The sequence below is a fragment of the Sturnus vulgaris genome, unplaced genomic scaffold, assembly GCF_052056855.1.
Source record: "Sturnus vulgaris isolate bStuVul1 unplaced genomic scaffold, bStuVul1.hap1 Scaffold_234, whole genome shotgun sequence".
NCBI classification, from domain to species: Eukaryota; Metazoa; Chordata; class Aves; order Passeriformes; family Sturnidae; genus Sturnus; species Sturnus vulgaris.
Genome location: NW_028276324.1, coordinates 83952 through 154363, shown reverse-complemented (window position 1 = coordinate 154363; position 70412 = coordinate 83952). Strand labels below are relative to the sequence as shown.

At 31.2% G+C, this 70412-nt stretch overlaps 3 protein-coding genes across 3 annotated transcripts; all 3 read right to left on the bottom strand.

Annotated features, from left to right (window-relative positions):
* Positions 1-14547: 14547 nt before the first annotated feature.
* On the bottom strand, positions 14548-20201 carry HOXC6 (homeobox C6). Its single transcript, XM_088158467.1, has 2 exons — positions 19755-20201; positions 14548-14906 (listed from the first exon to the last, which is right to left on the bottom strand). The coding sequence occupies exons 1-2, from the start codon at positions 20176-20178 to the stop codon at positions 14548-14550; spliced, it is 783 nt and encodes a 260-aa protein (XP_088014593.1). The 5' UTR covers positions 20179-20201.
* Positions 20202-20988: 787 nt separating this feature from the next.
* Positions 20989-42213, bottom strand: LOC148217803 (uncharacterized). The gene is made up of 3 exons (XM_088158470.1): positions 42193-42213; positions 21670-21840; positions 20989-21467 (listed from the first exon to the last, which is right to left on the bottom strand). The coding sequence occupies exons 1-3, from the start codon at positions 42211-42213 to the stop codon at positions 21006-21008; spliced, it is 654 nt and encodes a 217-aa protein (XP_088014596.1). The 3' UTR covers positions 20989-21005.
* A 10627-nt stretch (positions 42214-52840) lies between these two features.
* Positions 52841-63533, bottom strand: HOXC8 (homeobox C8). The gene is made up of 2 exons (XM_014893810.2): positions 63038-63533; positions 52841-53197 (listed from the first exon to the last, which is right to left on the bottom strand). Exons 1-2 carry the CDS (start codon positions 63531-63533, stop codon positions 52902-52904), a joined length of 792 nt encoding a protein of 263 aa, XP_014749296.1. The 3' UTR covers positions 52841-52901.
* Positions 63534-70412: the final 6879 nt, after the last annotated feature.

The following is a 70412-nucleotide window of genomic DNA, read 5'->3' as shown; positions in this document are numbered from 1 at the left end:
TTAAATTATTTTTTTGGGTTTTTTTCCTTTTTTTTCACCTTTTTTTAGATTTTTTTAAAGGGATTTTCATGGGATTTTTCATGGGATTTTTTCTGTTTTTTTCTGGTTTTTTAAATGGGATTTTTAATTTTTTTAAATTATTTTTTTCTGGTTTTTTTACTTTTTTTAACCTTTTTTTTAGATTTTTAATGGGATTTTAATGGGATTTTTTCTGTTTTTTTTTTTAATGGGATTTTTAATGTTTTTATTTTTTTCCATTTTTTTACCTTTTTTTTAACCTTTTTTTGAGATTTTTTATGGGATTTTTATGGGATTTTTTCTGTTTTTTTTTTTAATGGGATTTTTAATGTTTTTATTTTTTTCCATTTTTTTCCTTTTTTTAACCTTTTTTTTTAGATTTTTTATGGGATTTTAATGGGATTTTTATGGCCCCAACCCCTCCCCCCCCGCTGGCCCCACGTGCTCGCCCGGGGCCACTCAGAGCCCTCGGCTCGAATAAAAACCCCAAAAAAAACCCAAAAAACCCCAAAAAAACCCAAAAAACCAAAATTCCCAAACTCCACCAAAATTCCCAAACTCCGCCAAAAATCCCCGGGCGGGGCCCCGATTTTTTAATTAAAAAAAAATCAATTTATTTCGTTTTTTTAACGAAATATTTTAATTTTTTGTCGATTTTTCGCCGTTTTTTTGGAGGGTTTTGAAAGCGGAAACGGCGCCGGAGGGAAAAGGAGAGGAAGAAAAATTTAAAAAAAAAATGAAAAAATGAAGATTTTGGGTTTTTTTGGATTTTTTTTTTAAAAATTTTGAGAGGTAAGTGAGATCCAGAGGGAAAATTTGGGGTGGGATGGAAGAAAAAAGGAAAAAAAAAATTTAATTAATTAAAAAAAAATTGATTTAAATGGGGGGGGGAACGGGAAATTTGGATTTTTGGGGTGAAAAAGGCAAAATTTGGGGTTTAAAGTGGATTTTTTTTTAGGGGAAAATGGGAAATTTGGGGTTAAAAATGAATTTTTTTGGGTGAAAAAAATTAAAATTTTAGGATTTAAAGTGAATTTTTTTAGTGGAAAATTCGGGGTTTAAAATGAATTTTTTTGCGGGGGGTGAAATTTAAAATTTTGGGATTTAAAGTGAAATTTTTTTTTTAATGGAAAATGGGAATTTTTGGGTTAAAAGTGAATTTTTTTGGGGGTTGAAAATTGAAAATTTTGGGGTTTCAATTGGGGATTTTGGGGGGAAAAACGAGATAAAAGAGAATTTTTGGAGGAAAACGAAATGAAATTAATTTTGGGGGGAGGAAAAATGAAATAAAAAGGAAAAATGAAATTTTCAAATGAAAAATAAAATAAAAAGGAATTATTTTAGAGGGGAAAAATGAAATAAAAAGGAATTTTTTTTGGGGGAAAAAATGAAATAAAAAAGAATTTTTTGGGGAGAAAAAATGAGAGAAAAGGAATTTTTTAGGGGGGAGGAAAATGAAATAAAATTTTTTTTTTTGAGAAGGAAAATGAAATATAAAGGAATTATTTTAGGGGGAAAAAATGAAATAAAAGGAATTTTTAAGGAGGTGAAAAATGAAATTAAAAGGAATTTTTTGGGTGGAAAAAAATGAAATAAAAAAGGAATTTTTTGGGAAGGAAAATTGAAATAAAAAGGAATTTTTTGGGAGGAAAAAAATGAAATAAAAAGGAATTTTTAAGGAGGTGAAAAATGAAATTAAAAGGAATTTTTTGGGGAAGGAAAATTGAAATTAAAAGGAATTTTTTGGGAAGGAAAATTGAAATTAAAAGGAATTTTTTGGTAGGAAAAATAAAATAAAAAAGGAATTTTTGGGGGAAGGAAAATTGAACTAAAATCGGATTTTTGGGGGAATTTTTGGGGGAATAAAAGAGAATTTTTGGGGGTGTTTGAATCGCAGGGGGAATAAAAAAAAAAAAAAATAAAAATAAAAAATAAAAAATCAGGAATTCCAGAGAGGAGGAGGAGGAGGAGGGGGAGGAAGAAAATTTCGGTGGCGACCGCAGGAAATTGGGACAAAGAAATCAAATAAAATTTTATTGGGGGGGTTTTTAATTTTATTGGGGTTTTTATTGTTTTATTTTTTATTTTATTGGGGTTTTTTTTATTTTTATTGGGGTTTTTATTGAGGTTTTTATTGGGTTTGGGGTTTTATTGGGGTTTTTATTGTTGGTTTTATTATTTTATTGCTGGTTTTTATTTTTTTATTGCTTTTTTATTGCTGTTTTGATTTTTTTTATGTTTTTTTTTTATTATTATTTTTTTATTGGGTTTTTAAAATTTTTTTTCTTGGGGTCTTTGGAGGCTCCTGGGAAAAACCGATCCGGGAGCAGAGGGTGGGAAAAAAAAAATAAATTTAAAAAAAAAAAAAAATTTAAAGAAATGGGAAAAATGGGGAATAAAACGGAAAAAAACGGGAAAAAACAGGAGAATAATGGGGGAAAATGGGAGGAAAAAAATGGGATAAAAATGGGGAAAAAAATGGGGAAAATGGGAAAAAAAAATAGGAAAAAAAAAGGAAAATATTGGGGGAAAAATAAGGAGAAATGAGAGAAAAAAATGGGAGAAAAAAAATTTTTTCACTTTTTTTTTTCACTTTTTTTTCACTTTTTTTTTCACTTCTTTTTCCACTTTTTTTCACCTTTTTTTAAACCATTTTTCGCCATTTTCACCATTTTTTTACCATTTTTTACCATTTTTTCACCATTTTTTCACCATTTTCCACATTTTTCCCCCCCAATTTCAAAACATTTTTCACCATTTTCGCCATTTTTTACCATTTTTTACCATTTTCACCATTTTTTACCATTTCCCACCATTTTTACCAATTTTTTTTATCATTTTTAACCAAGTTTTTTACCATTTTAAAACCATTTTTACCAATTTTTTTTTACAATTTTTTAACCATTTTTCACCATTTTTTTCACCATTTTTTCCACCCTTTTTTCACCATTTTTTCACAATTTTTTACCATTTTTCCACAATTTTTTCACCATTTTTAACCATTTTTTTTTACCATTTTTTCACAATTTTTTACCATTTTTCCACAAATTTTTTCACCATTTTTCCACCATTTTTTCACCATTTTTTCACCATTTTTTCACCATTTTCCCACCATTTTTTCCCATTTTTTTCTCATTTTTTTCACCTTTTCCCTGTTTTTTTTCCCCATTTTCCCCCAATTTCTCCACCTTTTTTTTCACCATTTTCCCACTTTTTCCCCCACTTTTTTTCACCTTTTATTCACCATTTTCCCACTTTTTTCCCCCAGTTTTTTCACCTTTTTTTCCACTTTTTTCACCTTTTTTTTCCGCTTTTTTCACTTTTTTTCCACTTTTTTTTTCTCCTTTTTTTCACCTTTTTTCACCTTTTTTTCACCTTTTATTTCACTTTTTTTCCCCGTTTTTAAACGATTTTTTTTTACCATTTCCCACATTTTTTCCACTTTTTTTTCACCATTTTTTCCCCCCCATTTTTTTTCATTTTTTTTCGCAAATATTAAAACATTTTAACAAATTAAAATACAAAAATATTAAAAAATCAGAAACACACAAATCCAAAGGAAATTAAAATATACAAATAGTGAAGAAATAAAAATATAAAAATATGAAATTAAAAATGCAAAGATAGAAAAATCGAAAAAAAATTTAAAATGGACAAATCTAAAAAAATTAAAAATATAAAATATAGAAAATTTAAAATGCAAAAATACAAAAAATATAAAAATACAAAAATAAAAAATGAAAAATAAAAATATTAAAAATATTAAAAATATAAAGAATATTAAAATACAAAAAATGTAAAAATACAAAAATACGAAAAGAAGAAAAATTAAAAATATTTAAAATATTAAAAATATAAAAATATAAAACCATTAAAATATAAAAATATATAAATGTAAAAATATTTAAATAATGGCAATTTTTAATTTTTTTTTTAAAGTAATTACAGGTGGTAAAAAAATTAATTAAAATGGTAAAAAGTGAGGGGAATTAATTGGAAAAATAGCAAAAAAAAATCATTAAAATTAATTTAAAATTAATATTTCAAATGTAAAAAAAAAAATTAAAAGGGTTAAAAAATTGGTTTTTTAAATGGTTTTCATTTTTTAAAAATGTTTTTTAAATGTAAAAAAAAAAAAAATATTGAAAATATTTTAAAAATTAAAAAAAAAAAAAATGAAAATCCGGGAGGGAAAAAACGGAATTTTAACCCCCTCAAAAAATTAAAAAAAAAAAAAAATTAAAAATTTAAATTAATTAAAATCGTGGAGGTTTTTAATTGATTTCTGTCGTTGTTTTTTTTACAAATAAAAAAGAAAATCCAGAGTTTTAAATTGATTTTATTCGGATTTTTTTTAAGAAATAAAAATATAAAACCGGGAGGTTTAAATTGATTTTTATTATTAATTTTTACATATAAAAAAACCCTAAAATTGAGAAGTTTAAATTGATTTTTATCGGATTTTTTAAAAATAAAAATATAAAATCAGGAGGTTTAAATTGATTTTTATTGTTTTTTTTTTTTCCCCAAATAAAAATTAAAAATCCAGAGGTTGAAATTTATTTTTATTTTTATTATTCCCGGAAGGAAGCGGTGACAAAATTCGGGTTTTTACAAAGATTTTTGAATTTTTTTTTTTGTTTGTTTTCCATTCCCAAAAATAAAAAAAATTTCACAAAATATCCCCAAAAAATAAAAAAAATCAAAAAAAATCTCCCCCAAAAATCCCCTAAAAAATAATAAAAAAAAATTTAAAAAATCCCCCGAAATAAAAAATAATAATTTTTTGAAATTTCCTAAAAAATTAAAAAAAAAATCCAAAAAAATCCCCTAAAAAATAATTTTAAAATGCCCAAAATAATCCCCCAAAATAAAAAATAAATCCCCAAAAAATCCCCCCAAAAATCCCCTAAAAAATAATTTAAAAAATAAAACAAATCCCCCCAAAAATAAAAAAATAATTTAAATAAAATCCCCCCAAAAATCCCCAAAAAATAAAAAAATAAATCCCCAAAAATCCCCTAAAAATTAATTTTAAAAATAATTTTTAAAATCCCCCAAAATAAAAAAAAAAAAAATAAAAAAATCCCCGCAAAAATCCCCAAAAATAAAAAATAAATCCCCTCAAAAATCCCCTAAAAATTAATTTTAAAAATAATTTTTAAAATCCCCCAAAATAAAAAAAAAAAAATTTAAAAAATCCCCGCAAAAATCCCCAAAAATAAAAAAATAAATCCCAAAAAAATCCCCAAAAATTTCCAAAAAATCCCAAAATTCGAGGGGCTAAAAAAACGGAAAAAAATTTAAAAATCTCATTTTTTCTCCATTTTTTTCCCCACAAAAATGGGAATTTTTTCCTTCCTCATTCCGGATTTTTTTACCCTAAATTGCCTCGGGAAAATTCGGGAATTTTGGGGTTTTTGTTTTTTTTTTTTTAATTTAAAAATAGTAGTAATAATAATAATAATAATAATAATAATAATAATAATAATAATAATAATAATAGTAATAAAAGCTGGGAAAGGGAGGGAAAAAATCGGAAAAAAGGGGAAGAAAAATGGGAAGAAAAATGGAAAAAAATGAAAGAAAAATGGGAAAAAAAGAGGAAAAAAGGGAGAGAAAAATGGGAAAAAATTGGGAAAAAATGGGAATAAAAATGGGAAAAAAAAGGAAATAAAAGGGAAAAAAAAGAGGGAAAATTTGGGAAAATTGGGACATTTTAAAGAAATTTAAATTAAATTAAATTAAAGAATTTTAAGAAATGGGAAGAGATGGAGAAAAGGGGAAAAGGGAAAAATGGAAATAAAGAGGAAAAAAGGGGAATAAGGGGAAAAGGAGGAGGAAAATGGGGAAAAATGGGGAAAAATGGGAGGAAAAAATGGGGAAAAAATGGGGAAAAATGGGAGAAAAATGGGGAAAAATGGGGAAAAAAAGGAGAAAAAATGGGGAAAAATGGGGAAAAAAAGGAGAAAAAATGGGGAAAAATGGGAGGAAAAAATGGGGAAAAAATGGGGAAAAATGGGAGAAAAATGGGGAAAAAAAAGGGGAAAAATGGGAAAAAAAACGGAATAAAAATTGAAAAAAAGAGAGGAAATAACTGGGGGGAAAGGGGGGAAAAAAGGGGAAAAAGGGGAGGAAAAAATGAACAAAAATTGCAAAAAAAAAAAAGAGAGGAAATCGGGAAAAATGGGGGGAAAAAGGGAAAAAAGGGAAAAAGGAAAAAAAGGGAAAAAAAGGGGAAAAAAGGGCAAAGGAATGGTTGGAAAAAAAAAAAAATTTGAATTTTTTTTCCCGTGGCTCGGCTGAGGCGGCGGCTCCGGGGGGAGCTCGGAGCGAATCCCGGAAATTCCCGAATTTTCCCGAATTTTCCCGAATTTTCCCGAATTTTCCCGAATTTTCCCGAACGGCTCCGGGGAAGGAAGGGCCGGGAGGGGGAGGGGGAGGGGAGGTCGAGCTCGGGCAAATTAAAAAAAAAAAAAAAAAAATTTCCCCCAAAAAAATTTTCCCCAAAAAATTTCCCCCAAAAAATTCCCCAAAAAATTAAAAAAAAAAAAAATCCCCCAAAAATTCCCCCAAAAATTTTCCCTCCAAAAATTTTCCCCAAAAAAAAATTCCCTAAAAAAATTCCCCCCCTAAAAAATTCCCCCTAAAAAATTCCCCAAAAATTTCCCCAAAAACTTAAAAAAAAAAAATAAAAAAAAAAATTCCCCCAAAAAATTCCACAAAAAAATTCCCCCCCAAAAAATTTTTTCGCGCGGGAAAAAAAGAAATAAAATTCCAATGAATAAATCTAAAATTAAAATCAAATTCAAAATAAACGATGAAGGGAGAGGAATTTTATTCCCTTTTTAACCTCGGGTTTTTCCTCTTTTTAAATTTTTTTTTTCTCCTTTTTTTGAGTTCTTTTTTCCTCTTTTTTTAAATTTATTTTTTCCTCTTTTTTAAGTTCTTTTTCCCCTTTTTTTGAGCCATTTTTCCCCTTTTTTTTCAGTTATTTTTCCCTTTTTTTTCAGTTATTTTCCCCTTTTTTTTTCAGTTATTTTTCCCTTATTTTTAAAAATTTTTTTAACTTTTTTTCCAGCTTTTTTTCCCATTTTTTCATTTATTTTCCCCTTATTTTTTACGTATTTTTTCCCCTTTTTTCCCAGATTTTTTCCCTTCTTTTTTCCCTTTTTTTCCCATTTTTTTAGCTCTTTTCCCCCATTTTTCCAGTTATTTTTCCCTTATTTTTTTAGCTCTTTTTTTCCCGTTTTTTCATTTATTTTCCCCTTATTTTTTACCTATTTTTCCCCTTTTTTCCCAGATTTTTCCCATTCTTTTTTCCCTTTTTTTCCCCTTTTTTTCAGTTATTTTTCCCCATTTTTCCAGTTATTTTTCCCTTATTTTTTTAACTCTTTTTTCCCATTTTTTCATTTATTTCTCCCTTATTTTTTACCTATTTTTCCCTTTTTTTTCCATTTATTTTCCCCTTTATTTCATTTATTTTTCCCTTCTTTTTCCCGCTTTTTTTCCCATTTTTCCAGTTAATTTCCCCTTATTTTTCCCTTTATTTCCCCTTTTTTTTTCCTTTTTATTCCCAATTTTTTCCTTTTATTTCCCCTTATTTTTCCCTTTATTTCCCCTTATTTTTCCCTTTTTTTTCCCTTATTTTTCCATTTATTTTCTCTTTATTTTTTACCCATTTTCCCTTTTTTTCCCCCTCTTTCCGAGCTCTTTTTTTTCTCTCTTTTATCTCTTTATTGCTCTCTTTTATCTCCATTTCCTCTCCTTTATCTCCCGTTTCCCCTCCCTTTTATCTCCTTTTTTCCTCCCTTTTATCTCCTTTTTTTTGCTCTTTTTTATCTCGATTTCCTCTCTTTTATCTCCTCTTCCCCTCCCTTTTATCTCAATTTTTCCTCCCTTTTATCTCCTTTTTTCGTCTCTTTTATCTCATTTTTTTCTCTCTTTTATCTCCTTTTAACTCCATTTTAAATCTCATTTTTCTTCTTTTTAAATCTCATTTTTCCTCTTTTTAAATCTCATTTTTCCTCCATTTTAAATCTCATTTTTCCTCTTTTTAAATCTCATTTTTCCTCCATTTTAAGTCTCATTTTATTTTTTTTAATCTCATTTTTCTTCTTTTTTAATCCCATTTTTCCTCTTTTAAAATCTCATTTTTCCTCCATTTTAAATCTCATTTTATTTTTTTTTAAATCTCATTTTCCCCATTTTTAATCTCCTTTTCCCCTCTCTTTTATCTCCTTTTTTCCTCTCCTTTTATTCTCATTTTCCTCCTTTTTTAATCTCATTTTTCTTCTTTTTTAATCTCATTTTTCCTCTTTTTAAATCTCATTTCTCCTCTTTTTTAATCTCATTTTCCCCATTTTTAATCCCTTTTTCCCCTCTTTTTTAATTTCATTTTTTCCCTCTTTTATTCCCCTTTTCCTTATTTTTATTTGATATTTATTTTGTTCCTTTTTTTTTTACATTTATTTTTTATTTTATTTTTATTTTTTTCCGGGGTTTTTTGTTGTTTTTTTTTTTTCTGGCTGAAATTTTTTTTTTTTAATTATTTTTTATTTTATTTTGATTTTTCTGTTTTTTTTTTTTTTCGGGCTGGGATTTTTTTTTTTTATTTATTTTTTATTTTATTTTGATTTTTTTTCGGTGATTTTTGGGTTTTTTCGGGCTGGGATTTTTTTTTTTTTAATTTATTTTTAATTTTATTTTGATTTTTTTTCTGTTTTTTTTTTTTCCGGGCTGGGAATTTTTTTTTTAAATTTATTTTTTCTTTTATTTTGATTTTTTGGGTTTTTTTCCCTCTCAGACAGAGGCACCCAAGGCTCGGATTTTTTAATTTAATTTTTATTTGATTTTGATTTTTTTTCGGTGATTTTTGGGTTTTTTCGGGCTGGGATTTTTTTTTAAATTATTTTTTATTTTATTTTGATTTTTTTCTGGGTTTTTTGGGTTTTATTTTCGCGCTGGGATTTTTTTAAATTATTTTTTATTTTATTTTGATTTTTTTGGGTTGTTTTTTTTTTCCGGGCTGGGATTTTTTTTAATTTATTTTTTCTTTTATTTTGATTTTTTTTCTGTTTTTTTTTTTTTTTTTTCCGGGCTGGGATTTTTTTTTAAATTTAATTTTTATTTTATTTTGATTTTTTGGTTTTTTTTCCTCTCAGACAGCGGCACCTAGCGCTGCTCCAACAGAATTCTCCTTTTTTTTTTTTTCCTTTATTTTCTTTTTTTTCTTTATTTTCTTTTTTTTCCCTTTTTTCCTTTTTTTTCTCCTTTTCCCCCCCTTTAATCCCCTTTTCCTCCTTTTTATTCCCTGTTAATTCTCATTTTATTCTCCTTTTATTCCCATTTTAATCCCATTTTTATTCCATTTTTATTTCTATTTTTATTCCAATTTTTTTTCATTTTTTATTCCATTTTTATTCCCTTTTTATTCCATTTTTATTTTATTTTAATCCCCATTTTTATCCCATTTTTATTCAATTTTTTCCCATTTTTTATCCCATTTTTTCCCATTTTTTCCCCCGTTCCTCCCTAACCCAAACCCGCCAAAAATTAAAAAAAAAATTAATTAAAATTTTAAATAAAATTTAAAATTAAATTTCCATTTTCGCCCGAGTCATTCCCGGATATTTTTGGGATCTTCTCTTCTTTTTTTTTTTTTAATATTTTAATTTCTATTTTTATTTTATTTTATTTTATTTTATTTTATTTTATTTTATTTTATTTTATTTTATTTTATTTTATTTTATTTTATTTTTTTAATCCCGATTTTTTAAATGGAAATTCTCCTTTTTCCTTCCCGATTTTTTTTTTTTTTTTTGGCTTTTAAAAATTTTTTAAAATTTTTTTAAATTTTTTTTTTTTAATTTTTTTTCTTTTTTTTTGTATTTTTTGTTTTTGTGGATTTTTTTGGGCACAAATTCCAACCTGGACCGGCCCCAAAAAGGCGGAAAAATAAAAATAATTAAAAATAAAATAAAAATAAAACTCCTGATTTTTATTAATAATTAATTAATTAATATTAATAATTACTAATAATGGTAAAAATGGTTTAAAATGGTTTTTAAAAGGACAAAAAATGGTAAAAAATTATTTTTAAAATGGTTTAAAAATCGCAAAAAATGGTTAAAAATGGTAAAAAAATTATTTTTAAATTAGAATAAATGATAAAAATTGATTTTAAAAAATGATTTTAAAATGATTCAAAATTATTTTAAAAGATAAAAAAAAAATTAAAATTATTTAAGAATGATAAGAAGTGATAAAAAATAATTTTTAAATTATTACAATAATTTTAAGATTATTTTAAAATTATTAAAATTATTAAAAAATGATTAAAAATTAATTTTAAATTATTTAAAAATGATTTTAAAATGATTTTTAAATGATAAAAAATGACTTTTCCCCGTCCCTGGAGAAGTTTTTTTTATTGGGATGAAAAGGGGGAGGGGAAATAAAATCTCCCTCAATTAAAAAAAAAAAATAAAAACTCATTAATTAATTAATAATAAAGAAATCAATCAGCGATAAATCAGCCAGAAAGGAGAAATCAGAACCAGAAATTTTCACCTCTCGGGGGGGCAAAAAAAAAATAAATTAAAAAAAAAAATAAAATTAAAAATAAAAAATAAAAATTCAAAATTTAAAAAAATATTAAAAAATAAAAATAAAAAAATAGAAATAAAAACCAACAAAAAGGAGGGAACGAGAAAAATTCAAAATTTTTTTTTTTTTCTTTTTTTTTTTTTTTTAAATTATGGAAATTCCCGATTCCACCCAACAATCCCAAGAAAATTGAGATTTTATTTTCCCCTTTTCCTTTTTATTTTTTCCCCATTTTTCCCCCAATTTTTCCCATTTTTTTCCCATTTTTTCCCATTTTTTCCGGGTTTTTTCCCCTTTTTTTCCCATTTTTTTCCTTTTTTTTTCCAATTTTTCCCCCCTTTTTTCCCCTTTTCTTTTCCATTTTTCTCCTTTTTTTTTCAATTTTTTCCCCCATTTTTCCCCCCTTTTTTTCCATTTTTTCCCCTTTTTTTCCCATTTTTTCCCATTTTTTTCCCAATTTTTTCCCACTTTTTCCGGGTTTTTTTCCCCTTTTTTTCCCAATTTTTTTCCTCCATTTTTTCCCCTTTTCTTTTCCATTTTTCCCCTTTTCTTTTTTTCCAATTTTCCCTCTTTTTTTTCCATTTCCCCCCCCCGTTTTCCTCTTTTTTTTCCATTTTTTCCCCCTTTTTTTCCCCATTTTTTCCCCTTTTTTTTCCAATTTTTCCCCTTTTTTTTTCAATTTTTCCCCCATTTTTTCCCCTTTTCTTTTCCAATTTTTCCTTTTTTTTTTTTTTCATTTTTTCCCCCTTTTTCCCCCATTTTTTCCCCTTTTTTTTCAATTTTTTCCCCCATTTTTTCCCCCTTTTTTTTCCCATTTTCCCCCCTTTTTTTCCCATTTTTTCCCATTTTCCCCCCGCATCTTTGACAATTTTTTTTTTTTTTCCTGTAAGGAAAATGAGCCCAAACACGAAATAAAAAATAAAAAAATTCCAAAATTCCAAAACCAAACCACGAAACTTTCCCAGCACAATTTTCCCACCGAAACTCAACTTTCAAAAATAATATTCCGATTTTATTTTCATTAAATACTCGACAGGAATTTTTTTTTTTTTTTCTTTTTTTGTGTTTTTTTTTTACATGAGCGGTTGTAACACAAGAATTTTCGATTCCATTTATTCTTAATTTTTTTTTTTTTTCCCATTTCTCCCTTTTTTATTTTTTATTTCTTATTTTTTTTTTTTCCTCTCTCTACCTCTATGAACTCCATTCTTTTTTTTTTTTTTTTTCGGTTTAATTTTTTTTTAATTTTTTTTTTTTTAATTTTAAATTTTCCCCCCCCCTTTTTTTTTTTTTTTTTAAATTCCTTAAATTTTTTTTTCTTCTTCTTATTTTTGTTTTTTTTTTCCCCCAAACATTACAGCGCTAAACATAAATATAAATACAGATTTACCACGAACACAGAGAAAAAGATTCACAAGAAACCGTCACAGTTTTGGGTGAGCCCGGGGAGCTGCGAACACCGCGAGAATTCTCTCGGAAAAAAAATTTAAAAAAAAAAATTAAATTAAATTAAAATTTTAAAAAGCGAATTCGGGCGGGAAAAGCGATTTTTTTTTTAAATTTTTTTTTTGGCATTCTAGCCGGAAAAATCGGAATTTTTATAAAATTTTTTAATATTTTTTGGTGGCATTTTCGCCAGAAAAATCGAAATTTTTTTCTTCTTTTTTTTTTTTTTTTTGTGGCAGAAAAACCGATTTAATTTTTTTTTTTTTTTTGTGGCATTCTCGCCAGAAAAATCGAATTTTTTAAAAACCTTTTAATTTTTTTTTTTTTTGTGGCATTCTCGCCAGAAAAATCGAAATTTTTAAAATTTTTTTTGTGGCATTCTCACCAGAAAAATCGAATTTTTTATTTTTAATTTTTTTCTCCTCACCGGCCTCAATTTCTCCCAATTTTTGCCCGGTTTTGGTTCTTTTTTTTATTTTGGTTTTTTTTTTGTTTTTTTCCCGATTTTTGGGGCCGGAATCTCCCGGCGGGGGAGGATGAGGAGCGGGAATTCGGGGAGGGGGGCACGACATTAATTAATCGATTTCTCCTCATTAATTAATCAATTTCTCCCCATTAATTAATCCATTTCTCCTCATTAATTAATCCATTTCTCCCCATTAATGAATCCATTCCTCCCCATTAATTCATTAATTTCTCCGCATTAATTCATTCGCTTCTCCTCGTGAATTAATTCCTCATTCATTAATTCCTCATTCATTAATTCCTCATTCATTAATTAATTCCTCCGCACTCGCTGCTCCATTTTCATTTTTCCCTTTAATTTCTCCATTTAATCAATTTTTTCCCTTTAATTTCTCCATTTAATCAAATTTTTCCTTTAATTTCTCCATTTAATCAATTTTTTTCCTTTAATTTCTCCATTTAATCAAATTTTCCCTTTAATTTCTCCATTTAATCAAATTTTTTCCTTTTAATTTCTCCATTTAATCAATTTTTTCCTTTAATTTCTCCATTTAATCAATTTTTTCCCTTTAATTTCTCCATTTAATCAATTTTTTCCCTTTAATTTCTCCGCTTTTACTTCTCCATTTTCACTTCCCCGCTCCAATTTTTTCTTTTTTTTTTTGCCTCTTTTCATTTTCCCAATTTAATTTCTCTTTTTTAATTTCTCCGTTTTAATTTCTCTTTTTAATTTCTCCCTTTTAATTTCTCCGTTTTAATTTCTCCGTTTTAATTTCTCCCTTTTCATTTCTCTATTTTAATTTCTCCACTTTTAACTCCTCCATTTCCATTCCTAAACTTTAATTTTTACATTTCCATTTCTCCACTTTTAATTCCCCCATTTTCACTCCTAAACTTGAATTTCTGTAATTTCTCCACTTTAATTTCTGTAATTTCTCCACTTTAATTTCTGTAATTTCTCCACTTTAATTTCTGTAATTTCTCCACTTTAATTTCTGTAATTTCTCCACTTTAAATTCTGAATTTTCTCCACTTTAAATTCTGAATTTTCTCCACTTTAAATTCTGTATTTTCACTCCTCCGCTTTAATTTCTCCACTTTAATTTCTGCTTTTCCATTCCTAAACTTTAATTTCTCCATTTTTAATTTCTCCATTTCCATTCCTAAAATTTAATTCTCCATTTTTAATTTCTCCATTTCAATTCCTAAACTTTAATTTCTCCATTTTTAATTTCTCCATTTCCATTCCCAAAATTTAATTCCTCCATTTCCACTCCTAAACTTTAATTTCTGCATTTTTAATTTCTCCATTTCAATTCCTAAACTTTAATTTCTCCAATTTTAATTCCTTCATTTCCATTCCTAAACTTTAATTTCTCTGTTTTCATTTCTCCATTTCCACTCCTAAAATTTAATTTCTCCATTTTTAATTTCTCCATTTCCATTCCTAAACTTTAATTTCTCCATTTCCATTTCTCCACTTTAATTTCTCCATTTCCATTTTTTTCCATTTCTCCGTTTCCATTTTTTCCATTTCCATTTTTTCCATTTCTCCATTTCCATTTTTTCCATTTCCTTTTTTTCCATTTCCATTTTTTCCATTTCCATTTCTCCATTTCCATTTTCCCATTTTTTCCATTTTCCCATTTTTTCCATTTTTCCCATTTTTCCATTTCTCCATTTCCATTTTTCCCATTTTTCCCATTTTTCCATTTTTTCCATTTCTCCATTTCCATTTCCATTTCTCCATTTCCATTTTTCCCATTTTTCCATTTTTCCCATTTTTCCATTATTTTTCCATTTCCTCTCCTTTCCCCTCCCCTCCCCCTCCCCTCCCATTATTTTTTTTTCCCCGCCGCGCGCGCAAAAAATTTTTTCTTCCTTTAAACACCAAAAAAAAAAAAAAAAAAAAAAACTTTCCCACGCCAGAACAACGAAAAAAAGAGAAAAAAAAAAAAAAACAAATTAAAAATAAAAATAAAAAACGAGGAGATGACGAAGAGGCTCCGCTCACTCCTTCTTCTCCTCCTCCCCCTCGTCGCGTTTCTCCTCCTTGGCGAGGCCGTCGGGGGCTCCCCCTCCCCCACCCCCCCCTCCCCCACCGCCTCCCCCTCCCCCACCCCCTGCGCCGGCCCCTCCCCCCGCTCCGGCCAGCGTGGAGCTCAGGTTCGTTTCTTTTTTCCATTTCATTCGCCGGTTTTGGAACCAGATTTTGATTTGGCGCTCGGTGAGGCAGAGCGCGTTCGCGATCTCGATCCTCCTCCTCCTCGTCAGGTACCGATTAAAATGAAATTCCTTCTCCAATTCCAGCGTCTGGTACCGAGAATAAATCTGGCGGCCGCGGCGGCGATCCGCGCCGTAACCCACTCCTGCGGAGTACCAGAATAAAATAAAAATAAAATTAAATTAAATTAAAAAAAACCCGACCGAAAATTAAAAAAATTACATCCGGCAAATCGAGTTTTTCGTTCGTTTTGTCCCACCCTTCCTCATCATCATCATCATCATCATCATCTTCTTCTTCCTCCTCCCGCGTGGGTGGAAAAAAGAAAAATAAATAAATAAATTAAAAAAAAAAAAAAATGGAATTCCGGCGTTTCGTCTCGGTTCGGGGAAAAAAAAAAAGAAAAAAAAAAAAGAAAATGAAAAATGGGAATAAATAAAAGAGGGCAAAAGGGAAAGGGGTTAAGGAGGGGGGGTAATTTAAAAGGGGGTTTAGGACGGGTTTTAAAGGGGTTTTTAATTTTAAAGGGGTTTTTAATTTTAAAGGGGATTTTTAATTTTAAAGGGGATTTTAATTTTAAAGGGGGTTTTTAATTTTAAACGGGATTTTAAAGGGGTTTTAAAGGGGTTTAGGCCGGGTTTTAAATGGGTTTTGGAGGGGTTTTTATGGAGTTTGGAGGGGTTTTAATCGGGTTTTTAAAGGGATTTTTAAAGGGTTTTTAAGGGGTTTTTAAGGGGTTTTTAAAGGGTTTGGTTGGGTTTTTTTAGGGGGTTTAGGCAAGATTTTATTGGGGTTTAGGCGCGATTTCGAAATTTTAAAGGGGTTTAGACACGATTTTAAACAAGTTTGGACGAGATTTTAAAGAGATTTAAACACGATTAAGAAATTTTAAAAGGGTTTAGACACGATTTAGAAATTTTAAATTGGTTTAAACGCGATTTTAAACGGGTTTGAACGAGATTTTGGAAGGTTTAAAGAACATTTTAAAGGAATTTAGACCAGATTTTAAACGGATTTAGAGAAGATTTTGACGTTTTTAGCCCGGGTTTAATTAAAGTTTTCAGGGGTTCAGTCAAAAGTTTGGAGGGGTTCGGGTCGGGTTTTGAGAGTTTAAAATTTTGGGGATTTTTAGCCCAAATTTGGGGGATTTTAGTTCAGATTTTGAGGGGTTTTAGCCCAAAATTTGGGGGATTTTAGTTCAGATTTTGAGGGGTTTTAGCCCAAAATTTGGGGGATTTTAGTTCAGATTTTGAGGGGTTTTAGCCCAAAATTTGGGGGATTTTAGTTCAGATTTTGAGGGGTTTTAGCCCAAAATTTGGGGGATTTTAGTTCAGATTTTGGGGGGTTTTAGTCCAAATTTTGAGGGTTTTGGGTCAAGGTTTTGAGAGTTTAAAATCCGATTTTTTGGGGGATTTTAGTCCAAATTTTGAGGGTTTTGGGTCAAAGTTTTGAGAGTTTAAAATCAGATTTTTTGGGGGGGGTTTAGGCCGAAATCTGCGAGGTTTTAACCCGGATATCGAGGGGGTTTAGGCCGGGTTTGGGAAATTTAAAACCGGGATTTCGCGGGGTTTTGGGCCGGATTTTGAGGAATTTTAGGCCAAATTTCGCGGGGTTTTAGGTCAGATTTTTGCAGGGTCTAAATCGGGATTTTTGAAGGGTTTAGACCCGGATTTTACGGGGTTTTAACCCGGATTTTACGGGGTTTTAACCCGGATTTTATGGGGTTTTAACTCAAATTTTGGGGTATTTTGAACCCAGATTTTGGGGTATTTTTAACCCAGATTTTGGGGTATTTTAACTCAAATTTTGGGGTATTTTTACCCAAATTTGGGGGTATTTTTAACCCAGATCTTGCCAGGTTTAAACCCCAATTTTGCGGGGTTTTAGCCCGAATTTCACGGGGTTTTAACCCAAATTTTGCGGGGGGGATTTATCGCAGATTTTCCCTGAAATTCCGCGGATTTTGGGGAACCGGGGAAGGCGAGGAAACCCCAAACTCCTAAAAAACCCTTAAAAAAATCAAAATATAAAACCAAAATAAAAGAAAAAAACAAAATAGAAGAAGAAAAAAAACAAAATAAAAAAAATTAAAACAAACCAAAATGAAAAACCCAAATAAAAAACCAAAAATAATAATAAAATCTCACAAAAGAAAAATAAAAAACCCCACAAAATTTTAAAAAATTTTAAAAAAATTTGAAAATAAGAAAAAACACAAAATTAAAAAAAAAACAAAATAAAATAAATAAAATAAAAACTTTTCTTTTCCCGCTCTCAGATTTTTTATTTTCACACTCCTCGCTCTCAGCGCTTTTTTTTTTTTTTTTTATATTTTTATTTTCCCCTTTTCGTTTTCTTTAATTCTTTTTTTTTTTTTTTCTTTTACGAGCTCCGATATTTCCGAGCTTTTAATTAGAGCCGAGTTTAACGAGGCCGAGCCTAAAAGAGCGCGGGGGGAAAAAAAAAGGGGGCCCGGTGAGGAATGATCGTTTTTTATTGGTTTTTATTGGTTTTTATTGGTTTTTTTTTATTGGTTTTTATTGTTTTTATTGTTTTTATGGGGCCATAAAAAGCGGCGGGAGAGGGGGAGGAGAGGGTGGGAAAAGCCGTAAAAAAGGCGCGGGATTGCCCGGGAAAAGAAATAAAAATGGGAATGGGGAGGGAGCGGGAAACGAGGGGAAAATGAGGGGAAAGAAATTAAAATAAAGGGGAAAATAAGGGGGAAAGAAATTAAAAATAAAGGGAAAGAAATAAAAATGGGAATGGGGAGGGAGCGGGAAACGAGGGGAAAATGAGGGGAAAGAAATTAAAAATAAAGGGAAAAGAAATAAAAATGGGAATGGGGAGGGAGCGGGAAACGAGGGGAAAATGAGGGGGAAAGAAATTAAAAATAAAGGGAAAGAAATGGAAAAATAAAGGGAAAAGAAATAAAAATGGGAATGGGGAGGGAGCGGGAAACGAGGGGAAAATGAGGGGGAAGGAACGGAAAATAAAGGGAAAATAAGGGGGAAGAAATTAAAAATAAAGGGGGAAAATAAGGGGGAAGAAATGGAAAATAAAGGGGAAAGAAATTGAAAATAAGGGGGAAAATAAGGGGAAAAGAAATAAAAAATAAGGGGGAAGAAATTGAAAATAAAGGGGAAAATAAGGGGGAGGACATTGAAAATAAGGGGGAAAGAAATAAAAAATAAGGGGGAAATATGGGAAAAATAAGGGGAAACTAAATTGAAAATAAGGGGAAAATAAGGGGAAAAGAAATTAAAAATAAGGGGGAAAGAAATTAAAAATAAGGGGAATAGAAATAAAAAAAAGGGGGAAAGAAATTAAAAATAAGGGGAAAAGAAATTAAAAATAAGGGGGAAAGAAATTAAAAATAAGGGGGGAAGAAATTAAAAATAAGGGGGAAATAAGGGGGAAATAAATAAAAAATAAGGGGAAAATAAATAAAGAATAAGGGGAAAATAAATAAAAAATAAGGGGAAAATAAGGGGAAAATGAAGGGGAAAAGGAGTGAAAAATAAATTAAAAATAAGTGAAAACTAAGTGAAAATTAAGTGAAAAATAAGGGAAAAATAAGGGAAAAAGAGGTAAAAAGTAATTTAAAAATTTAAATTAAAAATGCATTTAAAAATACATAAAAATACATTTAAAATAGATTGAAATACATTAAAAATTCATAAAAAATAGATTAAAAACACATAAAAAATACATAAAATATAGATTTAAAATAGCTAAAAAATAACTTTAAAAAGACATAAATTATACATAAAAAGGGCTAAAAAATAGCTGAAAAATAGCTAGAAAATAGCTAAAAAATATGTAAAAAAATAGCTAAAAATTAGATTTAAAATAGCTAAAAAATAAATAAAAAATACATAAAATACAGATTTTAAATGGCTAAAAATAGCTGAAAAATAGCTGAAAAATAACAAAAAAATAACAAAAAAATAGCTAAAAAATAGCTAAAAAATAACAAAAAATGGCTAAAAAATAGATTAAAAATAGCTGGAAAATAGATTTAAAATCGCTAAAAAATAACTAAAAATAGCTAAAAAATAGCTAAGAAATGGCTAAAAAATAGCTAAAAAATAACTGAAAAATATCCAAAAAATAGCTGAAAAATAGCTAGAAAATAGATTTAAAGTCGCTAAAAAATAACCAAAAAATAACTAAAAAATGGCTAAAAAAGAGCTTAAAAATTAGCTAAAAAATAACTAAAAATGGCTAAAAAATAACTAAAAAATAACTGAAAAATAGCTTAAAAATAGCTGAAAAATAGCTAATAAATGGCTTAAAAATAGCTAAAAAATAGCTGAAAAATAGGTAAAAAATGGCTAAAAAATAGCTAAAAAATAGCTGAAAATAGCTAAAAAATAGCTAAAAAATAGCTAAAAATAGCTAAAAAATAACTAAAAAATAGCTGAAAAATAGCTAAAAAATAGCTAAAAAAATCTAAAAAAATGGCTAAAAAATAACCAAAAAATAACTAAAAGCGGCTAAAAAATAGCTGAAAAATAACTGAAAAATAACTGAAAAATACCTAAAAAATAGCTAAAAAAAAAAAAAAAAAAAAAAATAAAACCAAGTTTCAAACCAACCAAAAAAAAAAAAATCCGCTAAGAAACCGACAGCGAAACCGAACCTCGAGTATGGCTGGGGAAGGGGGAAACCGATATAAGGAACAGAAAGGTGAAATTAACAAATAAGAATAAATAAAATAAAAATAAATAAAAATAAAAATAAATAAAAATAAAAATAAATAAAAATAAAAAAATAAAAATAAAAAAATAAAAATAAAAAAATAAAAATAAAAAAATAAAAATAAAAATAATTAAAAAAAATAAAAAAAATAAAAATAAAAATAAAAATAAAAAATAAAAATAAAAAAATAAAAATAAAAAAGTAAAAATAATGAAAAAATAAAAATAAAAAATAGAAATAAAAATAAAACTATAAAAGGGGAGGTGAGAAGTTTTCCTCCCCGGGCACTCACCGCTGTGCGAGTTCATTCTCTGCATCCAGGGGTAAATCTGGATCCCCGCTTTGTGCTCCTGCGCCGCCGCCGCCGCCGCCGCTCGGTTCTGTTCTCCCCCAAACTCGTGCGCCAGAGAATTGGCAGCTCCGGGCGGGGGAACCGCGGGGCTTTGCCGGGTCCCTCCCGGAGCCGATTCTTTATCCGGGTAAAAAGGAGCCGAGGAATAATCGTAAGGAGAACGGGAACCAAAAACCACCGAGCTCTCCTGGGCAGGGTAGAAAGGAGCGGCCGGGTAGAGGCGGCTCGGAGCCACGGGCGAGCCGTAGCCCTGCAGGTGGCGAACGGCGTCGTAAGGAGCGGCGTTGATGGCGACATTGGGGACAACGTCCTGGGCGCCGCCGAGGTGGCACGACAGGGACGCGTTGGGGAAATAGGAATTCATGGTAAGGGAGGGACGCGGCCTCAGGGGGACGATTCCTGCAGGTTTGGGGAGTTTTTTTTTTTTTTAAGGTTTTTTTAAGTCCTTTTTTTCGGCTTTTTTTCGGCTTTTTTTGGGGGTTTTTTCAGCTTTTTTGCGGCTTTTCTTGCGGTTTTTTGAGGCCTTTTTGCCTCCTTTTTTGCGCTCTTTTTTGCGACTTTTCTTGTGGTTTTTTTAGGCCTTTTTTGAGGGGTTTTTTTCCTCCTTTTTTAGGCCTTTTTTTGCGCTCTTTTTTTCGCCTTTTCTTGAGGCTTTTTAGGCCTTTTTTCCACTCTTCTTTTCTCCTTTTCTTGTGGTTTTTTGAGTCTCTTTTTCCTCCTTTTTTTTCGCTCTTTTTTTCGCCTTTTCTTGAGGTTTTTTCAGTCCTTTTTTCGCTCTTTTTTTCGCTCTCTTTTTTGGCCTTTTCTTGAGGTTTTTTTAGTCCTTTTTTCCTCCTTTTTAGGCCTTTTTTCCGCTCTTCTTTTCTCCTTGAGGTTTTTTTAGTCCTTTTTTCCCCCTTTTTCAGGCCTTTTTTTCGCCTTTTCTTGTGGTTTTTTGAGTCCTTTTTTTCCTCCTTTTTTCCGCTCTTTTTTTCTCCTTTTCTTGAGGTTTTTGAGTCCTTTTTTCCTCCTTTTTTAGGCCTTTTTTCCGCTCTTTTTTTCGCCTTTTTGGAGGATTTTTAGTCCTTTTTTCGGGGTTTTTAACCTCCTTTTCTTGGCCTTTTTCCCGCTCCTTTTTTCGCTTTTTTTGAGGGTTTTTAGTCCTTTTTTCCTCCTTTTTTGGCCTTTTCCTCGCTCCTTTCTCCTCCTGTTTTAGGCCTTTTTTCCTCCTTTTTTGGCCTTTTTTTCTCCTTTTTTTGGCCTTTTTTCCTCCTTTTTTGGCCTTTTTTCCTTCTTTTTTGGGTCTTTTTTTTTGCTGTTTTCTCGCTCCTTTTCCCTCCTTTTCTTGGCCTTTTTTCCGCTCTTTTTTCCTCCTTTTCTGGAGTTTTTTTCGCTCTTTTTTGGGTTTTTTTCCTCCTTTTTGCTCCTTTTTCTCGCTTTTCCCCCTCCTTTTCTGGTTTTTTTTTCCTCCTTTTCTTGTTCTTTTTTTGCTCTTTTCTCGCTCTTTTTTCCTCCCTTTTTTTGGGTTTGTATCTGGGGTTTTTTTGTCCTTTTTTTGCTGTTTTCTCGCTGGTTTTTAGTCCTTTTTTCTCCTTTTTCTCTCCTTTTTTTTGAACTTTTTCTCGTCCTTTTTTCTCCTTTTTTTGGCCTTTTTCTCGCTTTTTCTTCCTCCTTTTTCCCCGCTTTTTATTCCTTTTTTGGCCTTTTTTCCTCCTTTTTTTCCTCCTCTTTTAGTTTTTTACCTCCTTGTTTTGGGGATTTTTTCTCCTTTTTTTCTCTCCTTTATTCCTCCTTTTTTTCCGGTTTTTTCTCCTTTTTTCCGTTTTCTTCTCCTTTTTTTCGTTTTTTTTCCTCCTTTTCTTCTTCTTTATTTTTGATCCTTTTCCTCTCCTTTATTTCTGTTTTTTTTTCTCCTTTTTCTCTCCTTTTTTCTTCTTTTTTCCTCCGTTTTTTCTCCTTTTTTTTCCCTCCTTTCTTTTTTTTTTCTCTCTTCTATTTTCTCATCTGGTCGCTCCTGGATTTTCTCGCTCTTTTTATTCCTCTTTTCCTTTTTTTATCCCTTCACCTTTTTCTCCATTTATCTCTTGATTTTTTTCCTCATTTGTCCCTTTCCCTTTATTTCTCCTCTGCCTTTTAATCCATTTATTCCTCTATTTTCCCATTTATTCCCTCCTCTATCCCTTCAATTTCTTCCTCAATTTCTTCAATTTTTTCCTCAGTTTTTTCCTGATTTTCCCCTTCTCCTTTTTTTATTTCCTCTCCTGTTTCCTCCCCGATTATTTCCTCTTTATTTCCTATTTTTTCCTTTATTTTCCCCTTAATTTTCCTTTTCTTTTCCCTCTCTTCTTCCTTTTATTTTCCCTGATTTTTCCTTTTATTTTCCCTTTATTTTTCCTTTTCTCTTCCCTAATTTTTCCTTCTCTTTTCCCTTTATTTTTCCTTTTATTTTCCCTTTATTTTCCTTTTCTTCTCCCTTTATTTTTCCTTTTTTCTTCCTTAATTTTTCCTTTTCTTTCCCCTGATTTTTTCCTTTTCTTTTCCCTCGATTCCTCCTCCAACTTTCCCTCTCTTCTCCTTTTATTTCCCTTTTATTCTCCTTTTATTTCCCTTTTATTTCCCTTTTATTCTTTTTTTTTCCCCCTCAATCCCCCCCTTCCTCCCCCCAATAATTTAAATTTCCGTCTCCATCCTCCCGACTTCTACATTAAATAAAAAATTTAATTTTTTTTTTTTTTTCCCCCTCGATCTCTCCCTCTCTTTCTCTCTTTCTCTCTCTTATTTTATTTTTTTTTTATTATTATTTATATAAATAAATTTTTTTTTTTTGGTAATTTCCGGGCCCGTGCGATTTCTTTTCATATTAATTGGGGTCTCCAGTTTGTAGTGGCAAGTAGAGGATTGTTATAGCGAGCCCGGGCTGCGGGACGGACAGACGGACGCCGTCACGTGACCCCCGCCTGGCCAATGGCGAGCGGCCGAGATCACCCAAAAAAAAAAAAAAAAAAAAATAAAAAAAAAAAAATCCTTTTTTTTTTTTTTTTTTTTTTTTTTTTAATAATTATTATGATTTTTTTTTTTAATTTTTTTTTTTTTTTCCCCAAAAGCGAGCGGGAGGGAAGAGAAGGAAAAGTCGGAGAATCCGCGGCCGAAATCAAAATAAATTCATTTATTTCACCAAAAAAACAATCTTAATTTTTTATTTTTTTATTTTTTTTTTTTAAAGGCTGAGAGCGCTCGGGGTTTTTTTTTTCCTTTCTGGGAATCGCCGCTTTTATTTTTATTTTTATTTTTTTTTAAAGCCGCGCTCTTAACTTTTATTTTTATTTTTATTATTATTATTATTATTTTATTGCTTTTTAATTATCGATTAAATGATTTTTCTAATTCTCTTTCTCATTCCTTTCCTCATTCCTTTTCTCATTCCTTTCCTCATTAATTTCCTAATTATTTTTCTAATTAATTTTCTATTTTTTTCTCTATTTTTTTCCTAATTATTTTCCTAATTCTATTCCTAATTCCACTCCTAATTCATTTCCCAATTCTATTCCTAATTCTTTTCTTAATTATTTCCCAATTCCTTTCCTAATTAATTTCTTAATTCATTTCCCAACTCTTTTTACCAAATCTTTTTAAAAATCGCTTTTAAAATCTTTTTTTTTTAAATCACTTTTTAATTTTTTTTCCCCCCACCCTCCTCCTCCTCATTCCTCCCGTGCTTTTCCCCTCCTTTTTTATTTTTTTTTTTTAATAAATTTAATTTATTTCTTATTTTATTTCTCTTTCTTTCCAGGGCTTCCCCTCATTCCTGCACGCAATTTGAATGATTTGATTTTATTTTATTTTATTTTATTTATTATTTTAACGATTATCATCTTTATTATTCTTTAAATATCCCCAAATAAAAGCAGCCCCGAATTCCCGGCCATAAATCTCGGCGGAATATGAACCCATCAATTATCCTCGCTCTCCCTTTTTTTATTTATTTTACATTTTTTTTTTCAATCTTTTCATTTAATTCAAAAATTTTTTTTACCCCCTTCTCTTTTTTTTTTTTTTTTTAATTTTTTAAAAAATTTCTCCCGCTCTGGAATATTTTAGGGTTTAAAAGGAGGGGGGAGAAATTCTGGTTAAAAATAAATAAAAAGGAAGAAAAAAAAATAAATAAATTAAATTTTTTTAAAAGGGAGGAAAAAAAAGGGGGGGGTTGGGATGAAAATGGCGACCGGGATCGGGAAAGTCCGGGCGGAAATTTTGGGATAAAAAAATGGAATTTTAGGGAAAAAAAAATCCCCCCAAAATAAAAAAAAAATCCCCAATCCTCCCCGGGATGAGAATTTGGGATTTCTCCTTTTTTTTTTTTTTTTTTTTAAATGGGATTTATGGTGGAAAAAAAAAATAAAATAAAATAAATGAAAATAAAAATAAAAATGGGATTTGGTGTGGGGGAAGAGCGGCGGCGCCTCCGAATCCCCAAAACTTTTCTGAGGGATAAAAAAAAAAAAATCTCGATTTCACCCCAAAAATAAACCCCAAAAAAACCCCAAAATCGGGATTTGCTGCGCCCTCCTCATTCAAATTAAAAATAAATTTAAAATAATTTTAAAATAATTAAAAAAATTCCGATTATTGCAGGGGAACCCTCGGCCTCCTCCTCCTCCTCCTCGCGGCCGCTTTTTCTTGGTTTTGTTTTTAAAAATTAAAATAAAATAAAATGAAATAAAAGAAAAGAAAATAAAATAAAAGCCCCTCGGTTTTTATTTTTGAACCTTAAAAAAAAGAAAAGCGGAAAATTCGTGGCTTCCCTGGAGCGAATTCTTGATTTTTTTTTTTTTAATAAACTTCTTTCTTTTTTTTTTACCCAAATATTTTTCTTTTTTCCCCCCTTTTTTCCCCCAAATATTTTCCTTTTTTTTCCTCTTTTTAAACCCAAATATTTTCTTTTTTTTAACCCAAATATTTCTATTTTTTCCCTCTTTTTATACCCAAATATTTTCCTTTTTTTCCTCTTTTTACCTCAAATATTTTCCTTTTTTTCCCTCTTTCTAAACCCAAATATTTTCCTTTTTTTCCTCTTTCTAAACCCAAATATTTTCCTTTTTTTAAACACAAACATTTATATTTTTCCCCTTTTTTTCCCCCAAATATTTTCCTTTTTTTCCCTTTTTTTCCCCCAAATATTTTCCTTTTTTAAACCCAGACAAAACCCCCGAATTTTTTATTTTTGTTTTTAATTTCGGGGAGGGGGGCGGGAGGGGACCCCGGATGCCGCAGGACTTTTTTTATTTTTATTTTTATTTTTATTTTTATTTTTATTTTTATTTTTATTTTTATGTTCTTTTTCCTCCTGGCCAACAAAGCAAAGGCGCCAATGGCAGCAATAAAACCATAAACGGGGGCGAGCGGAAAAACACCCGAAAAACACAAAAAAACAGCGAGAAAAATACAAAAAACACCGAGAAAAATACAAAAAACACCGAAAAACACAAAAAAACAGCGAGAAAAATACAAAAAACACCGAAAAACACAAAAAAACAGCGAGAAAAATACAAAAAAACACAGAAAAACACAAAAAAAAAATCCACAAAAAAATTTAGAAAAAACACCAAAAAATCCACGCAGAAAACAGCCCCAAAAAACCACAAAAAACACCCAAAAAACACCAAAAAACCACCAAAAAACACAAAAAACCACACAAAAAACACCTAAAAAACAGCGAGAAAAATACAAAAAACCACCGAAAACCACAAAAAAACACAGAAAAAAAAAACAAAAAAAAAAACAACAAAAATCCCACGCAGAAAACAGCCAAAAAACCACAAAAAACACCCAAAAAACCCCCAAAAACACCGAAAAAACCCCAAAAAACACAGAAAAAACCACAGAAAAAAGCACACAAAAAACCCCAAAAAACCCCACGCAGAAAACAGCCAAAAAACCACAAAAAACACCCAAAAAACACCAAAAAACCCAGAAAAAAAACCCACAAAAAACACCCGAAAAACAGAAAAAAAACAACCGAAAACACAAAAAAAAACCCACAAAAAAATCAACAAAAAAATAAAAAAAACCACAAAAAAACCCAAGCAGAAAACAGCTAAAAAATCCCAAAAAACACACAAAAAACACAAAAAACCACAGAAAAAAACCCACAAAAAATCCACCAGAATAAAAAACCCAAAACACCAAAAAAACCACGCAGAAAACAGCCCCCAAAACCAGAAAAAACACCCAAAAAACACAAAAAAACACCGAAAAAACACAAAAAATACACAGAAAAATCCACAAAAAAATCCACAGAACACACACAAAAAAATCACACCAAAAAAATGCAAAAAAACCCAAAAAACACCAAAAAAATCCATCCAGGAAACAGCCAAAAAAACACAAAAAACACCCAAAAACCACAAAAAACACATTAAAAAAAACACAAAAAACAAAAAAAACCCACACAAAACACGCGAAAAAATCAGACAAAAAATCCACTAAAAATTCCAAAAAAATATCCAAAAAACCCACGCAGAAAACAGCCAAAAAAACCACAAAAAACACCCAAAAACCACAAAAAAACACCGAAAAAAACAGGAAAAAACCACGAAAAACATAGAAAAAAAATTCCAAAAAACCACAAAATAATCCTCGCAGAAAACGACCAAAAACCCCACAAAAATCACCAAAAAAATTAAAAAAAAACCAGAAAAAACGCCCAAAAATGCCAAAAAACCACGGAAAAACCCCACAAAAAATCCCACAAAAAACACCCAAAAAACCACAAAAAACGCCGCAAAATTCCAAAAAAAGCCACAAAAAATTCCACAAAAAGCACAAAAAAAACCTCGCAGAAAACACCCGAAAAAACACCAAAAAAACTCGAATAAAACCAGAAAAAAAACACAAAAAAACCCCCCAAAAATCCCCAAAATAATCACAAAAATACCCAAAAACCCCACCAAAAAAACCCCAAAAAATCCTCCAAAAAGCAAAAAAAATCAACAAAAAAAATTACTCAAAATGCCACAAAAAACACCCAAAAATACCCCAAAAAATCCGAAAAAAAATCAACAAAAAACCTCAAAAATCCCCCAAAACTTCCACCAAAAATCCCCAAAAATCGGGAATTTTTGGGGGGAATTTTTGGGATTTTTTGGGAATTTTTTGGGGAATTTCGGGGCGTCCCAAACCTGGCGGGAATTTCCTTTTTTATTCCTTAAATTTCGATTTTTTTTTTTTCCTGAATTTTATTTTTCCATTTTTGCTTCTTCCCTTTCATTTCCCCCCTCTTTTATTTTCTCTTTTTTTTCCTCATTTTTCCTCCTTTTTTTTATTTTGCTTTTTTCGCTTTTTTTTGGCCTCTTTTTCTGTTTTAATGTTTATGTTTATTTTTATTTTTATGATTATTTTTATTTTTATTTTTATGTTTATGTTTATGTTTATGTTTATTTTTATTTTTATGTTTATTTTTACTTTTATTTTGATTCCTATTCTTATTTCTATTCCTATTTTTATTTCTATATTTATTTTTATTTCTGCCTTTATTTCTATTTTTATTCCTATTCTTATCCCTATTTCCATTTCTATTCCCATTTTTATTTTTATTTTTTTTCCCTTTATTTATTCCACCTTTTTTTTATTTTTTTTTTTTCACCTCTTATATTTTTTATTTATTTTATTTTATTTTCCCCCAAGGGATTAAAGGCCGGGGAAGTTTTAATTGTTTTACGACTTCTCCAAACCCTAAAACCTCGCTCCATTTATTGGCACCAGAAACCGCCGCCCTAAAAAAATAAAATAAAAAAATAAAAATAAAAAAAATAATAAAAAAAAAAATAAAAAAACTTTTTTTTTTTTTCTTTTGGTGAGGCGAAAAAAAATCGAATTAAAACAAAAAAAAATCTGATTTTTAATCGGATTTTTGACGCGTTTAAATCGCATTTTCGGGTTTTTTTATCCCATTTTAAAAAGGATTTTTTTTATTTTTTAATTTTTAATTTTATTTTTATTTGATTTTTCGTGCCCTGGAGGAGGACGGGGCCGGATTTTTGGGGAGATTTTGGGGGGTTTTGGGTCTGGGGCGGATTCCTGGGCGGGATCGGGGGCAGATTTTGGATTAAATAAAGAGCGAGCGCGGCGCGGCTTTGTTCCCGAAAAAACCAAAATTCACCCCAAAAATAACCCGAAATAACACAAAAAAATAACCCGAAATAACAGAAAAAATAATGCAAAATAACAGAAAAAAATAACCCAAAATAACAGAAAAAAATAATGCAAAATAACGGAAAAAATAACCCAAAATAACAGAAAAAAATAATCCAAAATTACACAACAAATAATCCAAAATAACACAAAAAATAACCCCAAAAATAACCCTAAAAAAATCCAAAATAACCCCAAAAATAACCCGAAATAACACAAAAAATAACACAAAAAATAATCCAAAATAACCCCAAAAAATAACCCCAAAAATAACCCAAAAAACCCAAAATAGAATTTAAAAAAAAAAAACAAAATAACCCAAAATAACACTAAAAAACCCCCAAAAATAACCCAAAAAATCCAAAATAACCCCAAAAAATAACCGCAAAAAAGAATCCAAAATAACCCAAAAAATACCCCAAAATAACCTGAAAAAACAAAAAAAACCAACCAAAAAATAACCCAAAAAACCCAAAAAATAACCCCAAAAAATAACTCAAAAAATAACCCAAAATAAATCAAAATAAACCCAAAAAAACAACCCAAAATAACCCCAAAAACCCAACAAAAAAAACCACAAAAAACCCAAAAATAAATTAAAAAAAAATCCAGAAAAATAACCCAAAAAAACCCAAAAAATCCCCCACAAAAAACCCCCAAAAAACCCCAAAAAATCTCAAAAACCCAAAAAAAAAACAAAAAAAACCCAAAATAAACAAAAAAAGAGAAAAATCCCAAAGAATTCCCCATTCCCAGCCTCGTTTGCCGCTTTTTTAAAAAAAAATTATTAATTTTTGAAAGGTTAAAAATGAGGAGGAAAAAAAATTAAATCAAAATTAAAAGTGAAAATAATAAAAATAAAAATTAAAAAAAAATCTAATTTATTGAATGATTTAAGGGGCGGATTAAAAAAATAAATTGAAAAAGTGGAAAAATCGCGAATTTTTGGGTTTTTTGGGGATTTTTTTGGGGGTTTTTTTGACATTTGGGGTCATCCTCGAATTCCCCCAAAAATTCAAATTTTCCGCCGGGGATTTTGGGGTGAAAAAGCGGAAAAAAATTGGGAATTTTTGGGTTATTTTTAGGGGAAAAAAATGGGAATTTTTGGGGGGAAAAAATGGGAATTTTGGGGATTTTTTTAAGGGGAAAAAATGGGAATTTTGGGGGGAAAAATTGGAATTTTTGGAGTTTTTTTAGGGGAGAAAAAGGGAATTTTTGACATTTTTTTCTCTCTCTTTTTTCCCTTTTCTAATTTTTTTTTTTAATTTTTTAAATTTTTTTTCTCCTCCTTTTTCCTACCGAAATCTCATTTTTTAAAAAAAATTATTTTTATTTTTTGGGGGTAAATCTTTTTTTTATTATTATTTTTAGGGGGGAAAAAAATGAGAAAATCGCTTTTTTAATTTTTTTTTTTTTTCGCTGTTTAAATCCTTTAAAAAACGGGAGAAAAATTTATTTAAAATAAATATTTAGGGGTGAAAAATACCTCAAAAAAAAAGAATTTTCTGGGATGGAAAATGCCCCAAAAAAATGAATTTTTAGGGGTGAAAATGCCCCAAAAATGGGATTTTTGGGGGGTTAAAATGCCCCAAAAAAGTGAATTTTTAGGGGTTAAAATGCCCCAAAAATTCGATTTTTTTTTTTTTTCCTCCTCAAAAATTTGGCTTTTTTTTTTTTTTTTTTTTTTTTGGGAGAATCCCCTTGAAAAAAAAATAATTAAAATAATAATTAACAAGAGATTTATGTTTTATTTTGCAGGCGAGGATTTAACGGCGGGGCAATAATTCAGGAAATCATCACCAGGATCGTAAAAATCGCTTTAAATTATTTTTAATTACGGTTCTTTTTTTATTTTTTAATTGATTTTTGGAAGCGTTGATTTGGGAGGGATTTATTCAATTCCAGCCGAAAAAAAAATAAAAAAATTCGGGGTTTTGGGAAATTATTTTGGGTTTTTTTTAAAGGAGGATAAAATGGAAATGAAAATGAAATTAAAATGGAAATGAAAATAGAAATAGAAATAAAAATGAAAATAGAAATAGAAATAGAAATAGAAATAAAAATAGAAAAATTTAAATAGAAATAAAAATAAATATAAATATAGAAATAAAAATAAAGGTAAAATTAAAAATAAAAATAAAGGTAAAAATGAAAATAAAAATAAAAATAATAATTAAAAATAAAAAGTAAAAAATAGAAATAGAAATAAAAATAGAAATAAAAATAGAAATAAAAATAGAAATAAAAATAGAAATAAAAATAGAAATAAAAATAGAAATAAAAATAGAAATAAAAATAGAAATAAAATAAAAATAAAAATAAAAATAAAAATAAAAATAAAAGAATGAATTTCGGGGCTTTCTCGCTTTTTATGGCTCGGGATGATTTAAAAGGAGCCAAAAGGTCGTAAAATCAAAATAAAATAAAATAAAAAGCAATGAAATAAACGTCAAAAAAATCCCCAGAAGTGCCAAAATAAGGGAAAATCCCCCGGAAATTGAATTTATTGGGGGGAAATCGAGGATTTGGGGCCTCGCAAAGGGGGGTGGGACCCTTCCCGAAATTCCCAAAATCCCAAAAATCCCAAAAATCCCAAAAATTCTCCGGTAAAAATAAAATAAAGGAGGGAAAAAATGAGAATAAAAGAGGGGAAAAAAGGAAAATAAAGGAGGGGAAAAAAAGGAAAATAAAGGAGGGAAAAATGAAAATAAAAGAGGAAAAAAAATGAGAATAAAAGAGGGGAAATGGAAATAAAGGAGGGAAAAAAAGAAAATAAAGGAGGGGAAAATGAGAATAAAAGAGGGAAAAAAATGAAAATAAAAGAGGGGAAAAAATGAAAATAAAAGAGGGGAAAATTTAAAATAAAGGCGGAAAAAATGGGAAAAAAAAAGCGGAAAAAAATGAGAATAAAGGAGGGGAAAAAATGAAATTAAAGGAGGAAAAAAATGAGAATAAAGGAGGGAAAAAATGAAATTAAAGGAGGGAAAAAATGCGAATAAAGGAGGGAGATTTTTCCCCCCCGTTTCCGTCGCTTGGGGGCGCTGCGGAAAAATCCCCGAACAAAAACCAAAGAAACAAACAAAAAAAAAAATCCAAAAATCCAAATTTTTTTTTCTTTTTTAAAATTATTTTTCTCCCTTTTTTTCGTTTTTTTTTTTTTTAAGGTGTTTTTTTCCTGCCTCTCTCCCATCATTTTCTTTTTTTTTTTAATATTTTATTTTTTTCTGCGTTATTTTTTTCTTTTTTTACCTTTTTTTTTTCTCTTTTATATTTTTTTTTTTTGCGTGTGTGTTCTCTTCTTTTATTTTCCTTTTTTTCCTTTTTTTTGAGTATTTTTTTCTTTTTTTTCCCTTTTTCTGGGTATTTTTTTCCCCTTTTTTTCCTTTTTCTGTGTATTTCCCCTTTTTTCTTTTTTTTCCTTTCTTTTTCCTTTTTTTGAGTCTTTTTTCTCCTTTTTTTTTCCCTTTTTTGAGTGTTTTTTTACCCAGAAAAAGGGGAAAAAAAGGAAATTTTTTTCCTATTTTTTTTCCCCTTTTTGGAGTGTTTTTCTTCCTTTTTTCCCCCTTTTTCTGTTTTTTTTATTTCCCTTTTTTTTCTTTTTCTGAGCGTTTTTTTTCCTTTTTTTTCCCCTTTTTTTCCCTTTTTTTCCCCTTTTTTTTCCTTTTTTTCCCTTTTTCCCGTGTTTTTTTCCCCCTTTTTCCCCTTTTCTTTATTTTATTTGATTTTTCTCTTTTTTCCCCGCCCTCTGCTCTTGCCGGGGGGTTTTTACAGCCCAGGTGTGGCCGCAGACGCCGCAATTTGGGGCCAAATTCGCTTTTTTATGGTGTTTGTGTCTGGCCGGGCCGCGGGGCCCAGACGGGGCCGCTCCTCCTCCGCTTTTTTCGCTTTTTTCGCTTTTTTTATCCCTTTTTTAAATCCCTTTTTCCCTGTTTTTAATCCCTTTTTTCTCTTTTTTTAATCCCTTTTTTCCCTTTTTAAAAATCTCTTTTTTCCCTTTTTTAAAATCTCTTTTTTCCCTTTTTTTAATCCCTTTTCTCTCTTTTTTTAATCCCTTTTTCCCCTTTTTTTAATCCCTTTTTCCCTTTTTAAAAATCCCTTTTTCCTCTTTTTTAAAATCTCTTTTTTCCCTTTTTTTAATCCCTTTTTTCCCTTTTTAAATCCCTTTTTTTCCTTTTTTTTAATCCATTTCCCCCTGTTTTTTTAATCCTTTTTTTCCTTTTTAAAATCCTTTTTCCCTGTTTTTAAATCCCTTTGTCCCCCTTTTTAAAATCCTTTTTTAAATCCCTTTTTTCCCTTTTTTAAATCCCTTTTTTATCCGTTTCCCCCTGTTTTTTAAATCACTTTTTTCCTTTTTTAAATCCCTTTTTTCACTGTTTTTTATTTCCTTTTTTCTTTTTTAAAAAATCCATTTCCCCCTGTTTAAAAATCCCTTTTTTCCTTTTTTTAATCCATTCTCCCCTGTCTTTTAATTACTTTTTTCTTTTTTTTTAATCCTTTTTCCCTGTTTTTTAAATCCTTTTTTCCCTTTTTTAAAATCCCTTTTTTCCTTGTTTAAATCCCTTTTTTCCTTTTTTTTATCCATTTCCCCCTGTTTTTAAATCACTTTTTTCCTTTTTAAAATCCCTTTTCCCTTGTTTTTAAATCTCCTTTTTTCCTTTTTTAAAATCCCTTTTCCCCTGTTTTTTAATTCCTTTTTTCCCTTTTTTTAATCCCCTTTTTTTCCTGTTTTTTTATCCCTTTCTTCCTGTTTTAAATCCCTTTTTTCCCTTTTATTTAATCTCATTTTTCCTTTTTTTAATCCCCTTTTTTTCCTGGTTTTTTTATCCCTTTTTCCCTGTTTTTTAAATCCCTTTTTTCCTGTATTTTTATCTCATTTTTCCTTTTTTCAAATCCCTTTTTTCCTCTTTTTTTAATCCCCTTTTTTTTATTTTTCCCCATTTTCTCCCTTTATCTCCCGTTTTAATCATCCCGAAACATTTTCGAATATTCCAAATATTTTTTTTTTTTACTCTTCCGAACCATTTTTGGCCTCTCTCAAATATTCCAAATATTTTCAATTTCCGCTGAAAAATTCAATTTTTTTCCCTCCCCTTCAGCAACAAAAAAACCCCAAAATCTCAAAAAAAAAATCCAAATATTCCGAACAATCCCGCCCCAAAATTCTCATTTTTCACAGAAATCACCACAATTTAAAAAAAAAAAAATCAAATTTTTTCCTCCCAAACTCGCGATTTTCGGGCAATTCCTCCCCCCCAGGAACGCGAATTTCGCCAAAAAAAATTGAGATTTTTTTTTTATTTTTTCCGCCTCTTTTGAATAATTTTTGTGGTTTCAGGTTTTTTTTTTGCTTTTCTGATTATTTTGGGTTTTTTTTAATTTTTTTTTTTTTTTTTTTGCAGCGAATGGATGCGGAATTAATTTGGATTTTATTTTTCATTTTTAATTTTTTTTTTTCCCGGTTGGGAAATCTCAGTCTGAAGATTTTATCGCGTTTATTCCTTGTTCCAACTCCAATTAAAATGTCAATTAATTTTTTTTTTTTCCCCCTCCTCCTCCTCCTCTTGCACAATTTGAATTCTCGGCGAACTTCTCACCCCGCGGAAAAAGAAATAAAATAAATCCTCGAAACCCTCGCTCCCGCCGGAATCTCTGCTTTCTATGGATTTTATTATTTAAATCTTTATTTTCCATGGATTTTCCTATTGAAATCTTTATTTTCCATGGAATTTTCTTATTTAAACTTTTATTTTCTATGGATTTTCTTATTCAAATCTTTATTTTCCATTGGATTTTCTCATTTAAACCTTTATTTTCCATTGCATTTTCCTATTTAAACTTTTATTTTCTATGGATTTTTCCTATTTAAACTTTTATTTTCTATGGATTTTCTTATTTAAATCTCTCTTTTCCATTCCTATCTCTTATTAAAAATCTTAATTTCCCATTCGCTTTCCCTATTTTATTTTCCATTCAATTTTCCTTTTTAAATCTTTCTTTAATTTCCTGACTCCAATTTTCTTCCTATTTAATTTTCTCGCTTAATTCATTTTTCTCCATTTAATCCTTTTCTCCTGATTTAATTTTCCCATTTAATCCATTTATTCCGATTTAATTTTCCCATTTAATCCATTTTTTCTTATTTAATTTTCTTATTTAATCCACTTTTCCCTATTTAATTTTCTTATTTAATCCAATTTTCCCTCTTTAATTTTCCCATTAAATCCATTTTCCTTTTTTAATTTTCCCATTTAATCCACTTTTCCTTTTTTAATTTTCCCATTAAATCCACTTTTCCTTTTTTAATTTTCCCATTTAATCCATTTTTCCTTTTTTAAATTTTCCCATTAAATCCATTTTTCCTTTTTTAATTTTCCCATTTCACCTCTTTCATTTTCCCCCATTTATTTTCCCAAACCGATTTTTCCAACACAATTCCCTCTTTTAATTCCATTTTTTTTTTCCCCTCCTCTCCCATTAAATTTTCCCGGCGCCCGATTCCATTTCAAAGCCTTTCATTTAATTTAATTTAATTTAATTTTTTCCCTTTTTTTTTAATTTTTTCCCCTCAATAATGAGCGAAAAATCCGCGATTTCCGGCGGCCGCGTCAATAACGCCCAAATCCCCAATAAATCCAAATTACAGCAAATTAATTCCCTCTGCTTTCCCAGCCGCATTAAATAAAAAAACTCCAAAAAAACTTAAAAAAAAAAAAGAAGAAAAACGAGGAGAAAAAGGCAGGAAAAACCCAATTTCCAAGGATATAAATCACCCCCGACATCCCAAAAATGTTCCACCGGAAAACGCCGGAACCGACAAAAAAAAAAAAAAAAAAAAATCCGATTTTTTTTTTTTTTAAACCGATAAATTTTAAATTATTTTAATTTTTTTTTTTTTTTAAATGAGGGAACAGAGGGGAGCGAATTTTGGGTGAGAAAAAGCCCAAAAAAATCAAATTAAAGGCGGCGCGGAGCTGCCATTTCTGTCATCGCGGGCTCCCAATAAACGCTCATTGTTTGCTCATAAAATTCGCTTTTTACGACCCCGCTCGGGCGGCAACAAAACCCGAGAAAATCCCAATTTTTTTACCTTTTTTCACCCCTTTTAAACTCGGTTTTTAAACTTCTTTTTTCTCTTTTTTTTCCCCTTTTTTCCCCAATTTTTTTCTCTTTTTTCCTCCTTTTTTAAACTTTTTTTAAACCTTTTTTTTACCTTTTTTTAAACCTTTTTTCCCTTTTTTCCCCCATTTTTCTCTATTTTTCCCCTTTTTAAAACCTTTTTTGCCTTTTTTTAAACTTTCCCCCCTTTTTTAAACATTTTTCCCCTTTTTTCCCTTTTCCCCCCTTTTTAATCTTTTTTTCCTCTTTTTTTACCCCTTTTTCCCCTTATTTTTTTAACCTTTTTTCCCTTTTTTTCACCTTTTTTCCCCCCTTTTTTAAAACCTTTTTTCCTTTTATTTTTCCCCCTTTTTTCCCTTTTATTTTTCCCCATTTTTTCCCTTTTTTCCTTTTTTTTTCCCTTCCCCCTTCCACCTTTTTTCCCCCTTTTTTCCCTTTTTTTCCCCATTTTTTTTACGATTTTTTTCTCCTTTTTTTTAACCTTTTTTTCCCTTTTTTCCCTTTTTTTCCCTCCCTTTTTTCCCTTTTTTTCTCCTCCTTTCCTCGCTTTCCCCACCCCAAACTTTTTTTTATTATTTTTTTTTTTTTTTTTTTTAAATCCCGAATTTGGAGAAAAATAAAAAAAAAAAAATCAAAATAAAATCCGGGGGTTGGGGGAAGGAGGAGCCGAGAGGCCAAAATTCAACCCCAAAAAAATGGGGGAAAAAAAAGAAAAATCGGGAAAGTCAAAAAAAGGGAAAAAATGGAATTAAAAGGGGAAAAAAAGGGAATTAAAAGGGGGAAAAAAGGAATTAAAAGGGGAATTAAAAGGGAATTAAAAGGGAATAAAAAGGGAATTTAAAGGGGACTAAAAAGGGAATAAAAGGGAATTAAAAGGAAATTAAAAAGGGATAAAAAGTGAATAAAAGGGGATAAAAAGTGAATAAAAAGGGATTAAAAAGAGAATAAAATGGAATTAAAAAGGAATAAAATGGAATTGAAAGAGAATAAAATGGGATTAAAAAGAAATAAAATGGAATTTAAAGATAATAAAATGGAATTTTAAAGGAATAAAATGGAATTAAAAGGGAATAAAATGGAATTTAAAAGTTTTGGGTTGGGCCTCGAGAATTCCCCAAAGGATTTCCAGGATTTTCCCCCCCCAAAAAAATCGAATTTTGGGGGGAATTTTCCCTTTTATTTTGTTGTTTTTTTTTTTTTCCTTTTCCCTCCTGGTTTTTATTTTATTTTATTTTGAATTTTTTGTTTCATTTCCGCTCCGCGGCGCCGCCAGAATCCGCCCCTTCCCCTCCCCCAAATTCCAGGAATATTTTTACTTTTTTTTTTTTTTTTTTTTTTTTTTTTTTTTTTTTTAATTATTATTTTTTTTTAATTATTTTTTCCCCTCCACGAAAAATCCCAAAAATCCCCGACAACACCAGTGACGTCACCGCGAAAATAAACGTCCCCCCAAAAACCCAAAATCTCCTTTTTTTACCCCAAAGTTCACTTTTTTTCACCACAAAATTCACTTTTATCACCACAAATTCCTTTTATTCACCACGAAATCTCATTTTTCTCACCACGAAATTCGCTTTTTACACCCCAAAATTCCATTTTTACACCACAAAACGCCCTTTTTTACCCCCAAATTCCCTTTTTTACCCCAAAATTCCCTTTTTTCATCACAAAATTCACTTTTTTCATCACAAAATTCACTTTTTTCACCTCAAAAATCACATTTTACACCACAAAATCCCCATTTTTCACCACAAATTCACTTTTTTTCACCACAAAAATCTGATTTTTTCACCACAAAATTCTCTTTGTTCACCTCAAAATCGCTTTTTAAACCACAGAATTCACTTTTTTCCACAAAAATCTCATTTTTACACCCCAAAATACATTTTTTCACCTCAAAAATCACCTTTTACACCACAAAATTCACTTTTTTTTACTCCAAAATCCCTTTATTCACCACAAAATTCACTTTTTTTCACCACAAAATTCACTTTTTTTCACCACAAAATTGCCTTTTTTCACCACAAAATTCAATTTTTGCAGCACAAAATTCACTTTTTTACCCCCAAACCCCCTTTTTGCACCAAAAATTTCACTTTTTTCACCAAAAATTCGCATTTTTCACCACAAAATTCACTTTTTTCACCCCAAAATCCTCTTTTTTTTCACCACAAAATTCGCATTTTTCACCACAAAATTCACTTTTTTCACTCCAAAATCTCATTTTTTACCACAAAATTCACATTTTTCACCAAAATTTCACTTTTTTTTTTCACCCCCAATCTCTTTTTCCCAACCCCCAAAATTTGGGGATTTCTCCCCAAAATTCCCCCCCTCCCCCCGCGGAAAATTCCGAATATTTTCCATTAAAACTTCACCAAAAAATCCGAAAAATTAAAAAAAAAATCGGAAAAATTCCAATTAAATGAAGGGAATTTTTTTTATTATTTTTTGGAATTTTGGGGATTTTTTTTAAATTTATTTTTGGTAATTTTTTTTTATTTTGGGGGATTTTTTTTTTTTTTATTTTGGGGGGATTTTTAAAAATTTTGGGGAAATTTTTTTTTTTTATTTTGGGGGGATTTTTGATATTTTTGGGGATTTTTTTTTTTTTAATGTTCTTGTGATTTTTGGGGGGATTTTTTTAAAAAATGTTTTTGGGATTTTGGGGGGATTTTTTTGGGATTTATTTTTTAATTTTTTGTGATTTTTGGGGAGATTTTTTTTTTTTAGATTTTTTAAATTTCTTTTTTGGGGATTTTTTTATTTTTGGGGGGATTTTTGGGGATTTATTTTCTAATTTTTTGTGATTTTGGGGGATTTTTTTTTTTTATGTTTTGGGGGATTTTGGGGGGATTTTTTGGGATTCTTTTTAAATTTATTTTTTTATTTTTGTGGGAGTTTTTTTTAATATTTTTGGGATTTTTTAGGGATTTTTAAATTTATTTTTGGGGGGGATTTTTTTATTTTGGGGAGGGATTTTTTTTTAAACATTTTGGGGATTTTTAGGGGATTTTTATTCAATTTTTTTTTAATTTTTTTTTGTGTTTTTTGGGGGAGGGGAGGGATCAGGTGACGGTGGGGGAAGGGCCCAAGGTGGGCCCGGATTGGATTTAAACCCAAATAATTTAATTTAAACCCAAATTTAAACCCAAATAATTTAATTTAAACCCAAATTTAAACCCAAATTTAATTTAAACCCAAATTTAAACCCAAATTTAAACCCAAATAATTTAATTTAAACCCAAATTTAAACCCAAATTTAATTTAAACCCAAATTTAAACCCAAATTTAAACCCAAATTTAAACCCAAATTTAATTTAAACCCAAATTTAATTTAAACCCAAAGCCCCGCCAGGTAAAATAAAAATATTTTTTTTAAAAAATTAAAATTAAAAATATATAAAATAAAAATAGGAATGGGGGGGAAAAAAGAGATTAAAAAATAGGAATAAATGAGATTTTTTAAATAAAATTTTAAAAAGAAAGATTAAAAATAGGAATAAATGAGATTTTTAATTAAATTTTTAAAAAGAAAGAGATGAAAAAATAGGAATAAATGAGATTTTTAAAATAAATTTAAATGGTAAATGAAAAATAAATTAAAAAGGGAATAAAAATAAATTTAATAGAAATAAAAATGGAAATAAAATGAGAAATGACCAAGGGAGAAAGAAATGGAAATAAAATATAGGAATAAAAAGAAAGAAATTAATTAAAATTAAAATAAAGAATTAAATAAATGGGAGGAAAAAACTGGAAATAAAATGTAGAAATAAATAAATGGAAATAGAAAAATGTGGAAATAAAAATGTGGAAATAAAAATGCGGAAATATAAAAATATGGAAATAAAATTATGGAAATAAATACAAAGAAATAAAAATAGGAATCCAGTGTGGAATAAAAGATAGAAATAAATTAATTTAAATCGAGGAATAAAAAATAGAAATAAATGTGGGAATTAAATATTTCGATATAAACGCACAGCAATGAAAACGGGGATAAAATGGGAAATAAAAATCAGGATTAAATGTGGGAGTGAAAATGGGAATTAAAAAATGGGAATTAAAAAAGGGATTAAAAAAAGGATAAAAATAGGAATAAAAATAGGAATTAAAATAGGAATTAAAATAAGAATTAAAAAAGGAATAAAAATAGGAATGAAAGGAAATGTTAAAAACAGGAAGAAAAGAGACAGAAATGAAAAATAAAAATAAAAATACGAATAAAAAGAAAAAGAAATAAAAAGGGAACGTTGGAAATGGGGAGGGCCCAAAAATCCCAAAAAACCCAAAAAATCCCAAAAATCCCAAAATTCCCAAAAACCCCAAAATTCCCAAAAATCCCAAAAACCCCAAAATCCAAAAAAATCCCAAAATTCCCCGAAATTGCCCCAAAACCCCCCCGGGATCAAATCCCAGGAAATTCCCTCGGGGAGCGAAATTTTAAACCCAAAAAAAACCCAAAAAAACCCCAAAAAATTCAATTTACAGCAGGAGGAGCTGCGAGGCCGCGGGGGTGAATCGTGAATTAATCGCTGATTTATTAATTGATTAATTAATTAATTAATTAACGGCGCTGGGGCCGCGCTGTGGGGGAGGGGAGGGGAAATTTTGGGAATTTTTTGGGATTTTTTTGGGATTTTTTTGAAAAAGGAGCCGGGGGGGGGGGTTGGGAACGAGGAGTCGGCGCTCCCCAATTAATTAGGGAATTAATTAATTAATTAATGGCCGCCCTGCCCCCTCCGCGCATGCGCCGCTTCCCCTCCCCCCCCTTTCATTTATTCCTTTATTTTTTTTTATTTTTATTTCCATTTTTCTTCCCTCGTTTTTCTTCTCCCCTCCTCCCTTCCTCCCCCCACCTTTTAAATCCCAATATTTTTAATTGTAATTAATTATTTTTAATTATTTTCCGCCCCTCCCCTCCCCTTTCTCCTTCCGCCAAAAAACAGAGAGAGAAAAAAAAAAATATAAATTAAAAAAAAATCGGATTATTCTCATTTCTCCCAGCTAAAATCGCCGATTTTTTGGATTTTTTTTTTAAATATAAATATTATTTTATTATTTTTTTTATTATTATTATTAATTTTTTTTTTCTCTCTCTCTCTCCGCCTCCCGCCCGGGTTCTGGATCATTAATCGCGGATTTGAACCAATAAGCGAACACTTACCGAGCTCCCCCTCATTTTTATTTTTTTTTCCTTTTTTTTTCCTCTCCTCTCCCTTTTTCCGTCTCTTCCTCCGCCGAGCAGCCGAGAAAAGAAAAAAAAAAACCAAAAAAATCCGGCAAAAAATAGGAAAAAAGGCAAAAAAACGGCAAAAAAAAATCACCCGAAAATTCAATTTACGAGGCGGAAACGAACGCGGCCGGAGAGGAGGAAACGCCGCGGAAAATGAAGGGTTCGGGGGTGGAAAAATCGGATTTTTTTTGAGGGGTAAAAAGGGTTTTTAAGGGGGGAAAAGGGGGGAAAAAAGGGAAAAAAAAAAGAAAAAAAAAAAAAAAAAAAAAAAAAGAGGATTTTGGGAGCGCGGGGGAGGGCGGGAGCGGAGGGGGAGGGGCAGTAAAGTCATTAAAGGAAAAATTCCCGAGAATTCCAAGCCCAGCCCAGAGGCCAAGACGGGGAGGGGAAAATAAAATAAAATAAAATAAAATGGAAAAAAAAATAAAAATATGGATGGGAGGAAAAAAAAAAAAAATGGGGTTAAAACCAAAAAAAAATCGGGTTAAAATCGGGGTAAAAAATGGGATTTTTAGGAAAATCGGGTGGGGAAAATGGGGTTTTAAAGTGGGGGTTTATAATTGGGATTTTTTAAAAAATCGGATTAAAAAATGGGGTAAAAAATGGGATAAAAAATGGGATTTTAAAAATGGGATTTTAAAAATGGGATTTTAAAAATGGGATTAAAGAAACTGGGCTGTAAAAAAATGGGATTTAATGAAGAAAAATCGGGGTAAAAAATGGGGTTTAATTAGGAAAAAAATGGGGTTTAATTAGGAAAAATAATGGGATTTAATTAGGAAAAATGGGATTTAATATTTAAAAATAGTGGGGTTTAATGAAATAAAAGTGGGGTTTCTTTTTTTTAAAAAAGGGGGATTTAATGGAATAAAAATCGGGTTTAATTAAATAGAAATTGGGATTTAATTAAATAAATATCGGGTTTAATTAAATAGAAATCGGGTTTAAGTTTTAAAAAAGATGGGATTTAATTAAATAAAATGGGGATTAATTCAATTAAAAATCCGATTAAACAAACACTAAGAAAAACCCCAATTAACAGAGTAAAAAAAACCAAACCCCCAAGCTTAAGACCCGCCAAAAAAAAAAAAAAACAACGAATTAAATGGGATTTTTTTCGCCAAAAAAAAAAAAAAAAAAAAAAGCCGGGAAACCCCCCCGAAAAATTGAAAAAATATTAGAAAAATAGTAGAAGAAGTTTACAAAAATTAAAAAATTAAGAAACATTAAATAAAGTGGAAGAAAACTAAAAATAAATGGAAGGAAAATAAAAATAAATGGAAGGAAAATTTTAAAAAATGGGAGAAAAATTAAAAAAAATGGGAGAAAAATTAAAATAAATGGAAGGAAAAAAATGGAAGAAAAATTAAAAAAAGTGGAAGAAAAATAACAAAAAAAAAGGAAGAAAAATAACAAAAAAAAAGGAAGAAAAATAACAAAAAAAAAGGAAGAAAAGTTAAAAAAAATGGAAGAAACATAACAAAAAAAAGGGAAGAAAAATTTAAAAAAATGGAAGAAAAATAACAAAAAAAAAGGGAAGAAAAATTAAAAAAAATGGAAGAAAAATTAAAAAAAATGGAAGAAAAATAACAAAAAAAAAGGAAAAAAAATAACAAAAAATCGCCGAAAAATAACAAAAAACCGACGAAAAAACCCCCCAAAAAATCACCATAAAATCCGCATAAAATCCCAATTAAACGCGATAAAAGCCAAAATGAACGAAATAAAAAAAAAAAAAAATGAAAACTGAGGGGAGCCGGGACTCGGGCCCGGCCGCGGGGCTCGGGGACGAGAAGGAGAAGAGGAAAAGCGCGGGCGAGCGGCGGCAGAAAAATCGCGACCACAAAAGTTCACGTTCATGGCCCGGCTCCACATGACCGAGAGCGCCCAATCCAGCCCGGCCGCCGCTCGTAAACTTGGACGGCTCCGCTGCCAATTCTCCCCCCGCAAACAACACCAGCAACTCGGGATTTTTTTTTTTTTTTTTTTTTTTTTTTTTTTTTTATGTGTGTGCGCGTGTCGAGAGGCAAACGGGTTTGGCTTTGTTTCGGAGCGTAATGGGAATTTTTGGGGGTTTTTTGGGGGGGGTTTGGGGGTTTTTGGGGGTTTTAAATGGGTTTTTTGGGGGTTTTAAATCGGTTTTTTGGGGGGGTTGGTGGTTTGGAAATTGAGGTTTTTTGGGGTTTTTAAATGGGTTTTTTGGGGGGGTTTTAAGGGGTTTTAAATCGGTTTTTTGGGGGTTTTGGAGGTTTGGAAATTGAGGTTTTTTTGGGGTTTTTAAATGGGTTTTTTGGGGGGGTTTTAAGGGGTTTTTTGGGGGTTTTAAATGGGTTTTTTGGGGGGTTTTGGAGGTTTGGAAATTGAGGGTTTTTGGGGTTTTTTTGGGGGGTTTTTAAATGGGTTTTTGGGGGGTTTTTAAATGGGTTTTTTGGGGGTTTTAAATCGGTTTTTTGGGGGTTTTGGAGGTTTGGAAATTGAGGGTTTTTTTGGGTTTTTAAATGGGTTTTTTGGGGGGTTTTTAAGGGGTTTTTTGGGGGTTTTTAAATGGGTTTTTTGGGGGTTTTGGAGGTTTGGAAATTGAGGTTTTTTGGGGTTTTTAAATGGGTTTTTTTGGGTTTTGGAGGTTTGGAAATTGAGGGGTTTTTGGGGTTTTTTTTGGGGTTTTAAAATGGGTTTTTTTGGGGTTTTGGAGGTTTGGAAATTGAGGGTTTTGGGGGTTTTTGGGGGGTTTTTTTGGGGTGGTGGGGGATGGGGTTAATTGGGGAAATGGGCGAAAAAGGGAAATGGGAAAAAGGGGGATGAGAAAAAGGGGAAAATGAAAAAAAGGGAAAAAATGGAAAAAAGGGGAAATGAGAAAAAAGGAAATTAAAAAAAAAGGGGAAAATGAGAAAAAGGGGAATTAAAAAAAAAAAGGGGGGGAAGGGGAAAATAAAAGGGAATACAATGGAAAAAAAAGGGGGAAATTTTAAAAAAAGGGGGAAAAAAAGGGGGAAATAAAACAGGGGAAAAAGGGGAAAAAAGGGGGGAAAATGAAAAAAATAGGGGGGGAAAATGGGGGAAAAAAAAAGGGAAAAAATGGGAAAAGAAGGGAGGGAAATAAAAAAGGGGGAAAGTGGAAAAAATGGGGAAAAAAAGGGGGAGCAATGGGAAAAAAAAGGGGAAAAATGATTTTAAAAAGGGGGAAAATGACCAAAAAAAAGGGGAAAAAATGAAAAATAAAAGGGGAAAAATGACAGAAAAAGGGGGGGGAAATGAAAAAAATAAAGAGAATTAATTAAAAGAAGCGCGGGAATAAAAGCGAGGAATCCCGAGTTTGAAATGGGTTTAATTCCTTGGGAAAAAAAAAAAAAAGGGGGGAAATGGAGGAAAAATTCGGGAATTTCGGGGTCATTTTTTCGCTTTTTCCACCCCCAAAAAAATTTTAACTCCTCCCCTCCCCCAACCCCCCCGGGGTCACCTAAAAAAAAAAAAAAAATTAATTAAAAAAAAAGAAAATCGAGTCGGGGATTCGCTGTCCCCAAAAAAAAAAAAGAAAAAGAAAAAAAGGAAAAATCGAATTTTTAATTTTTATTAATTTTTTTTCCCCCATTTTTGTGTTTCCGAGCGGCTCCGAGACGCTTTTGAGGCGAAATTTCTCTTTTTTTAGTTGATTATTTTTATTTTTTTTTCTTATTTAAGTGATGGGGTTTTAAAAAAAAAAATAAAATAAAACGAATTTTTTTCAGCCCCGCGGGCCTGAGAAAAAGCTGGAAAATCTGGTTTGGGGAATAGGAAATGAGATTTTTTTTTTGTTGTTTTTTGGGGTTTTTGGGGTTTTTTTTGGCCGTGTCGAGGCCTGTTCGGGGGCCTCAGCTCCTCCCCCTCCTCCCCAAAATCCTCCTAAAAATCCCAAAAAAATTCCCCTAAAAATCCTTCCAAAAGTCCCCAAAAATCCCCAAAAATCCCCCCAAAATTTTCCTCAATTTCCCCCCCGAAAGCGCCAAGAACCCGCGCCTCACTGTTAAAAAAAAACCAAAAAAATTCAAATTATTCCTGATTTTCCCTGTTTAAAAACCCCCAAAACTCAAATTATTCCCCATTTTCGCTGTTAAACCCCCCCCAAAAAAATTCAAATTATTCCGTATTTCCACTGTAAAAAAAATCCAAATAAAATTCAATTTATTCCCGATTTTCACTGTTAAAAAATCCCAACAATTCGAATTATTCCTGATTTTCAGTGTTAAAAAACCGCCCAAAAAAATTCAGATTATTCCCCATTTTTCCTGTTAAAAAAACCCCAAAAATTCAAATTATTCGCGGTTTTTACCCCAGAACCCGGCCTAGCTTTGCTTGCCGGGTAATTAATTTAATTTTAATTAACACGACAAGATTTATTTGTATTTTTTTGGGTTGTTTTGGTTTTGTTCGGGGGTTTTTTGTTTTTTTTTTTTTTTCTGTCTGGACACAAAGGTTGGGACGGCCCCGGATGGGCCGGGAAAATTCCTTTTATTCGCTTTAAAAGCGCCAATAAATTTTATAACAGGTAATTAAAAGTTACGAGGGAGGGGGGGAAGCTCGGCGGGCACAATGGGGATAATAAATTCCCAAATGAGAGAGGGGGAAAAACCAACAGAATAAAATAAAAAAAAAATAAACAAAAAGTCAAAAAAAAAAACTCCGCGAAAATAGAGAAAAATGACCAAGAAAATCGCCCCCCAAAAATAGAGAAAATCGCACAAAAAACCCGGTTAAAAATGGCAAAAAAATCGCTTTAAAATGGCAAAAATATCCTTTAAAATAACCCCAAAAACCGCTCGAAAAAAGCTTTAAAAATCGGCCAAAATAGCGAAAAATACCCGAGAAAATCGCCCCGAAAAACAGAGAAAATAGCACAAAAAACCGGGTTAAAAATGGCAAAAAAACCGCTTAGAAATAGCCCAAAAAACCTTAAAGATAGGAAAAAAACCCCATTAAAAATAACCCCAAAAACGGCTTAAAAATAGCCCAGAAAATGCTCAAAAATCGCTTAAAAAAAGGAAAAAACCCGCTCAAAAATAGGGGAAAAAGAGCTCAAAAATAACCCAAAAACCTCCTTAAAAACAGCCCCAAAAACCTCTCAAAAAGGGCAAAAAAATCCTTTAAAATGGCCCCAAAAACCGCTCAGAAATAGCCCCAAAAACCTTTTATAAATAGCAAAAAAAACCGCTCAAAAATAGCTTGAAAAACCTGAAAAATCGCCCCAAAAAAGCCTCAAAAATCGTAAAAAAACCTCAAAAACAGCCCCAAAAAACTCCACAAAAAAAGCCAAAAACCCCTGAAAAAAAAGAGCAAAAAAACCGCTCAAAAATATCCAAAAATAACAAAAAACCTCAAAAACACCCCCCAAAAATGGCTTTAAAAACCCCCAAAAATCGCAATAAAATTCTCAAAAACAGCCCCAAAAATCGCTTTAAAACCCCCCAAAAATCGCCAAAAATAACAACAAAAAACTCCTTCAAAAATCGCCCAAAACGCCCCAAAAATCCCCCCCAAAAAATCGAATTTTTGGGTTTTTATTGGTGCCCGATCCCGTCGGTCCCACCCGAATTTTCCCCAAATTAACGCTGCAATTAACGAGCCCGCGATGATTTCTAATTAGTTCTAATTAGTTCGAATTATTTGTAATTATTTTCAAATGCGGCCGAGAATATAAAAAAAAAAAAAAAAAAATTAAAATAAAAAATCAGAGTTAAATCGGAAAGAAAAAGCGAAATTGGTATTTTATTTTATTTTATTTTATTTATTTTTATTTTATTTTTATTTTATTCTATTTTATGTTATTTTATTTTATTTTGCTTTTTTTCTATTTAATGCCAGTTTATTTTAATTTTTTTCTATTTTATTCTATTCTATTTTATGTTACGTTATTTTATTTTTACTGTATTTTATTTTTATTCTATTTTATTCTATTTTATTCTATTTTTTCTATTTTTTGATACGTTCTTGTCTTTTGTTTTATTTTATTTTTGTTCTATTTTATGTTATTTATTTTATTTTATTTTTATTCTCTTTTAGGTTCTTTTATTTTTATTTTATTTTATTCTATTCTATTTTAAGTTACGTTATTTTATTTTATTTTTATTCTATATAATTTTTTTTATTTTATATTTTATTTTCTTCTATTTTATGTTACGTTATTTTATTTTATTTTATTCTATTCTATTTTCTTCTATTTTCTTCTATTTTATTTTAATTTTTTTTCTTCTATTTTATTCTATTTTATTTTATTTTATTTCATTTTTATTTTTAAACCCCGAACACCGCTCGGATTTTCCTCCCCCTCCCTCCTCCCTCATCTTAAACCACAACAACACCAAAAAAAATTAAATAAATAAAAGAAACCAAATTAAAATAAATTAAAACCTCATTACCCAAATTGGAATATTCGGGATTGAGGGAAAAGAATCCAAAATAAACGAAATTTCCTCCCTTTCCGAGCTCATTAAATTGCAAATTAAAACCCAATCAGCGCTGAGCGGTTTCGGGGTTTTTTTTGTCGGGGCTGCGATTTCTCACTCAAATTAAAAACAAAATAAAAAATGAAAATAAAATAAATTAAAATCAAATCCAATAAAATAAAATCGAGCAAAGCCGGGAAATGAAATTGCTCCATAAAAAGCCGAGAACGAGGCGAGCAATTTATTTTTATTCCGTTTAATTCCGGTAATAAAATAAAATAAAATGAAATAAAATAAAATAAAATAAATCCCTTTTGAAATCTTTTCTTTTCTTTTTTTATTTTTAGCTCCGAACGGCGCCGGCGATGAGAAAATCAATTTTTTTTTTTTTTTTTTTCTCTTCCTCCTCCTCCCCCGTATAAAAATAAAATAAAAGAATTCAATCTGTATAAAAAAAATAAAAGCGGAATTGGGGCTGTAAAGATGAGAAAAGAGCTGGAAAATCCGATTTTTTTTATTTATTATTATTATTATTTTATTATTTTTATTTTTATTTTAATGATTTCTCCTTCTCGTCCCTGCCCGGCGCTGTAAAGAATATTTTATTTTATTTTATTTTATTTTATTTTATTTTATTTTATTTTATTTTTTTTGTATTGTATTGTATTTTTATTCTATTTTATTCTATGGTTTTTTATTTCGATTTATTATATAATTTATTTTATTGTATTTTATTGTATTTTGTTGTATTTTATTTTCTATTTTATTTTATTTTATTCTTTTCTATTCTTGTCTATTTTATTCTATTTTTATTCGCTTCTATTTTATTCTACTCTATTTTCTTCTAATTTATTTTATTTTATTTTCTTCTATTTTCTTTTATTTTATTTTCTTCTATTTAATTTTCTATTCTATTTTATTTTATTTTATTTTACTTTATTTTATTTTTCATATTTTCTTTTTCCGAGCAGCCAATCTTTGATTTTCCCCCCGATTTTTTTGCGGCTTTTTCTCTCTTTGGCCAAAGCGGAGCTCGCGGCTGTTTATCAATTAAATCAATTAAATTAATTAATTAAATTCAATAAATTAAATAAATTCAATAAATTAAATCAATTAAATAAATTAATTAAATTCAATCAATTAAATAAATTAAATAAATTCAATAAAATTAAAAATTAAAAAAGATGAAAAATCCCCCAAAATTCGCTTTTTTTACCCCCTCCCCTTCGCGCAGGAAAATCCGAATTTTTGGGGTTTTTTGGGGGCTCCGGGAAATTCCCAGCCCTGCAAATTCTTCAAATTCTTTTCTCTTTTTATTTCTTTTTATTTTAATTTTTTTTTTTTTAATTTTCCTCTTCCCGCCTGGAAATTCCCCAAATTTCGGGTCCCGATTTCCTGCGCGGCCAAATTTTATTTTTTCCTTTTTTTCCCCCATTTTTTTCCCATTTTTTTCCTTTTTTTTTTCTCCTTTTTTTCCCAATTTTTCCCTTTTTTTCCTCATTTTTTTCCTCCTTTCCCAACAATTCCAAACCTTTCGATCCCGGCCGCATTAAATGATTTATCACCATTAAATTATTTATCATTATTAAATTATTTATCATTATTAAATTATTTCTCGCTATTAAATTATTTATTATTTAAATTTAAAAATCACCCAAAAAGGGGGAAAAGAATTCGAGGGAATTTTGGGGAATTTTTGGGGAATTTTCCTCCTCCGCGATTTTTTTAATGGGAATAAAATAAAATAAAAATAAAGAAATAAAAGTTTAAAAATGGGGAGGGAGGAGAAGGGAATGGAATAAAATAATTATGAAATAATATAAAATAATATAAAATAATATAAAATAGAAAACATGAAATACAAAATATAAAATATAAAATATAAAATATTGAATATTAAATATTAAATATTAAATATTAAATATTAAAATTAAATTATAAAATACAGAAGAAAAGCGGGATTAATAAGAATAATTATTATTAATAATAATGATATTAATAATTTGTTTTCCGTGCTGTCCAGAGGAATAAAACAGAATTAAAAAAATAATTTTTTTTTTCCCAGCGGGGAGGAGCGAAAAGAAAGGAAATGAGGAATTAATTAATGAATTAATTAAAAATTAAATCAATCCGTGGAAATTCCGCTTTTTTTTCCCCCATTTTTCTCTTTTTAATTTTTATTTTTTGGGGATTTTTTTGGGGGGATGGGGGCGCCTCCAATCTTGCCCAAAATTCCGGGAAAATTCCGATTTTTTTTTTTTTTTTTAACGGATTTTTCCTTCCAATCCCCCCCGCAAAAAAAAATAAATTAAAAAAAAAAAAAATTCCCTCATTTTCCCAACGGCGACAAAAACGGGACGCCAAAACCTTGAAAATAATTGGATTTTATGGGGATTTTATTGAGATTTTATTGGGATTTTATTAAGATTTTATTAGGATTTTATTGGGAATTTATTGGGAATTTATTGGGAATTTATTGGGATTTTATGTGGATTTTATTAGGACTTTATTAGAATTTTATGAGGATTTTAATGGGGTTTTATTAGGATTTTATTGGGAATTTGTTGGGATTTTATTGGGATTTTATTAGAATTTTATGAGGATTTTATTGGGATTTTATTAAGATTTTATTAGGATTTTATTAGGATTTTATTAGAATTTTATGAGGATTTTAATGGGGTTTTATTAGGATTTTATTGGCATTTTCCCCCAATTAGCAGCGAATTTAATGAGATTTTTTTTTAATTTTATTTTTTTTTCCCCCGCTCCTCTCGCCGGAGAATCCTCCAGGATAAAAACCCAAATTTGGGATTTTTTACCCCAAAAAAAAGATGAACCAGAGGCGGCACCGCTCGCTTTTAATCTTTTTTTTAAATTATTTTAATTATTCTTTAATTAATTAATATCGCCGTTTACGTCGCGGCTCAAGGACACAAAAAAACCCAAAATTTGAATTTTTTTCAGTTATTTTTCCCTTTTTTTTTTTCTCAGAACGACGAAATCCCATTTTAATTTCATTTTTAATTTCATTTTTAATCCATTTTTAATTAATTAATCCCCCCATTACAAAAAAAAAACCAAAACCACTCTAAATTTTTTTTTTCCGTACAATTTTTTTTATTATTATTCTTCTTTCCTTTTTTTTTTTCTTTTTTTTTTTTTTTTTGCATTTTCCCGAGCATGAACAGATAAAAGTCAAGACAAATAATCAATAATTAATTAATTATTCTACATTCAGTGCAATTGATTCCTACGCTACTTAATAAGCACAATAAAATAATATCAAATAATAATAATATTAATATTAATAATAATAATAATAATAATAATAATAACAATACTGTGCGTTCTCCACTAGGCAGTTTCAGTTGTTGGGATTTTTTTTTTTTTTTTGTAATTTTTTTTTTTGTCATTTTTATTTTTTTTTATTCTTTTATTTTTCGATCATTAATCGTCATCAATTAATTAATTCCAAGAAAAATAAGCAGCAACGAACGACAATAAAACCGCAATTACAAAGACTTCCAAAGCATGACTCCTATAATTACAAGACAAGGTTGGCTTTTTAATTAGGTTTTTTTATTATTATTAATTATTATTATTAATTAATTAATTTTTTTTTTTGGCTACTTAGTAGCTTTGCATCGGGGCCCGCTCGCTTTTTTCTTCTTTTTCTTCTTTTTTATTTTCTTCTTTTTCTTCTTTTTCTTCTTTATTTTTTCTTCTTTTTCTTCTTTTTCTTTTTCTTCTTTTTCTTCTTTTTTTTTCTGATTTTTCTTCTTTTTTTTCTTCTTTTTTTTCTTATTTTTCTTCTTTTTTTCTTCTTCTTTTTCTTCATTTTCTTCTTATTTTTCTTAATTTTCTTTATTTTCTTCTTTTTTCTCCTTTTTCCTCTTTTTCTCCTTTTTCTCCTTTTTCTCCTTTTTCTCCTTTTTCTCCTTTTCCCTCTTCTTTTTTTTTTTAAACAATTAAAAAAGAAAATTTTAATTTTTTTTTTATTATTATTATTATTTCTTTTCCCCGAGCGAAATGGAAGATCTGGAAGCCCCTGGTTGCTTAATTAAAGGTTTGATAATTAATTAAATTATTGCAGGTTTTCCCTTTTTTTTTTTGTTTTTTTTTGCTTTTTTTGCGTTTTTTTAGGTGGTGCAGGAAGAACTCGGAGTGCTGGCAGAGAGGGGGGAAAATGGGGAAAAAAACGGGAAAAACGGGGAAAAAAACGGAAAAAAAGAGAGAAAAATGAGGGAAAAATAAACAGAGAAAACGGGAAAAAAAGGGAAAATATAGAGAAAAATTGGGGGAAAAAAGTGGGAAAATAGGGAAAAAAATGGGAAAAAATGGGAAAAACAAAGGGAGGGGTGAGCGGCTCGGCCTGTCCCGGGATTCCCAAAAATTCCCCAAAATTCCGCAAAAATTCCCCCAAAAATTCCCCCAAAATTCCCCCAAAAATTCCCCAAAAATTCCCCCCAAAATTCCCAAAAAATTCCCCCAAAATTCCCCAAAAATTCCCCAAAAATTCCCCAAAAATTCCCCCCAAAATTCAAAATATTTGGGGCTTGCGAAGGAGAATTCCAGGGAAAATTTTGGGAAAATCCCCCTGGGGTCGTGGGGAGAATGAGGGGAAAAAATTTCCTTAAAAAATAAAAAATTTCCCCCCAAAAAAACCCGAATTTGGGAAATTCAATTTTTATCCTGATTTTATTTCATTTTTTTTAATTTTTTAATTTTTTTTTTTTGGTGCTTTTAAGGAGCTCAATAATAATAAATTTCATTTTTAATTGGATTTTTTTTTCCCCTCCCCGTTTATGGATTTTTAAATTGAAAAAAAATAATCAGGAATTAAAAAAAAAAAAAAATTAAAAAATTCCCAAATTCGGGTTTGGGAGCAGCCGAGAAATTTCATTTTTAATCCGATTTTTTTTTCCCCCTTAATTTTGAATTTTTTTTAAGAAGGGGAGGCGGATTAAAAAGAGAAAAAAATGAGAAAATCGGAGAAAAATTGGGGGAAAAAACAGAAAAAGGAAAAAAAGGATCAAGATGGGGAAAATTTATTAAAAATTGGGGGAAATTGATAAAAAATGAGGGAAAAAAGGATAAAAAATGGGGAAAAAAGGGAATTTTTAAAGGAAAATCTAAAGGCGGGCAGGACCGAGGGAATTTTGTCACCCCGGTAATAAAAAATAAAAAATTAAAAATTAAAAATTAAAAATTAAAAAAATCTCCGAGGCTCCTCCAGGTAATCCCAGCCTGGGAGGGGCTCGGCCTGGAAAAGCGAGGCTTAAATTAAAAAATAATAATAATAATAATAAAAATTAAAAAGGGAATTGAGGATTGTAAAAAAAAAACACAATTAAAAAAAATCGCTAAAAAAAGAAACTTTAAAAAAAATAGAAATCCTAAAACCAAAAAAAAAAAAAGGAAGAAAATGACAAAAAAAATGAGCCAGAAATTATAACATTGTGAGGGAAAAAAAACAGAAAAAAAAAAGAGAAAAAAAACCAGAAATAAACACAAAGAAAACTTTTTAAAAATCTGAAAAAAACACAAAAATATGCTAAAAAAACACTAAAAAAAATCTCAAATAAAGCACTTAAAAACACTACAAAAATCCAGGAAAAACGCTAAAAAAAGGGGAAAAAAGACTTAAAAATCGGGGTAAAAACAGTGAAAAAAAGGGGAAAAACAGTAAAAAAAGTGGAGAAAAAAGGAGGGAAAATGGGGGGGAAAAGGAGTTTAAAAAGGCAGGAAAAAGGAGAAAAAAGGGGGGAAAAAAGTAAAAAATGGGGGGAAAATACTGAAAAAGCCGGGGAGAAAAAGGAGGAGAAAAGGGGAGAAAAAAGGGGAAAAAAGGGGGAAAAAATGGGAGAAAAGGGGGAAAAAATGGGAGAAAAAAGGGGAGAAAAGGGGGAAAAAATGGGAGAAAAAGGGAGAAAAAAGGGGAGGAAAAAAAGGGGAAAAAAAATTTTAAAAACCGGGGAAAAAAGGGGGGCAGGAAAAAAAAAAATAAAGAATCAAAGCGCGGCTTTCACCCGGAGCTCAACCCCCCCCCGGCGCTACGTTCGAAAAAAAAAAAAAAAAAATTTTTTTTTTTTTTTTTTTAAATTTCAATTTTCAATTTTTTTTTTTTTCTTTCTTTCTTTCTTCCCGTCAATCCTTGCTCTCCTCCTTCTCCTCCTCGTCCTTCTCCTCTTCCTCGTTGCCTTCCTCGTCGTTTTTCTCGTCCTCTCGGCCCGCCCCGGGCAGTTTCTCTTTGTTGTTCTCTTTTTTCCATTTCATGCGGCGATTCTGGAACCAAATCTTCACCTGGCGCTCCGAGAGCCCCAGCGCGTGCGACACCTCGATGCGGCGCTTGCGGGTCAGGTAAGGGTTAAACAGGAATTCCTTCTCCAGCTCCAGCGTCTGGTAGCGGCTGTACGTCTGGCGGCCGCTGCGCCGGCCCGGGGCTGCGGGCACGAAAGGGTTAAACGGCACTGATTAATGGGGGATTAATTAAATTAATAGGGGAATGTATTGGGGGGGGGTGAGGGGAGGAAAGGGTTAAACGTCAGCGATTAATGGGGGGATGAATTAAATTAATATTGAAATGTATTGGGGGGATGAGGGGAGGAAAGGGTTAAACGTCAGCGATTAATGGGGGAATTAATTAAATTAATAGGGGAATGTATGGGGGGGGATGCGGGGAACAAAGGGTTAAACGGCAGCGATTAATGGGGGAATTAATTAAATTAATAGGGGAATGTATGGGGGGGATGCGGGGAGGAAAGGGTTAAACGGCAGCGATTAGTGGGGGGATTAATTAAATTAATAGGGGAATGTATTGGGGGGGGATGCGGGGAACAAAGGGTTAAACGTCAGCCATTAATGGGGGGATTAATTAAATTAATAGGGGAATGTATTGGGGGGTGAGGGGAGGAAAGGGTTAAATGTCAGCGATTAATGGGGGGATTAATTAAATTAATAGGGGAATGTATTGGGGGGGATGAGGGGAGGAAAGGGTTAAACGTCAGCCATTAATGGGGGGATTAATTAAATTAATAGGGGAATGTATTGGGGGGTGAGGGGAGGAAAGGGTTAAATGTCAGCGATTAATGGGGGGATTAATTAAATTAATAGGGGAATGTATTGGGGGGGATGAGGGGAGGAAAGGGTTAAACGTCAGCGATTAGTGGGGGGATTAATTAAATTAATAGGGGAATGTATTGGGGGGGCTGCGGGCAGGAAAGGGTTAAACGTCAGCGATTAGTGGGGGATTAATTAAATTAATAGGGGAATGTATTGGGGGGGTGAGGGGAGGAAAGGGTTAAACCTCATTAATTAATGGGGGGATGAATTAAATTAATATTGAAATGTATTGGGGGGGTGAGGGCAACAAAGGGTTAAACGTCAGCGATTAATGGGGGGATTAATTAAATTAATAGGGGAATGTATTGGGGGGGATGCGGGGAACAAAGGGTTAAACGTCAGCGATTAATGGGGGGATAAATTAATTTAATACGTTAATGTATTGGGAGGATGCGGGGAGGAAAGGGTTAAATGTCATTAATTAATTAATGGGGGGATGAATTAAATTAATAGGGAAATGTATTGGGGGGCTGCGGGGAGGAAAGGGTTAAATGTCATTAATTAAATTAATGGGGAATAAATTAAATTAATATGGGAATGTATTGGGGGGCTGAGGGCAGGAAAGGGTTAAACAGAGCCGGAATTAGCGCGGGAAAGAAATAAAATAAAATAAAATAAAATAAAATAAATTAAAATAAAATAAAATTAAAATAAAATAAAATGAAATTAAAATAAAATAAAATAAAATAAAAATAAAATAAAATAAAATAAAATAAAATAAAATAAAATAAAATAAAATAAAATAAAATAAAATAAAATAAAATGAAATAAAATGAAATTAAAATATAGTGGGGGGCTGCGGGCAGCAAAGGGTTAAAGGTGAGCAATTAATGGGGAATAAATGAAATTAATAAATGAATGGAATGGGAGGGTTGGGGGCAGGAAAGGGTTAAATTCTAAATTAAAATAAAATTAGAAATAAAATTAGAAATAAAATTAGAAATAAAATTAGAAATAAAATTAAGAATTAACTTAAGAATAAAATTAAGAATGAAATTTAAAATGAAATTTAAAATGAAATTTAAAATGAAATTAATGTAAGATAAGATATAAAAATATATAAAATATAAGATAAAAGATAAAATTTTAAAACTGGGGTGGAGGTGGGGATTAATAAATTAACAAATTAATAAATTAAGAGATAAATTAATAAATAAATGTTAGGGGTGGAGGTGGGGATTTTAAAAAATGCATAAAGAGATTTTTGAAAAATAAAATTAAAAATGAAATAAATTGAAAATAAATTAAAATGTTAAGGGGTGATGGGGAGAATAAGGGGGAAAATGAGGAAAAATTTTTAAAAATTAAATTTTTTTTTTTACAAAAAGGGGGAAAACCCAAATCAAATGAAAAAAATCAGAACCACAGAAACAGAAATGACCAAAAGACACCAAAAAACCAAAAACTACAAAACAAAGTAAAAAAAAATCCCAAAAACCAACACAAAAAAACCCCAAAAACCCAAAAACCCCAGAAATCAACCCCAAAAACCCCAAAAATCAACAAAAAACCCCCAAAATAATAAAAAAAAACAAAAATCCCCAAAACCAACTCAAAAAATCCCAAAAAACCCAAAATCCCAAAAACCAACACCAAAAAAACCCAAAAATCCAAAAATCAACACCAAAAAAAACCAAAAATCCCCAAAAATCCCCAAAAATCCCCAAAAATCCCCAAAAATCCCCCAAATCCCAAACCCCGATTTCTCCCCAGCCCCAAAAAATTTTCCCCCAAACCAAAACCGAACCAAAAAAGGCCCAAAATTCGCTTTTTTTGGCCCATTTTCACCCCATTTTAATCCCATTTTTCCCCATTTTTTTCCCCATTTTTTCCCCTTTTCTCACCCATTTTAATCCCATTTTTTCCCCCATTTTTTGCCCATTTTCACCCCATTTTAATCCCATTTTTTCCCCATTTTTCCCCCCTTTTCACCCCATTTTTTTCCCTTTTTCACCCCGTTTTTCACCCATTTTAATCCCATTTTTTCCCCCTATTTTTAACCCATTTCTCCCATTTTTTAAAATTTTATTTCAATTTTCCATTTTTCCCTTTTTTCCTTCCCCGTTTCTTCCTCCTCCCCCTCCCAAAACCCCCAAAACTTTTTAATTTTTAATTTTAATTTTTTCCCGAACATTCACCCCAAAACCCCCAAATTCTTAATTTTTAATTTTTAATTTTTAATTTTTAATTTTTTATTTTTAATTTTTAATTTTTAATTTTTAATTTTTAATTTTTAATTTTTAATTTTTAATTTTTAATTTTTAATTTTCACCCCAATTCACACAGAACCCGGAGCCTCCTTTCCCCCCCCCCAAAAAAAAAAAAAAATCCCCAAAAATCAGAATTTTCCTCCCCAAAATCCTCAAATTTTTCCATTTTCCGCCCCAAAAAAAAATCAAAAAAACGCGAAAAAAATCGGAATAAAAGTAGGAAAAAAAAGAAATAAAAATTCCAATTAACGGCGCGCTCGCTTTTCGCCGGCGCCACCGGAAAATCAAATTTTTGGGGGCAGGAAAAGGTGCGGGGTCACCGAGCCCGAAATAAATTCCGATTTTCCTCTCCCGGCCCCCAGACACAAATTCTGATTTATTTCCCTTTTTTTGGGGTTTTTTGGGTTATTTTGGAGGGTTTGGGGATTTTTTGTTTTGGTGGTTTTGGGGTTTTTTTTTGCGCTGGGGTTTCAGGGAGGTGTAAAATGGAAATTCGAATTTTAATTAGAATTGAAATTAAAATTAAAATTAAAATTGAAATTAAAGTAAAAATAAAAATTAAAATAAAAATAAAAATTAAAATTAAAATTAAAATTAAAGTAAAAATAAAAATAGAAATTGAAATTAAAATTAAAATTAGAATTAAAATTAAAATTAAAATTAAAATTGAAGTTAAAGTAAAAAGTAAAATAAGAATTAAAATAAGAATTAAAATAAGAATTAAAATTAAAATTAAAATAAGAGTTAAAATGAAAATGAAAATAAGAATTAAAATTAAAATAAGAATTAAAATTAAAATTAAAATTAAAATTAAAATTAAAATTAAAATTAGAATTAAAATAAAAATAAAAATGGAAATAAGAGTTGAGAGAAAAATTGAGATAAAAATTAAAATAAAATTTGAAATTAAAAGTAAAATAAAAACAAAAATAAAAATTGAAATAAAAATAAAAATAAAAATTAAAACGAAAATTGGAATTAAAATTGTAATTAAAATTGAAATAAAAACTGAAATAAAAATTACAAATTGAAATAAAAATTGAAATAAAAATAAGAATAAAAACAAGAATTAAAATAGAATTGATTTCTTTTTTTTAACCCAACCTCTCCGCGCCTCTCCCCACATGTTTTGAATTTCCCGGAGCCTTGAAATTTGAATTATTTCCTCTCCTTTTCCTCTCCTTTCCCGAGCTGAAAACCGAATTATTTTCAATTTCCCTCTCTTTTATTTTATCTTTATTTAATTTTCAATCCCGACCTTTCGACCTCCAGCTCAGTTCTTTTAATTTAATTTTTATTTTTTTTTTCCCCCCAGGGGAGGAGAGAGGAAATGACGACAACAATAAATAAAAATATTTTTTAAAATAAAAATAAAAATTTTTTTTTACATTTTTGGCGTTTTTTGTCATTTTAAAAACCCCGCTCTTATCAACCTCGAGGGAGCCATAAAAATAAAAATAAATAATAAAAATAAAAATTAAAAATAAAAATAAAAATAAGAATAAAAATAAAAATAAAAATAAAAATAAAAATAAAAATAAAAATAAATAAAAATAAAACAACTTTAAAACCACCCTCGAGTTTTATTTTTTGTGGTTTCCGGTTTTTTTAATTTTAATTTTTTTTTTTTTTTTTTTTTTTTGGGAATCCCCTGAGTTTGGTGGAAATAAAAAAAAATTTAAAAATTAAATTAAATATTTGAGGGGGAAAAAATTAAAATAAATTTAATTATGCGGGGGAGAGGTCTGGGTTGGGGGAGAAGAGGGCGGAATTTTGGGGTAAAAAATCTGAATTTTGGGATTAAAAAAAATCTGAATTTTGGGATTAAAAGTCTGAATTTTGAGGTACAAAGTCTGAATTTCGGGATGAAAATCAGAATTTTGGGGTAAAAAATCAGAATTTTGGGATAAAAATCTGAATTTTGGGATAAAAATCTGATTTTTGAGGCCAGAGGCCGCAATTTGGAGAGGAAAGGTTCGGATTTGGGGATGAAAAGTCAGAATTTGGGGTTAAAAAAATGGGAATTCGGGTCATTCCAACATCGCCCCAAAAACCCCAAAACCCCAAAACCCCAAAACTCCAAAACCCCCAAACCCACCGGAACTGACCCAAAAACACCAAAAATGACCCCAAAAACACCAAAAATGACCCCAAAACCACCAAAAATCACCAAAAAAACACAAAAAATGACCCAGAACCACCAAAAATGACCCAAAAAACACCAAAATCCACCAAAAACACCAAAAAAACCCCAAAAATCACCCAAATAACCCCAAAAAATCCCAAATAACCCCAAAAATCCCAAATATTCCCGAATATCCCCGAAAGTTTTGTTCTTTTCTCTCCTTTTTCTCCTTTTCCTCTTGTTTTTATTTTTTTCCCTTTTTTTTTTTCTCTCCTCTCTCCTCCAGCGGCCAAATGACCCCAAAGTCACCCCAAAAACACCAAAAACACCAAAACCGCCCCAAAAACACAAAAAAAATCCTCAAAACACCAAAAAAACCAAAAAAAACCCCAAAAATATCCCCAAAACCACAAAAAATCCCCTAAAACACCAAAAATATCCAAAAAACACCAAAAACACCCCAAAAACACCAAAAAAATTCCCCAAAACACAAAAAAAACCCCAAAAACACCAAAACCAACCTAAAGGACACAAAACCAACCCAAAAAACACCAAAAACGCCCCAAAAAACCCCAAAAAACCAAACCAAGAAAACCCCAAAACCACCAAACCCAACCCAAAAAAAAACCAAATAAAAAAACTCAAATTACAAACACCAAAACCACCCAAAAAAACGAAAAAAAACACAAAAAACTCGAAAATCAACCCAAAACCAGCCCAAAAATCACCAAAACCACCTCAAAAATCTCCAAAAATAACCCAAAGAACCCAAAAAATCCCAAAAAACGCCAAAACCAACCCAAAAAAACAAAAAATAAAACCCAAATAACCCAAAACCAACCCAAAAAACCAAAAAACACCAAAATCAACCCAAACCCAACCCAAAAATCACCAAAAACAAATCCAAAAAAACCCCCAAAAAAACCCAAATAACGGCAAAACCACCCCAAAAAACAAAGAAAATCCCAAATAACACAAAAACCAACCCAAAAATCACCAAAATCGCCCCAAAAAACCCCAAAATCAACAAAAAAAAAACAAAAAAAATCAAATAACAGCAGAACCACCCCAAGAAACGAAACAAAAACCCCAAAAATCCCCAAAACTGCCCCCGAAATAAAACAAAAAATGATTAAAAAACCCAAAATAAACCGGCAAAAATCAAATAAAAATTAATAACGGTCGGATAAAAAAATCCCGGTAATCCCCGCGAAATAAACCCGGACAAAATAATCAAAATTACAAAGAAATATCGCAAAAAAACCGCAAAAAAATTAAATTAAAAATAATTTTTAATAGCCCGAACAGCCCCGAGGAAAAGCTCAAAAAATCCCCAATAAACCCCGAAAAAAACCGAAAATCCGGGAAAAAAAACTTTAATAAACCGGAATAATTATGATAATAATTGTAATTATTAGAAAAATTTCTGTCATCCAGGGGAACCAAAAAAAGCCCAAAAATCCCCAAAAAATCCAGAAAATCCCCAAGAAACCCCGAAAATAATAGCGATAAATTAATAATAATAATAATAATAATAATTTTAATTATTCTCTCACCTTGCGCTCTCATCCACGGGAACATCGTGACCCAAAAACCGCCCAAAATACCCCGAAAAAAACAAAATAAAAACAAAAAAATCAGATAAAAAAACAAAAAAAAAAAAAACAGAAATAAAATGGAAATAAAGCCCGGAAAGCGCCAATAATAATAATAATAAATTTAAATATATTTATTGTAATAATTTAAAATTTCCTCTCACCGTGCGGTCTCGTCCAGGGGAATATCAGAAATAAAATAGCGCCAAAAATACCCGGAAAAAACAAAAAATAAACTAAAAAAACCCCTAAAACCTCCCAAAATTCCCCCAAAAATCCAGGAAAACAAACGCGGAAAAAAAAAAAAAATTAAAATAATAAAAATAAAAATAAAAAAAATCGGGATAAACCCAAGAGAAGGCCGGAAATGACAACAATAAATTAAAATAATGATGATAATAAAAATAATTGCAATAATTCTCTCCCCGCGCGCTCTCATCGGGGGCCCCGCTCATGGGGCCAGGAAAAAAAAAACCAAAAAAACCCAAAAAATCTCGGAAAAGCCAAAAAATTCCCCAAAAAATCCAGGAAAACAAACACTAAAAAAAAAAAAACTTAAAAGAATAAGAAAAAAGGGACAAAAATAACAAAAATAATCTAAAAAAGCCTCAAAAATTCCCGAAAAAATCCCGAAAAATAAAAACAAGAAAAACAAAAAAAATCCAAATAAAACCGAAAAAAAAAAAAAACACAGAAAAATGGAAATAAACCCCGGAAAACGCCAATAATAATAACAATAAATTAATATATTTATATATAAAATAATAATTTATAATTTCTCTCACCGTGCGGTCTCATCCAGGGGAACATCAGAACCAAAATTGCACAAAAAAACCCCAAAACACCCAAAAAAACCCCAAAAAAACCTCGGAAAAGTTCTATAAACCCAGGAAAAGAATAATCAATTAAAATTTATTTATTAAAATCATTTAAAATGGAACACGAGGTGCCCATCGGACCCTCCGGGACGAGAAAAAAAATCCAAAAAAAACCCAAAAGAACCCAAAAAAAAACCCAAAAAACCCCAAAAAACGCCCAAAACGCCCTCAAAAATTCCCCGAGAAATCCAGGAAAACAAACACGAGAACAAACCTAAAAAAATCCAAATAAAAACCCCACAAAAAAAACCAAAAAACTTAAGAGACCCCAAAAAAAAAAAACCCCAAAATTGGGAATAAACGGCGGAAAACGCCAATAATAACGGCAATAAATTAAAATCATGACAATAAAAATAATTTCAAGATGAATTCTTTCCCCGTGCGGTCTCATCCAGGGGAACATCACAACAAAATGTACCCGAAAAAAACCCCAAAAAATCCAAAAATAACCCCAAAAAATCAAAAAATAACCCCAAAAAAATAAAAATAACCCCAAAAATCCCCGAGAAAATTGGAAATAAAGCCCAGAAAACGCCAATAACCGTAACAATAAATTAAGATAGCGCTAATAAAAATAATTTAAAGATGAATTCTCTCCCCGTGCGGTCCCATCCAGGGGAACACGCGGCTCTGCCCCTCGGACCGAGAAAAAAAACCCAAAAAACCCAAAAAAACCCCAAAAAATCGGGAATAAACCCCGGGAAACGCCAATAACCGTGACAATAAATTAAATTAAAATAAAATCTCGCTCTCCCCGTGCGGTCCCATCCAGGGGAGCACCGGGCTCTGCCTCTCGGACCGAGAAAAAAACCCCAAAAAACCCAAAAAACCCCCCAAAAATCGGGAATAAACGCCAATAACAATAAATTTAAAGAATGCTATTAAAGATAATTTAATATTAATTCTCTCCCCGTGCGGTCTCATCCAGGGGAACACGCGGCTCTGCCCGAGGTGCCCTTGGCCAACATCGGGCCAAGAAAAAAAACAAAAAAAAACCCCAAAACGGCAAAAAAACCCCAGAAATCGGGAATAAACACCGGGAAACGCCAATAACCGTGACAATAAAATAAAAATAAATTAAATTAAAATCTCGCTCTCACCGTGCGGTCTCATCCAGGGGAGCACCGGGCTCTGCCCGCGGTGCCCCTCGGCCGCTCCGGGACGAGAAAAAAACCCAAAAAAATCCCAAAAAAACCCCAAAAATGGGAAATAAACGCCAATACCAATAAATGAAGATAACGCTAATAATGATAATTACAATAATTCTCTCACCGTGCGGTCTCATCCAGGGGAACACGAGACTGGGCGACGAGCTCTGCCCGAGGTGCCCATCGGGCCGAGAAAAAACCCCCAAAAAACCCCAAAAAACCCCAAAAAACCCAAAAAAATGGGAAATAAACGCCAATAACAGTAAATTAAAAGAACGCTATTAATGATAATTGAAATATTAATTCTCTCACCGTGCGGTCTCATCCAGGGGAACACGAGGCTCTGCCCGCGGTGCCCATCGGGCCGAGAAAAAACCCAAAAAAACCCCAAAAAACCCCCAAAAAACCCCCAAAAAAAACCCCCAGAAAAGGGAAATAAACACCAACACCAATAAATTCAAAGAATGCTAATAACGATAATTGAAATATTAATTCCCTCACCGTGCGGTCTCATCCAGGGGAACACGAGACTGGGCGACGAGCTCTGCCCGAGGTGCCCATCGGGCCGAGAAAAAACCCAAAAAACCCCCAAAAAACCCCAAAAAAAACCCCAAAAATGGGAAATAAACGCCAACAGCAATCAATTAAACTAATCCCAATAACGATAATTACAAGAATTCCCTCACCGTGCGGTCTCATCCAGGGGAACACGAGACTGTGCCCGAGGTGCCCATCGGGCCGAGAAAAAACCCCAAAAAACCCCCAAAAAACCCCAAAAAAAGGGAAATAAACGCCAATAACAATAAATTAAAAGAACGCTATTAATGATAATTGAAATATTAATTCTCTCACCGTGCGGTCTCATCCAGGGGAACACGAGACTGTGCCCGAGGTGCCCATCGGGCCGAGAAAAAACCCCCAAAAAAACCCAAAAAACCCCCAAAAACCCCCCCAAAAAATGGGAAATAAACGCCAAGACCAATCAATTAAACTAATCCCAATAACGATAATTACAAGAATTCCCTCACCGTGCGGTCTCATCCAGGGGAACACGAGACTGTGCCCGAGGTGCCCATCGGGCCGAGAAAAAACCCCAAAAAACCCCCAAAAAACCCCAAAAAAAAACCCAAAAATCGGAAATAAACGCCAATCACAGTAAATTAAGATAACGCTATTAATGATAATTGAAATATTAATTCTCTCACCGTGCGGTCTCATCCAGGGGAACATGAGACTGGGCGACGAGCTCTGCCCGAGGTGCCCTTGGCCAACATCGGGCGCGGCGCCGATGGCGGAGTTGACGGAAGACGCGGACGAGGAAGAAGAAGAAGAAGAGGAAGATTTACAATCCGCGTAGTGCCCCGCGTCCTGCTGCGCGCCCGCGTAGATGGCTTGGCGAGGCAAAGCCTCGTAGCCGTAGAACTTGGCGGAGTCGCCCGCGGCTCCGTGGCAAGCGAGGGCGCACGGGGCGTTGCCCTGGTAGGCAGCGTTGGAGATGGGCGAGGCCGAAGGGTGGTGGAAGAAATCCTGGACGTGGTGGGCAGGGGGCTGGAAGGACGGGGCGGCCCCCGCGGGGCCGTAGAGGACGGCGGGGCTGCGGCTCACGGCCTGCGGGAAGCGGCAATCGTAGAACGGGGCGGCGTCCAGGGAATCGCCGCCTTTGTACTTGGGGAAGAGCGGATTGACGAAGTACGAGCTCATGGCGGGCTGGGCATGCACGGAGCCGGGCGGCGGCGGGGAAAGGGTTAAGTGGGGTTTGGGGGGGTGGATGGGGGGGTGGGGAGGGGGGGAAAGGGAAAAAAGGGGAAAAAGGGGTTAAAAAGGGGAAAAATGGGCTAAAAAAGGGGAAAAAAGGGGTTAAAAAGGGTCAAAAATGGGGAAAAATGGACTAAAAAGGGGTTGAAAAAGGGGGAAAAAAGGGGGAAAAAAGGGGGAAAAATGGACTAAAAAGGGGGAAAAAAGGGGTTAAAAAGGGGGAAAAAGGAGAAAAAAGGGGGGGAAAAGGGAGAAAAATGGACTAAAAAGGGGAAAAAAAGGGGTAAAAATGGACTAAAAAGGGGTAAAAAGGGATTAAAAATGGGGGAAAGGGGAAAAAGGGGGAAAAAGGGGGAAAAAAGGGATCAAAAAGGGAAAAAGGGATTACAAAGGGAAAAAAGGGGAAAAGGGGGAAAAATCGGGAAAATGGGGGAAAATGATTTAAAAGGTAGGGAAAAGGGGGAAAAAAAGGGGTAAAAGGGATTTTAAAAAAGGGGAAAAGGGATTTTTAAAAGGAGGGACAAGGGGAGAAAAGGGGGGAAAAAAGGATTCAAAAAGGGGGGAAAAAAGGATTCAAAAAGGGGGGAAATGGATTTAAAAAGGGGGGGAAAGGAGGAAAAAAGCACTAAAAAGGGGGAAAAAAGGATTTAAAAGGGGGGAAAAAGGAGGAAAAAAGGGGAGAAAAAGGTGAAAAAAGAGGGGGGAAGTAGGAAAAAAGGGTGAAAAAAAGACCAAAAAAGGGAGGAAAAGCGCGAAAAAAAGGGAGAAAAAGTTGGAAGAGCGGACCAAAAAAGGGAGAAAAATGGGGGGAAATAAGGGGGGAAATGCAGGAAAAGAAGAGAAAAAGAGGAAAAAAAAGGGGGGGAAAAGGGAGAAAAAAGGATCTGAAAAAGGAGAAAATAAGGGAGAAAAATGGGGGAAAAAGGACAAAAAAGGGGGGAAATAAAGGAGAAAAGAAAGGAGAAAAATGGGAAAATAAGGGACAAAATAAAGGGGGAAAAGGGGATAAAAAAGAGGGGAAATAATAAAAATAAAGGAGTGAGGCGGGGAAAAAATACGGGGAAAATGGGGGGAAGGGGAGAAATAGAAAAAAAATTAAAAGTAAAGGGGAAAGTGGTGAAAAAAAAAATTGGAAAAGGGGAGAAATGGGAGAAAAAAAGGGGAAAAGGGGGACGGCAAAAAGTTTAAAAATAAGAGGGAGAAAAAGGTAAAATATTCAGGAAAATAAAGGGGAGAAAAGAAGGGGAAGGGGGGAAATAGGAAAAATTTAAAAAAAATTTAAAAACAAACCGGGGGAAAAAAAGAAAAAAAAAAATTTAAAGGGGGGAAGGGGGAGAGGAAATGGGGAAAAGTTGAACAAAATAAAGAGGGGAAAAAAAAATTGGAAATATCAAAGGGAGAAAAGGGCGAGAACGGCAAAAAGTGCGCGGGGAAAGGGTTAAAAGTGGCCGGGAAAAGTCCGGCTCAGTTCGGGAAAAGATTCCGCTTTAATGGTGGGAAAAATCGGATTTAATGCTGGGAAAAACCAGGGCTTAACTCCGGAAAAAAATTCCGCTTCAACAGTGAGAAAAAAGCGCGGTTCGATTCTGAAACAAGCCGGGCTTTAAATCTTAAAAAAAAAAAAAAAAAAAAAAAAAAAAAAAAAAAAAAAAAGGGAAAAAAAAAAAAAAAAAAAAAACCAGCGAGGTTTGCGCTTCGGAAAAGGAGCAGAGCTCGAGCGAGGGAAAAAAAAAAATAATTTAAAATCAAAATAAAAATTCCGGTGTGACGGTGAAAAAAACAAAAAAACGCGGGTTGGTTGTTTTTTAAAAATCTGCTTTAATTCTTCGAAAAGGAAAACAATTAAATTAATAAAAAAATAAAAATATATATATTAGCAGCTTTGATCTTGACAAAAAACCAAAACAACAACAACAAAAAAACCAACGAACCCCCAGCGCTTTGGCTGCGAAAGAAACTCCTTAATCCTCAAAAAAAAAAAAAAAAATTAAAAAAAAAAAACCAACAAAAAAACGAGGGTTTGACCGACCAAAAAAAATCCGCTTTCACCCCCAAAAAAATTAAAATGAAAAACCCGCCAGGCTTCTCCCGTGACCGCTGAAAAATTTTTTTTTTTTCTCTTTTCTTTTTCCTTTAATCCTTTTTTTTTTTTTTTTTTTTTTTGGTAAAGAGTGGCGATCCCCTCTTTAATAATTTTTTTTTTTTTTTCCTTTTTTTTTTTTTTTCTCTCTCTCTCAGGCTCGGCGACGACAACAACAACAACAACAACGAGAATAATAATTAATAATGCTGCTGATGATAATTAGTGATGGTAAAAGCGCGCGGAGTTGGGGTTTTTGGCGGTCGCTGCGGGGATTTTTGGGGGTTTTTTGTGGCCGCTGCTCGGGGCTCGTGTGCCGATGGTTCGGGAGCCGCGCTCGCCGCTCTCGCGCTCTGCGTTTCTGGGCGAGCTCCGGCGCTCGCCTTTAACACCGCAGGCAAATTCCTCAAAATCCCGCTGGTGGTGGCGCGGCTTTTTTTTTTTTTTTTTTTTTTTTTTTTTTTTTTTTTTTTTTCCTTCCTTCCCTCTCCTCTTTTTTTTTTTTTTTAATACCTTCCCTTTTTTTTTTTTACCTTCCTTTTTTTTCACCTCCTTTTTTTACCTCCGTTTTTTTTCACCTTCCTTTTTTTTCTTTCTTTTTTTTTCACCTTCCTTTTTTTTCACCTCCTTTTTTTTCTTCTTTTTTTTTTCACCTTCCCTCTTTTTAACTCCCTTTTTTTTTTTCACCTTCCCTTTTATTTTTACACCTTCATTTTTTAACTCCCTTTTTTTTTCACCTCCCTTTTCTTCGCCTCCCTTTTCTTCACCTCCCTTTTTTTTACCTTCCCTTTTTTTTTACCTTCCTTTTTTTTCACCTCCCTTTTTATTTTATCCCTTCTTTTTTTTTTTAACCTCTTTTTTTTAACCTCTTTTTTTTTTTACCTTCCCTTTTTTCCTCCCCTCCTTTTTTTCACCTTCCCATTTTGTTATACCTTCATTTTTTTCACACATTCCTCTTTTTTTTTACCTCCTTTTTTTTTACACATTCCTTTTTTCCTCGCCCTCTTTTTTCCCCTTCCTTTTTTTTTTACCTCCCTTTTTTAACCTCATTTTTTTTACCTTCCCTTTTTTTCACCTTCCTTTTTTTAACCTTCATTTTTTTTTACATTCCTTATTTTTAACCTCCTTTTTTTCTATTCCTTCCCCTTTTTTTTTACTCCTTCCTTTTTTCTCCCCCTCTTTTTTTCCCCCTTCCCTTTTTTTTATTTCCCTTTTTTCAGCCTCTTTTTTTTCCCTTTTTTTTCCCTTCATTTTTCTCCCTTTTTTTTTTAACACTTTCATTTTTTTCACCCTTTCTTTTTTCATACCTTCCTTTTTTTTTTCTTTACCTTCCTTTCCCCCCTCCTTTTTTACCTCTTTTTTTTTTACCTCTTTTTTTTTTTTTTTAACCTTCCTGGGTTTTTTCTTCCTTTTTTCTTTCCTTTTTTCCCCCTTTCTCCTTTTTTTCCCCTTCATTTTTCCCCCATTCTTTTTTTTTAACCATTCCTTTTTTCCCTCCCCTCTTTTTTTACCTTCTTCTTTTATCTTCCTTTTTCCCTTTTTCCCCCTCTTTTTTCTCCTCTTTTTCTCCCCTTTTATTCCTCTTTTTTTTCTCCTTTTTCTCTCTTTTTTCTCTCTTTTCTCTGCTTTTTTCTCTTCTTTTTCTCTCTTTTTTCCCTCTTTTTTCCCTCTTTTTTTTCTCTCCTTTTATTCCTCTTTTTTCCTCTCTTTTCTCTCTTTTTTCTCTTTTTTTTTCCTCTCCTTTTTTCCCCCCTCATCTTTTTTTCTCCTTTTTTCCTCCTCTTTCTCCTCCTTTTCTTTTCTTTTCTTTTCTTTTCTTTTCTTTTCTTTTCTTTTCTTTTCTTTTCTTTTCTTTTCTTTTCTTTTCTTTTCTTTTCTTTTCTTTTCTTTTCTTTTCTTTTCTTTTCTTTTCTTTTCTTTTCTTTTCTTCTCTTTTCCCTCCCCCCTTTCTTTTCCCTTTTTTTCCTCTTTTTCCCCCAAAATTTCGCTTTTTTTTTTCTGCCGGGGAGGAGGGGACGGCGAATTTACATCCCAAAACCAAACAAACAAAAATAATAAAAATCGAATAAATTCGATCAATCCAGGAGCCCAAACCCAGCCCCTCCCCCTTTTTGGGGGTCACCTGAACAGGTAAAACCCCAAAATCCCGGGGGGGGGGTTGGGTTTGTTTTTATTTTTATTTCTATTTTTATTTTTATTTCTATTTTTATTTTTATTTCTATTTTTATTTCTATTTTTATTTCTATTTTTATTTCTATTTCTATTTTTATTTCTATTTCTATTTTTATTTCTATTTCTATTTTTATTTCTATTTTAATTTTTATTTTTATTTTTATTTTCGTTGTCATTTCTGGGGGTCCCACCTGGCCGGGGGAGGCGCTGACCCCAAATTTCCTTTTTTTTTTCTCTTTTTTTTTTTTTTTTCCCTTTTTCCCTCTTTTTCTTTTTTTTTCTTTTCCCTCTTTTTTCCCATTTTTATCTCATTTCCCCCTCCCGTTTCTTTTCCTTTTCCTCCCATTTTAATTTCATTTTTCCCCCTTTTCTTCCCCATTTCCCCCTCAAATTTTTCTTTTTTTTTCCTTTTTTCCCCTCCCCCAGATTTTCCCCTCATTTTTTCCTATTTTCCCTTTTATTTTTTCTCTTTTTTCTTCGCTTTTTTCCCCATTTTTTCCCATTTTCCTCCCATTTCTCCCCAACTTTTCTCTCAATTTTCCCCCATTTTTTCCCATTTTCCCCAATTTTTCCCCATTTTTCCCCCATTTTTTCCCATTTTTTCCCATTTTTTTCCCATTTTTCCCATTTTTCCCATTTTTCCCCATTTTTCCCATTTCCCGATTCCGCTCGGCACCGACCAAACAAAAAAAAAAACCAAAAACCCCAAAAATCGGCGAAAATTCCCCAAATTTCCCCCCCGGGCTCAGCCGCTCCTCGCCCTCCCTGGGAGCGAATAAATCTCCCAAAATTCACATTTTTGGGATTTTTTTCCGCCCATTTTTTCTTTTTTTTTTTTTTTTTCCCCTCCTCCTCCTCCTCGCTCCGGCCGAATTCCGGGGGGGATAAATTCACTTTTTTCTTTCTCTTTTTTTGATTTTTTTTTTTTCCTGTCAAAAATCCGCTTTGGAGGCGAAGCGGGGCTGCCCTTTGTGCGCGAGATTAAAAAAAAAAAAACACAAAAAACACAAAAAAACAAAATAAAAAAATCCAAAAAAAATCCCTTTTTTCCCCTTTTCCACCCCAAAATCCCCATTTTTGTTTTTTCCCCATTTTCCCCCTTTTCCACCCCATTCCCCAGCCCTCGCCTTCATTTTTATTTTATTTTATTTTATTTTATTTTATTTTATTTTATTTTATTTTATTTTATTTTATTTTACTTTATTTTATTTTATTTTACTTTATCTTACTTTATTTTATTTTATTTTATGTTATTTTACTTTATTTCATTTCATTTCATTTCATCATTTTATTTTATTTTATTTCATTTTATTTTTATTTTTCCCTTTCCTTCGGACGGAATTCACTAAAATCGCCAAAACCGCCCCAAAATCCTTCGCGTTTTGCTCAATTTTATTTTATTTTATTTTTTTAATTTGGAGGAGAATATTTATTTTTTATTTGATTTTTTTTTTTTTGCTGTCGAGGCGCCAAAAATTCCCCAAATCCCCCCAAAACTCCACCAGAGCCCTCCCCAAATTCCCCCGATTTCCTCCCCCTTTCCCATTTAAATTAAAAAAAAAAAATTAAAATTATTTACGAACTCGTTCAAATTCTCAATTCCCACAAAACCTCCAGGTTTTCCCTCCGGGCAAAATTCGCATTTTCGGGGTCGTTTCCAACCTTTGGGGAGGTTCAAGATGTTTTTAAAAATCCAGAATTATTTTTTTTATTATTATTTTTAATTTTTTAATTTTTTTTTTTTAATTTTTTCAGCTCACCTTGAGCCGATTTTCGCTTTTTTCTCCCCAATTTTTTTCCCCCCCCGCAGATGGGGGAGACTCAACCAGCACACAATGAAAAAAAAAAAATTTAAAAATTCACATTTTTCACCTTTCCCGCCACCAAAAAAACCCCAAAACCCCCCAATATTTTTTTAATTTTTTTTTTTACAGAATCCTCCCATCTCCGCTTCCTTTTTCCCCAAAATTCCGCTTTTTTCACCCAAAAAAAAAAAAGAAACAAAACCCAAAAAAAAAGGGGGGGAAGAGCGGCCGAGCACAAGGGACGCTCCGGAATTCCCGAATTTCCCTCATCGAGAATTTCCATTTTTAAAACCCCCGGGGGCGAAAATAAATCGGAATTTTCACCTCAGGACCACTCAGGGGAAGGATTTTTAATTTTTAATTTTTAAATTTTTTTTTTTTTTTTTCCCCCCAAGATTAAGAATTTCCCTTTAAAATAAATCTCGTTTATCTCGCTGACAAACATCGAGATTTTGGTGTCAATTCGTCTCCTCCAGAATGAGAAAAAAATGAATTATTTCTTTATTTTTCCCTTTATTTCTCTATTTTTTCCCTTATTTCTTTATTTTTCTTTTATTTCTCCTTTATTTCTTTATTTTTCCCTTTATTTCTCTATTTTTCCTTTATTTTTCCCTTATTTCTCTATTTTTTCCTTATTTCTCTATTTTTTCCCTTTATTTCTTTATTTTTCTTTTATTTTTCCCTTTATTTCTTTATTTTTCCCTCATTTCTTAATTTTCCCCTTAATTCTCATTTTTCCCCTTATTTTTCTTTTATTTTTCCCTTATT

Bases quoted from the DNA above. Each gene is read 5' to 3' on its own strand.
- HOXC6 (XM_088158467.1), bottom strand. From the start codon at position 20,178: ATGAATTCCTATTTCCCCAACGCGTCCCTGTCGTGCCACCTCGGCGGC. The intron at 14,907-19,754 runs GTGAGTGCCCGG...GGTACTCCGCAG, and splicing joins GAGAATGAACTCGCACAGCG to GAGTGGGTTACGGCGCGGAT.
- LOC148217803 (XM_088158470.1), bottom strand. From the start codon at position 42,213: ATGTGGAGCCGGGCCATGAAC. The intron at 21,841-42,192 runs GTGAACTTTTGT...GGATAAAAAAAG, and splicing joins TGTGGAGCCGGGCCATGAAC to GAAAAGAGGAATAAAAAGAG. The intron at 21,468-21,669 runs CAAAAATAAAGA...AAAGCGGGGAAA, and splicing joins ATAAAGGAGAGGAAAAGGAT to AAGGAGGAAGAAAAAGCGAG.
- HOXC8 (XM_014893810.2), bottom strand. From the start codon at position 63,533: ATGAGCTCGTACTTCGTCAATCCGCTCTTCCCCAAGTACAAAGGCGGC. The intron at 53,198-63,037 runs GTGAGAGAATTA...TCGTGCCCGCAG, and splicing joins CCCCTGGATGAGACCGCACG to CCCCGGGCCGGCGCAGCGGC.